The 70,717-nt window shown below is 55.7% G+C and overlaps 1 protein-coding gene across 1 annotated transcript; it reads left to right on the top strand.

Moving 5' to 3' along the window:
* The first annotated feature begins 10,657 nt into the window (after positions 1-10,657).
* GYPC (glycophorin C (Gerbich blood group)) lies at positions 10,658-51,391 on the top strand. The gene is made up of 3 exons (XM_079782714.1): positions 10,658-11,194; positions 49,258-49,308; positions 50,736-51,391. The coding sequence occupies exons 1-3, from the start codon at positions 11,158-11,160 to the stop codon at positions 50,930-50,932; spliced, it is 285 nt and encodes a 94-aa protein (XP_079638840.1). The 5' UTR covers positions 10,658-11,157; the 3' UTR covers positions 50,933-51,391.
* The last annotated feature ends 19,326 nt before the right edge of the window (positions 51,392-70,717 follow it).

The following is a 70,717-nucleotide window of genomic DNA, read 5'->3' as shown; positions in this document are numbered from 1 at the left end:
CCAGCTTTGCCTGGAAGCCAGCTGTCAATCTTCATCACCCAAAGTCTGTTTCTGAAAGGGCCTTAGGCGGGGAGGTGCTGTTTAGCTTTCAGGGGATGTGGCGGGTGTGTTTCCCTGTCCCACAGCTACTCCTCTGCAAGAGGGCAGAGGTCCTGTGTGGGGACCAGTGGGGCCGGCTGGAGACCTGGAGTTCCTATCAGCTCCCCGTGTGGGGAAGCCCCAGCTGGTGCCCAGGACAGTGGGGCGGACAGCCCCTCCCCCCATCCAGGCACTGATGCTCCTGAGACCTTTCAACCCTTAGGCTTGGCCTCTGTTTTTGTTTCCTCTGAAAAGCTCAAATGCAGGGTGTGGCCTGAGGCCTCCTGAGGGTGGGGCGGGCTGTATCCCCTAGGGCAGTGGTCAGCAAACTCCTTAGTCACCAGAGCCAAATATCAACAGTACAACGATTGAAATTTCTTTTGAGAGCCCAATTTTTTAAACTTAAACTTCTGCTAATGCCACTTCTTCAAAATAGACTCACCCAGGCCGTGGTATTTGTGAAAGAGCCACACTCAAGGGGCCAAAGAGCCGCATGTGGCTCGAGAGCCGCAGCTTGCCGACCACGGCCCTAGGGAGCGGTTTTTCCCTTCTCCTGCCCTGTGGCTATGGGAAGCAGCTAGCCCCTCTCAGGAAAAATGGCCATTTCTGTTTGGGGGCCTGTGACTGCATCCTCTTGGCTGCTGCTTTTCCAGGTCTCCCCGCAATGCTTCCCACCCATCTGTCCTTAGGCACCGAGTCCACATCTCCCTCCCTGCACCAAAGCCATGCATGATGAGTATCTGCAAATGAACACTCCTGTCCCCTGGGTTAAAAACAAAAACAAAAAAACAGATGAAAGGAAACTGGCTTTCTCTCTGACCGGCTCTGGTCTGCGGGCTCCAGACTCCCCATGGCCAGCAGCCCTGCCGCCTTTCATGGCTGGATGTTACGGGGGCGGGGTCTCTGTTCTGGGGCTCTGGGCTGTGGAGCCCAGCCTGCGTTCTGGGCCTTTATCTTCTGAGGGAGCAGACCCTCCCATAGCCCAGCGCTCAGGCCTCACTCTCCACCTGCGGCCTGCCCCCTGGAAGCTGGGTCAGCTCCTCCCCTGACCTTGCCCTTCTATGGTCTCCAGGTGTTTTCTGTCCTTCCTGGATATGTCTCCTCCTCAGCTGGACCTCAGCTGTAATTCCAGGTGCATGTTCTCCCATTTAGGCGTATTTCCAGCCTGGCCCTAGGAGGATGTGCACAGCAGTTCTGCCTAATCAACCACCATTTTTCTCCTTCTCCAAGTCACTACTATTTTGAATTTTCACCACAAATCTAAGGTGAGAGTTGGTATGCTCACATTATATATGAGAAGCTACAAATCAACGAGAGAAAGTATCTAGTCCAATGTCACCAAGTTCAGACCAAAGATAAACGCAAGCCCTTTCCAGCAGCTCATCTAACTGCCCATGAGCACTTCCTGGTTTTTTAGAGTGCACAGCCAACTGTCATCTCATCTGATTTATTATTTATTTATTTATGCCAATTAACAGCACAATGAAACGCTCCTCACAGCAAACAGAGTAAGTAAATCTGAAAGACTCCAAAATACCAAGTGTTTGGAAGGTGTATTAAAAAAAACTCCACACCCCACTGGTGGCGATGGAATTTGGCACTTTGGAGAACAATTTGGCATCTTCTAAGTCGAAAGCGTGCTCTGTTACAGCCCAGCTAGTCCACTCCTCCTGAGTAGTGTGTGATGTGTATAGATTTTGACCTCAATGTAGACATTGACATACAGACAAACAACAATTAAAACCAAACAATCTCCACTTGAGAGGACTAAAGAGGAAGGAATGTCACTAGGGAAAACCAGGCTCTTGGAAGAGCAGGAACATGGAAGTAACATTTAACAAAAAGCTCACGGAACACAGAGACATTTGCTGGTAGGACTGTGAGTTTTGGAGCACCTGTGGAAGGTTTTGGAAAGTCGGGGGGAATGAGTGATAGTCTTCCAGTAAGGATTTAGGAGCTGGGTGGGATGAGGGAACTGGGAAGCTTGAACTTGGGTGGTGGCTGAAGAGAAAGGGGTGCCCACGGGTAGTATTCTGTAAGGTAAACCAGGAGAAGGCAGGTATCATTTGTCCTCAGAGCTTCAGCTGGACTTGCCTGGAGGCAGTGCTCAGAGCCAGCCATGAGCCGATCACAGACACTGAGACACTCCCCCTTAAATCACGCTGTGGGCAGAGCTGGGCTGAGACGGAGCTCAGTTACGTCTCCTTGGTACTGCCCATGTGTACTTTTTTGAAACCAAGTCAGGGATATAAATGAATTGCTGCTAATTTCATCTTCCTAAGTCAAGCCCATTTTCTTAGCCAGCTGTCTTCTTGATATTTTAGTTTTTGACTTGCTAACGCAGTGTCCTGATTTCACCTGGTAAGGGCTCATCAGCATAGCGTCCAGATGGGTTAGAGTCTCCAGGTGTTTTCTGTCCTTCCTGGATATAAGTCTTGAACTTGGGTGGTGGCTGAAGAGAAAGGTCTAACCATTAGACCAAAGAAGGCCCCGCACCGGACAGGGGGACAGAGAAGTTGGGTAGCTGCTCCACAGCCTCCTCTGCTGCCGCCTCCCTCTGTGGCTCTGTGGGGCAGGACCCTCCAACACAGCCACTGTCAGGAGGCCCCAAACTGGGCCAGGCCCAGCCCTCATAACCTGTTCCTCCCCTGCACTTCTAACCCTGAGCCTGGTGTTCATCCTAGGATACCAGACCAGCCCCTCTAAACTCTATACGGTCATCCTTTTCTTTAAATCCTCACCCAAGGATATGTTTTTATTGATGAGAGAGAGAGAAAGAGAGAGAGAGAGAGAAACATTAATGTGAGAGATAAACATTGATCTGTTACCTCCTGTACACACACACACCAAGGATCGAACTCGCAACCTTGGTATATGCCCTGACTGGGAATCGAACCTACAACCTGTACAGGACGATGCTCCACCCAACCAGGCTGTTCATCATTGTCCCTCCAGGGTCCTGACTAACCTCCCTTCACAAGAAATGATAGCACATTAGCATTGGACACCACTCCCCACTTCCTTTTCCCTCTTTCTCCAAATGTCAGAGAGTTGCTTTATTATATTTGGTTCTTCTCTCAATTGATTGTCTTTGTAACTCAGCACAATCCTTAGGGCAGACAACCTTGATGCCACCGATATCTCAATGCCCTCTGTGTGAAGTGAGAATATCCACATTCTCCCCTTCCCTCCATATCCCCCTCCCCCCTCTGTCAGCCAGGACTTAGGGACCAGGATTTGTAAAATGGCAATGTTATCAAAAGCGGCAGCCAGTGATCCTAGCTGTCATTGTTTGTTTTCTACAGGCTTGTTCAGAACCGGAATACTAGCTCACCACGGTTTTGTGTGGTCGCTAAGGAACCGTTCCCATTGCAGAGCCCAGTGGTGTGGGAGGGTTGTGTCTCCTGTTCTTGGGGTCTCCATTTCCCAAAGGAAAATGCGCCCTGACTTGTGGTGAAATGAATGATCATTTCTCATACTAGCACTTCATCAGTAGCTCAAAATCATGCTTCCTATTCAGACCATGACTTATTTGTGTAGTTCTTTGTTTGCTTTATTGGGCTTTTAGTCAACATTTCCTTTTTCCTGGAGGGGTAGCAAAGTATGCATTCTCACCACATGTTCAGGAGTATTTAGTTGCTCAACCCTCTTGCCTCCTGCAGCATATTATCCCTCCTGACGGTCTCCGTCCTCCAGAACTAAGGGAGAGCCCTGGAACCTCCCTGCCTGCCCTCCCACCACACCCACCGTCCCTGGACCCGCGGCTCTAAGCATCTGCCTTGTTCTGACAGATGTTTATTCTCCAGCAGCTTTCTTCTCTGTAAGAAGTAAACGTTTTTAGTTTTTACATATCCAAAGATATCTTTTTTTTCCCCTAAAACCATTGATCTTTTAGCCAAGTACAAGATTTGAGGTTCAAAGTCACCCCCACCCCCTGGACCACTCCTGTCTCATAGCATTCAATGAGCGGTGTGGGCTCTGAGGCTGTCTGACTTCATTCTTCTGGTGGAAGGCACCCCGCCGCCCGCCCGCCACCCACCAGGCTCTGAAAGCCTTTAAAAGTCTTCACTTTATCATGTTCTGAAATCACATAATCTGTAAACACCGTTTTTAAGGTCAGCCCTTCCAGTCCGCAGTCCTGGGGTCTTCTGAAGCTCTGCTGTTTCCTTCTCCTCTTTGTTCTTCCTTTCTTCTTCATAAAATTTATACATAATTTTCTACCTTCCTTCTTTTCTGTTCCCTCTTTGAGAAATTCATAGTAGTTGGCCTTTCTATATCATCCTTCATTTTTTTTCCCTCTGTCTTGTTTTGCTCTTCTCTTGTAATTCCTTTAGCCTTAATTTTCAACCTTTGGATTGAATTTTCATTTCAGCCACTGTATTGTTTCAGGAATTCTTTCTTATTCTTCTCTTTTTCGTTTTCATAGCACACTACTCTGATTTTATGGTTTTAATATTTTCTCAAGTCTCTGAGCATATTAAAGTTTTGCCTTGTTCCTTTGTTTCTTTTAAGTTCCCTTCTTAATAGTTTGTTTCTTTAACTAGGTTAGTGTGCCCTTTTTTTCACCCTGGCCCTTTTCTTCCACGCTCTCCTTGTCCTGCCTGACTTGTCATATACAATCATCTCTCCACACCTGCTGATCATCTAAAGAAGCTGAGGGGCTTCCTCTCCTGCCGCCTGAGCCCACCGTCTCCGGGTCAGCCCTTCACCCGGGGAAACTGGCTGAGGGGCCTGTGTTTCAGGATGACTTGTTCCTGCTTTAGGGGGAGTGGGAGGGGCTTCCTGACCGCTGGATCCCAGCAAGAGGAGGGCTTTGCTGAAAGAGGCTCCGCCCAGCACCAGCAGCCTTGATTCTCTTGCAGTTTCTTCATTACCTTAGAGACATCCACACGTTTTTGTCCCTAGAGGCAACTTCTGTGGCCAGCTTGACATTTTGTACCCAAAGGTGGGGAAGTGGGGATGAGTTGTCCCCACCCCAAATGGGTCTTCAGCCAACCTCCTTATATTCATCCCCACTTTCAACCCCCGACCTCCCACCTGCCACCTCTGAGCCCAGAGCCCTGTGGCTCTGAGGGGCTTAGCCTTTCCACTCTCCACCCTCCACCACCCCTCCCCTACCCCTCACCTCCACTCACACACACACATACACCAAGGCTACCCTTCAGCCAGCCTCGCCAGGCTTCCTCTAGGCTGGAGCCTCCATCTCTTTATTTCTTCCCTTTAACCTGCTCCCCACCCCATCCAGCCTCCAGGAATTCTTGAAATAGCCCGCATACTGAGCCTCTTCACTTTGTGAGTTTTTTCTTTTATTATCTATCCATTTAAAATATAATTGTAATGGCCTGTTGAAAGGCAGAAAGCACAAAATAGGCTAAGTCTGTTGTCTTGAGCTATACATTTGAAGGAACCGATACAAGAGAACACTACATGAACACACCCATGATCCTGTAGCCTGTGCATGGCCAGCCCCATCTGTAGGTGGGCACAGTTACATCTGGTTGTGACCGTGGCACACTGTGTGTGTGTGTGTGTGTGTGTGTGTGTGTGTGTGTGTGTAGTTCACAGCATAGTTTTACAGTTTTCTGAGTGCTGGGAAGACTTAGTCTTTATCACCTTAATGAATGAGTGGGCCTCCATGGTCACCTGCCCCACCCTGCAAAGCACATCTCAGTGAACCTCATTGGCACCTGAGAATATGTGGAGGCAAAGTCCCTTAGCAAAGTGGCGAGTGGTGAGCCAGGAATGAGCAGTCGTGCGGGCCACATTCCCACCCCTGCTCTTTCCTTGCTCAATTGTTCTGGGGACTAAATAAGATAAAATATGTGGAACTCACAGAAAAGTCTGGCCAATGTAATTACCGTTCCAGCTCCCCCTTCTTGGTCACAGACCTACACACCCCTCTTCCTCTCTCCTCAGGGAAAGAGGACAAAAGCCACAGCAAAGCTCTCGGGAGGAAGTGGCCTCCTTCCTGTAGGGGACTCAGAGTTCAGTTGGTAGCAGCTGAAATTCGAATTTTAGCTCAGTTTTCACACCAACAACTTGTACCCAAAGGAGAAGGGCTGTGATCCAAACACACCTGCCTGGAAGTTGGCAATGCATTCGCTAATTAATGAGATTTCCATTTCTCTACGTTGATGGGAACATCGGGGCGGGGCTCGCTCAGCAGCTCCCTGCCTGCTCCCCTGTGCTCAGGGCCTCCAGCCTGAGCAGCCCAGGCTGAGCGTGGCTCCGGGGCCTCCAGGCTGCGGGAGGGATGCGAGGAGAACTGGCAGAGCTTTGGGTTTGGACAACCCGGGCTCAAATTCGAGCTGTCACTGAGGAGCTGGGGAGCATGAGCCATTCCCTTACCTCTCTGTTCCTCAGTTTCCTTTTTTACAAAATGAAGAAGAGAAAAAAGGAAAACCAGACAAGCAAAACAAAGCCCACTTCCCGGCAATGGAATGCCCTGACATCACAACAAGCACACGGGGGTGGGCAGTGAGGGCAGGCCTGGATCCTTCTAGGTGGTCACTTCTAGGTGCTCGCTGTCTGTACACTCCAACCCCTGCTGGATGCTGACCTCACACGTCTCCGGAGGTTCAGAACCACGTGGGCTGAGCAGCAGGCTGCGTCCTTCTACCGACTCGCTCCTCTTCTCTGCCCGAGATTCAAGCCAGCCCTTCCCCTGACATTTGTCCTTTCTTGCTTCCTTCGTCCCTTCTTCCTTTTTTCCAGTCTGACGCTTCCTCACTCTCCAGGCTAGCCCATAGCAGGCCGGCTTTAGTGCTGTCAACGTGTGCCGTTTTGCCCATGGTCACATCAGGCTTTCCCAGACCCCCTGCCGGGAGGTCCTCCCGGGTCCCCAGGCTGCTCCTCTTTCCTCAGGGAGACAGTGGGTTAGGAGGCGGCCAGAGGCTCAAAGATGTACCCCCGGATGAGGTGCCCCTGGAAGTTAGGGCCCCGGGGTAGCTCTGGCTCTCACAGCCTCATCAACCTGGCCCTCCTCTGTGCCCCGCACGCTGAGCACCAGCCTTGGGCAACGTGCAGAGGAGAGGGTCTGGGCAGTTCAGTCCTGGCCGCAGCACTAGGCCTGCTGCCTCTCAGCCTCAGCCCTCCTCACTCTCAGCTTCTCCTCAGGGAGACCTGGTGCTGCCCGGGAGGGAGGGGCTCCAGGCCAAGGCTGCAGGGCCCGAGCCCCGAGCCCCGAGCCCAGATCTCTGCGCTTGGCTTCCCTGGACCCACCTCCCCATGCCTCATCACACCCTCCGCACCCACAGCCTGTGACAGGCTATTGCTTCTCTCCACGCCTCTTAAAATATGCATAGCCACGATTTGGTTTTCTTTTTTAAATACATTTTTATTGATTTCAGAGAGGAAGGGAGAGAGAGAGAAACATCAATGATAAGAATCATTGATCAGCTTCCTCCTTGCATGCTCCCTACTATTGATCGAGCCCACAACCTGGACACGTGCCCTTGACCTCTTGACTGGAATCGAACCCAGGACCCTTCAGTCTGCAGGATGATGCTCTATTCACTGAACCAAACTGGCTAGGGCCACAATTTGGTTTTCTTAAAAGCTGTCAACTTGCCAATGGATAAGTCTAACTATGCCTCTGTACACATGTGCAAGAACAGGAAAAAGGTCCAAGAAAAATATGTTCGCAATATACATGAAAAGGTGGTGTTGTCTTTTGTGTATAAAGAGTTCAAATAAATTAATAAGAAAAGCATTAACCATCCCTCTGACTGAGGAAAGAGCAGGAACAAAATATTCACCTAAAAGAACTTGCAATTTATAAATGAGCCTGACAGTATACTCAACCTTGCTAGTAATCAAGAAAGTGCAAACAAATAATTTCAAATGTTTGTCATCTACATAAATTATTTTTTACTTAAAATCTAATGCTTAATTCTGGCAAGAGGCTCTGAAGTGAGCATTGGTACATCTCATCGTTGATTGCTGAGAATATAAATTGCTGCAGCCACAACCCAGGAATGCATCCAAGTTTGAAACACTCCTAACCTTTGACCCAGTAATTTCATTGTTGGAACACAGGCTAACAAAAAAACATGAAATACAGATATTTACGTTCACATGCTTTATTACAGCACAATTTAACTGGCAAAGGAAAGGAAACAACTAGGTAATTACAACAAATTAAAGAGCTTCTACACTTCCATGTGGGAGAATGGTTGTGGCATAATGTTTGGTAGCAAAAGCTCAGCACTCAATAGCTTACGTTCAGGAAAATCTCAGTTGTATAAAGCAAATGTCCCAAACACGTACACCAGCTTGAAATAAACATCCCTTATTGTGCTGGAGATTATGAGCAGTTGTTGGGGTTTGTTTTTCTTCTCTCCACTTGATTTTCTGCACAGAGAGCACCTGTTACTTTGATGAAGGGCAAAAGTTTTAGAGAACCCACCCCCGCCTGGAGAGCTCACAGCCAGAGACAGAGCCCCTCCCAAGAGGGGCAGCCCTGGGCGTGTTCGTTTGGGTGGGGATAAGGCAGGCTGAGACCCCGCCCCTGGGCAGCTCCTGCCGGCGGTGCTGGGGAGGAGCACACAGTTCCCAGGTTCCACCACACCTCTCACCCCTTGGAGGACTCCGCAGCTCATCCCGCCGTCTGGTGGCCCCACAGAGCCGCCAGCGCTGTCCAGCCCTCCCTGCAGCCTCGTCAGGTTGTCTCTGCTGCCACTCAGTCTCCTCACTTTTAAAAATGGGCCTTGACAGTATCCTCTTTGACCGTCTCCATGGGAATTCAATGAGACAAGAACTGTTTTATTGTTACAAAATATAGCTGAGTTCTTTCTACTCCATTAATAAATACCCAACACAGAAACACACTAAAAATGCATTTCAGATCAATATAATCTAATTTTTCTTAGAGTTACTTACCTTTTTAAAATAGCCTTCATTTCTGTAAAATTAGACACTTCCATGGTTAAATCTCCTAAAATACATCCAACATTTCCCTACTAGTTAAACTACTCACTCAGCGGTATTTACCTTCTTTTCAGACGGCCTGAGGTCCTTGCTGTACCCCAGGGCGGCCCTGGTGAAGAAGGGGACCCACTGCATACTACCATGAGCCCATGTGCCAGGGAAGACAGTGTATTATCCCATTAATTAACTACTATCTGATGAACTGCTACTCACCTGGCAGTGGGCTCCGGTTTCATAGAGGAGAAAATGGAGGCTCAGAGAAGTTAAATAAAATGCTGAAGGGTACCCAGCTCCAAGGCAGTGAAGCTAAACCCAGACGGAGCCCATGGAGCCCGACGCCTGGGCTCCTGGACTGCCCGGCGCCATCGCACCCCCATTCCTGGCGGGGGCCCAGAGGCTCTGGCTGGTAGTGAATGTTACTTGGCTCTGACCTCCCATCTCTATAGTTTGTCGAGCTTTAGACTGTGGTCAGTTAGTTACTTTGGTTTTTGGCGTCCTCTCTAAGGAATTCTTATGTTTTGGTGTTTTTAACCTGTCCTAGTCTGAGAAATTAACTAAGCACGTTTCTTCTGATTGTCTAAAGGCCAGTGGGCTGTAAGTGAGCCTCTGAGAAGTCCTCCCATAGTGAGCCGTGACCCCTGGGGACTTGTTCTTGGTCACCCTGCGGGTCTTTGCCTGCCTTCCAGCTCCCCAGCTGTATTTCTGATCATTGAAGTTGTTTAATTTGTGAACTCTGACCCAAGGAATATTATTATCCAACACAGACCTACATGCATTACAAAGCAAAATGTGAAACTATTACAGTCATTGTTGCTGGCTTCTTCAAGCAGCTTTCCTCCCCCACCCCCACCCCCCTGCTATTTAGAGGCACTGTCTCTGTAAAACTCTGGAATGGCAGGTTCTTGTCTCCATGTCAGAGACAAGGAACACAGACACCTCCATGCACAAATCCAAGGTGCCCACACCTGGCTAGGGGCGTTCTGCACACAGTTCCCTGGAAGTCCACATGGGCATGGCCAGCACGGAAGATTTATCAGCAATTGCGGTGCTTCGTTATAGAACTAAAGAGACTTATGACCACGCTCCCACTGTCAGACAGTCCTCACAGCGATGCTGGCGCTGGCCCGCCCGGCTGGCGCTGGGCAGGCATCTGCGCGGCACAACAAGGACAGACGGACGCACACCTTGTGCTGACAGCTGGAACCGTCCCCGGGGTTGCAGAAGGGAAGGGGGGTTCCCAGCAGTGCGTGGAGGACTGCTGGGTAAACCGCATGGAAATCCCCACACACAGGGAGGCTCAGACGTCAGAAGGGAGAAGTACAGGGTGTCTCCTGGGGCTGCGATTGAACACCAGGGTGACACGTGTAAGGCCCCTTCCTTTCTCTGGGCGTTGGAGAATACCGCTGCATTTAACACAACATTCTTTGGGGGGGGGGGGGGGGGGCAGGCTCCATTAAACCAACCAGTGTGCCGAAATCCAGGGGAGTGTTTCATTGTCTCAGTAAAGTGGATTTCCCACAAACTTCCCCTCTGCCTGGAAGCCCAGACGAAAGTGGTCCAATGAAAGCCCCTGGCCTTTGCCCAGCCATCCTTTTTTCTGCGAATCCTTCCCAAACGTCAGTCGGTGAATTGGGACAGCGCCCCCCACGGGCCCGCAGGCAAGAACGCTCCTGGCCCGAACGCCTAGGCTGCGAGGGGCCGCCCTCGGGGGCAGAGCAGCCAAAATGCACGCGCAGGTCTGTCCGTACTTGGTCACCGTCCCGGCACAGGCCGGGCAGGCCTGCTCACATCTGGGAGCGTTTCCGCCCACAGGGGGCTCTCCGCCGCGGCCCTGCGCCGGCCGGTGCAGGGGACACAGCAGTTAGAAAACCCGGACTCCGCGCAGGAAAGTTGGCGCAGGAAGAGTTCAGAAGTGGGCGGGAGCGCGTTTTTTTAAAAAAGGGTGGAAACCCCACCAGCCAAGTCTGCAGAAAAAGTAAATGAAGTCTGCCTATCTGGGCCGGAGCCCCTCCCCTCGGCCCGCGCACAGGAGTCGACCCAGGGCCGCTTCCTCTGGCGGCGGAGGGTCAGCGCAGGCCCCGCGACCCCGCACCGCTCCGCCGGCCCCTCGGCCCCTGCGCGCCGCGACGGGACCCTCCCCGGCCAGCGCCGATGAGCAGCCTCAACGCCACTTCGCCTGACCCCCCCGGTGAGTACCCGCCGCGGGCAGGGTCCCGCCCAACTCCAGCCGCGGCCCAGGACGCGGGGCACGGCCGTTCCCTGCCGGACTCGGTGGACGAGGTGCCCGCCGGGTTCAGGCCGAACCCCGCGCCGTCCCAAGGCTCGCGGCGCCGGGTCGCACGGAGGAGTTCCCAGTCCCGCGCCCGCAGGGACCCTGCCCCCGCCCCCACCCCCACCCTGGAGGCGGACTCGGAGCTCCCGGACCCTTGCGCGGGCTCTGCGCCTCCGCTCCACCCTGACGCCCGGCAGTGTGCACCCCGCCCCCCCACCCCCACACACACACACCCCGGCGCGCGGGGTCCCGCCTCGAGCCCCGACCTTGGCGCGCGGACTGTGCGCCCCGGGCCTGGAGAGGCCTCCGCACGCCCCGCCATCGCGTCTGCTCGGTTAATTTCTTTGCGTGCTTGTGGGGAAGTATCTGGCGGGAACTTGCCCCTAAAAGAATAAGTAAGTGCCCTCCTCGGAGAAGAGGCGGAGGTTAAGCAGCCCGAAGGAAAGTCACAAGCTGTTGCTAGGCCGCCCAGGCCGGACGTGGGCTCGTTTGGAGAAAACCCGGGCCAGCCCACCATCCCTGTACTTGCTCTCAAGTCCTGTCCGGTTTGGGACGGGACTGAGAGATGGTGAGGGGAGCGCTCGCCTCCACCATGACTTCAGTGGTTTGTCATTTCCCAAGGCCTGTTTCTTTTAGAAACCCGCGCGTTTTGTTGCTGACAGGAAATCATACACCCTGCGATTCACTGGGAGGCTGTTCAGAAACATTTCTGGGCTGTGCAATAAAAACTAAACGTGTATTTATAAAAAGAATGAATGTGTATCCCTCTTACCCCAACCCTGGCCAAGTCATTAGAAACTGTGAGGGAATAAACATTCTGAGTCTATAATGTAATCATGTCAGGTCATTGATATGGTAACGATACGGGTATTGGTGGATATTGGTGACACCCGCTCGTTTTACGTCTCTAAAACCCAGGTGCCTGTGAAGGCTTAGGGGCCAGCCCAGGTGGGTGTGTGGCCAGGTCTGTGTCTGTGTACTGTGGCCTCTGTGTGCACGTGGCTGGCTCAGCTGGGTCCCGGCATGCACAGAGTGGGGTCACAGTGGGAGCCTGGGTGCCTGTATTAGCATCATGTGTGCCACTTCGTAGCCAAGGACAGACCCGAGGCAAGCCACCTTCTTAGCAACAGTTTTATCATCTGCAAAATGGGAACATAAAATATTCCTCATTGGGTTGTGAGAATTCAGTGTGTGTCAGTGGCTCAGCACAGAGACCGGGGCATACGAAGTGTGAGATAAATGTCAGGCATCTTTGTTCCTGTTGAGACTGTGGATCTGTTAGTTCGTGTGTGTCAGCATGTTTATGTGTCTTAGAGTGTGTGAGCGTCAAGAAAGACACTACTGAGCTCGTGGGGGGGGGCGGGGGCGCGCTAGGATTTAGGGGACAGAACAACTGTAATCATCCCGGTCAGGTGCTGCGGAAGTGCAGACCCGAGGACAGACAGGCCCTGTCGGCAGAGGCCAGGCTGGCCGGCCCCAGAGCTCAGCCCGGCCCCGCCCCCAGCAGTTTTCTGGAATTCAAGTTTCAGACCTTGACCAATGGCTGCAAACACCGCCCTTCTGGAACGGAGGGGGATGCAGCCCCTACTTGCACACCATTCCAGATTTCCCTCAGGACTTGTCTTCTGGCAGGCTGTCTGCTGTGGGAGAACCCTGGGGCCCTGTTTCTTGCTGCTACTCGGGCAGGATGTCTCAGTTTACATCACTATTCCTCAGAACTGGAGGCTAGAATGGAGAGGACCCGCTACCCCCTCGCACCCCCGCACCCCGCCCCTCAGGCCATGCCTGCCCTACCCAGCTGGGCTCCCAGCAGCTCAGAGGCCACAGTATTGCACATGAGTTCTGTGCGGAACTCCATTGCCTTGCCCTTGGATGAAAGAGGTCAATGCTCAGTAAGGAGATGGCCAGGTTTGGCAGCCCGTGGAGAATGTGCTGCCTCAGACAGAGCAGAAAGGACCGCAGCTAGTGCCAAATGGAATTCCATCTCAGCCATTGCTCTACCCCTCCAGGCATCGGTAGAGTAGGGTCACCTGGCATTGTAGGGTCACCTGGCATTGGCACGGTCAGCACCTGGGCCTCTCCAAGGGCGCCATGTCTGGGCAGTTATTTGGGGCTGCAGCGGCCCCGGGAAACAGGTGTGTGGGAGCGAGCACTCCGGGTTTGCAGTGGGAGCACATCAGCCCATCTGCAGTGAGCAGGAAGGCGAGGCCCCTCACCCGACCAGCGGGGAAGGCTGGCAAATCAAGGCTCTTTGCCTCTTTGGGTGGCAAATGCCACTCTGAGGCCCCAGCCGAAAGCCCTTCTAGAAACTGAGCAGACCCCATGGGCCAGCAAGCACAAGCTAAAAGCAAAACAAATCTGAACAATGAATGAGGAGAGAATGCTGGGGAAAAGGACAGCTCTGCCCACCTCCAGGCAGTCACTTCATTGCTTTATCGGAATCCAGGGACCACTGCATGTGTATACAATTACTTTTTATTCTGCAAAATGAAACTTACTCTATGTGTTCTGCTTCATCTTGGGTTTTTTCTTAAGAATCGATGTTAACGATTACACCGGTTCCTCCTCAAATGCACATTGGGGTTGTGTACAGTCTTTGATTGACTTTTTTCTAACCAGACACAGTTCTGCCATTCAATTTGTAAGTAGAGTTGACATGCATGTGTTTGCATACTTTCAGGATAAATTCCCCCAGAATTTAATTTCTGGGACAAAGAGTATGTAGCTTTTAAATGTTAATAGATACGGAAAATTGCCCTCCAAAAGATCACATGATTACGAACACCACCAGTAGCCAACGAAAGTTGTCGTGACAGGTGAGGCTGGGCAGGGTTTTGTGCCCCTAGAGGACAGTGTATTTCTTTTTCAGGGAAAGTACCTCTTTATGACCTTTGCCCGTTGCCTGTCAGGTTCCTGCCCCCTATGGGAAATGCCCCCAGAAGTTAATGACGTGTCCTCCCTCCCGTGGCGAGCTGGTGGTAGAGCCGGGGCCCGGGTTCCACACATGCTGTGGAGGCACCTGGGTTGACCCCACCTCCAGCCCTCACTGGCTTTGGGGAGGTCCAAAATGCCTCAGAGCCTCAGTTTCCTCGTCTGTACATGGGAGCAGTAACAGCCTCTTCACAGGAATCACGTGATGGACAGGGAATAAAGCTTGGCCCCACGCCCAGGAGCAGTGGTGTCTGTGGCTGTTGTTGGCTGACGTTATCAGCACAAACCCTGCCTGCAGGTGCTGGTAATCACCGCCTGGCTGCAGATGGCTGCTGTTTTGTTTTTGATAATGTAACAACGACAACAGCAGCACCTACATGCCAAGTCCTGTGGTGGGCCTTGCCCGGGTCACCCCCACAGCCTGCTCTCACCAGCCTTTTCTTACCTGTTTCTCTCGAGGCTCAGGGGTAAGGGCTCCCAAGAACGGAGGCCTCAGCCAGGCTGGGGACACCAGAGCTACAGAGGCCAACCTGAGGGGGCATGAGGGTACATGTGGGCCTGCTGTCCCTGTCCCTGCTGCCCTCCACCTGGGAGCTGTGCCCGGGGCATCACTGCTTAGCTTTGCACCCAGGGAGACTGTGTGGCACAGGCACTCAGAGCCTGCCAGGCAGCCATGGCTCTGCATCCAGGCCTGTGGTCCAGCCTCGGCTCACCACTGCCCGCCAGGCTCCCTGTCCTGTGGTCAGGCCTGAGCCACACGGGGCCAGCTGCTCTCCACCCTGCCGTGCGCAGCCAGCTCAGGCTTCCCCGAGCCTCCTCCATGGCCCTCCTCGTGTCTAGGCCACCTGCCTCCAGAGCTGCATCCTCACAACTGTCTGCTTCAGCCCCACCCGATTCTCTGGGTCCTTCCCCAAGCCCCACCCCCCATCCCCGAACACAGGCACCACCTGCCTGGCTCACAGCTGCTTGTCACTTTAGGCCTAGTTAATGCCCTCCACCTCCCACGCCCTCCCAACACAGAAACCCCACCAGGGCCCTGGGGACCCTTTTCAGCCCCGACAGACTCCGGGCCTGCCCGCCTCCCAGGGTTCTGCCCTCCCCAGGGTCTCCATGACTCACCTGCGCCGAGTGGGCCTGGCACGGGCTGGTGCTCAGAGAGTGACGTGGAAGTGAATGGAGTGTCCGTTCCACGTGCCAAGGTGCCTTTTAGAAGCCGGACACTTGATAGTTCCTAGTTCAGGACTCGGCATATCTAGGGAGTTCATGAATAATAAATTGAGATGCACAGAAAGTCAGACCAGAGCAGATTCTACAACATGCAGACGGGCCCCACCTGAGCATTCACTCCCAAAGCCGCCCTCAGAGGGCCCACACTCACCGGGGTTAATGCTCTGTTGTCACCGTCTTGAAATTCTTAAGTTTGGAAAGGGGTCCCACATTTTCATTTTGCACTGGGCCCCAGAAATTCTAGCTTTTCTTCATTGGGTAAATGGGTAATAACCATTTCTGCCTCAGGGTGTGTCTGAGGACTGAAGGAAGGAAAGAAGGGGAGGAAGTTAGTTCCAACTTGTATAGACAAAGCCTGATCTACACAGAGAGCCATGTGGGTCCTGGATTCACTGAATCCCCTTCCGCTCAGGGAAGGACCCTGTCGCTCAGTGGCCTGTGTGATGAGAGCTCCTTAGGTTCAGCCCAGGACCTTCCCGTCCAGGCGCCCTGTCCCTGCACACGGAGAGCCTTCCCGTCCAGGGGCCCTGTCCCTGCACACGGGGATCCTTCCCGTCCAGGCGCCCTGTCCCTGCACACGGGAGCCTTCCTGTCCAGGGCCCTGTCCCTGCACACGGGAGCCTTCCCATCCAGGCGCCCTGTCCCTGCACACGGGGAGCCTTCCCGTCCAGGCGCCCTGTCCCTGCACACGGGGAGCCTTCCCGTCCAGGCGCCCTGTCCCTGCAAACGGGAGCCTTCCCGTCCAGGGGCCCTGTCCCTGCACACGGGGAGCCTTCCCGTCCAGGCGTCCTGTCCCTGCACACGGGAGCCTTCCCGTCCAGGGGCCCTGTCCCTGCACACGGGGATCCTTCCCGTCCAGGGGCCCTGTCCCTGCACACGGGAGCCTTCCTGTCCAGGCGCCCTGTCCCTGCACACGGGAGCCTTCCCATCCAGGCGCCCTGTCCCTGCACACGGGAGCCTTCCCGTCCAGGGCCCTGTCCCTGCACACGGGAGCCTTCCCGTCCAGGCGCCCTGTCCCTGCACACGGGGGCCTTCCCGTCCAGGCGCCCTGTCCCTGCACACAGGGGCCTTCCCGTCCAGGCGCCCTGTCCCTGCACACGGGAGCCTTCCCGTCCAGGGCCCTGTCCCTGCACACGGGAGCCTTCCCGTCCAGGGCCCTGTCCCTGCACACAGGAGCCACCGTCCACCGCCCGCAGTCGCTCCCCCTTCCTGTCTCTCCCACTTAGCGCTTTCCTTCCCCTTGGGGCTCCATTGACGGCTCACAGCGGGGACGCTCAGGGCCGTCATAGCGGCCTCTCCCAGAAGCGCTTCCTCTCCCCTCCACAGCCGCACCTGCCTGAGCTCCCAGGGCGGCCGGGCTGCCTGGCCAGGTCCTGGGACTGCCTGTCACCCTTTAAGTTCCCATTTTAGTGAATTAGTTTTAGTTGTGGCTGGAAACCTGGAGTAGTCCATTTTTTATTTCCTTTAATTTCACAATCTCTTTTTCCCACTTTTCTACAAATTCTGTAAAGTGTCCTGACCCACTCTCCTCTGATGGCGACTCTCCTGACTCAAAGCTTCATTTCAAATAAGTTATCTCACTTCACCCTGAACAGCCCCACGGGAGGCATTCTTATCTCCATTCCGCACGTGATGACTGAAATGAGCGGCGATGTGGTTGCTGGGAGCCAAGGCCGGGCGACCGGGAGCAGCTCACAGAGGCAGGTTTCCAGGGAGGGCTCAGCCCCGCTCCGCCCGCACGCCAGGCGCCTTGCTAGGGCCTACGGTGCTGTTAGAGACCCACAAAAATATGTCTTTCCTTTAAACTCGAAAAGGAAAAAGTGAACTTTTAGGACTAAACATACATTTTTATACCAATGCCACTGTAAGAAACAACTTAATAATTGGGGAGAGAAGGGACCGGTGAAGGCAAAGCACCCAGGCTGATGAAGGTCACACTTGCGGCCCATCAAGGCCAAAGAGCTTGATGCCTGTTGGTCCCCAGACTGTCGCTCTCCCACCGGACCCTGCCTGCTCCCCGGGCTCCGCTGCCTCCGCGGGCTGCCCCTCCTCCAGCCCTCACACTCCTTCCCGGCAGGCCTGCTCACACTCCTTCCCCAGCAGGCCTGCTCACACTCCTTCCCTGGCAGGCCTGCTCACACTCCTTCCCCGGCAGGCCTGCTCACACTCCTTCCCCGGCAGGCCTGCTCACACTCCTTCCCCGGCAGGCCTGCTCACACTCCTTCCCCGGCAGGCCTGCTCACACTCCTTCCCCGGCAGGCCTGCTCACACTCCTTCCCCGGCAGGCCTGCTCACACTCCTTCCCAGGCAGGCCTGCTCACACTCCTTCCCAGGCAGGCCTGCTCACACTCCTTCCCCGGCAGGCCTGCTCACACTCCTTCCCGGCAGGCCTGCTCACACTCCTTCCCAGGCAGGCCTGCTCACACTCCTTCCCTGGCAGGCCTGCTCACACTCCTTCCCGGCAGGCCTGCTCACACTCCTTCCCTGGCAGGTCTGCTTACACTCCTTCCCAGGCAGGCCTGCTCACACTCCTTCCCTGGCAGGCCTGCTCACACTCCTTCCCGGCAGGCCTGCTCACACTCCTTCCCAGGCAGGCCTGCTCACACTCCTTCCCTGGCAGGCCTGCTCACACTCCTTCCCGGCAGGCCTGCTCACACTCCTTCCCTGGCAGGCCTGCTCACACTCCTTCCCGGCAGGCCTGCTCACACTCCTTCCCTGGCAGGCCTGCTCACACTCCTTCCCAGGCAGGCCTGCTCACACTCCTTCCCGGCAGGCCTGCTCACTCTCCTTCCCAGGCAGTCCTGCTCACACTCCTTCCCAGGCAGTCCTGCTCACACTCCTTCCCTGGCAGGCCTGCTCACACTCCTTCCCGGCAGGCCTGCTCACACTCCTTCCCAGGCAGGCCTGCTCACACTCCTTCCCTGGCAGGCCTGCTCACACTCCTTCCCGGCAGGCCTGCTCACACTCCTTCCCTGGCAGGTCTGCTTACACTCCTTCCCAGGCAGGCCTGCTCACACTCCTTCCCAGGCAGGCCTGCTCACACTCCTTCCCGGCAGGCCTGCTCACTCTCCTTCCCTGGCAGGCCTGCTCACACTCCTTCCCCGGCAGGCCTGCTCACACTCCTTCCCCGGCAGGCCTGCTCACACTCCTTCCCAGGCAGCCTGCTCACACTCCTTCCCAGGCAGTCCTGCTCACACTCCTTCCCCGGCAGGCCTGCTCACACTCCTTCCCCGGCAGGCCTGCTCACACTCCTTCCCGGCAGGCCTGCTCACACTCCTTCCCAGGCAGGCCTGCTCACACTCCTTCCCCGGCAGGCCTGCTCACACTCCTTCCCGGCAGGCCTGCTCACACTCCTTCCCAGGCAGGCCTGCTCACACTCCTTCCCTGGCAGGCCTGCTCACACTCCTTCCCGGCAGGCCTGCTCACACTCCTTCCCTGGCAGGTCTGCTTACACTCCTTCCCAGGCAGGCCTGCTCACACTCCTTCCCTGGCAGGCCTGCTCACACTCCTTCCCGGCAGGCCTGCTCACACTCCTTCCCAGGCAGGCCTGCTCACACTCCTTCCCTGGCAGGCCTGCTCACACTCCTTCCCGGCAGGCCTGCTCACACTCCTTCCCTGGCAGGCCTGCTCACACTCCTTCCCGGCAGGCCTGCTCACACTCCTTCCCTGGCAGGCCTGCTCACACTCCTTCCCAGGCAGGCCTGCTCACACTCCTTCCCGGCAGGCCTGCTCACTCTCCTTCCCAGGCAGTCCTGCTCACACTCCTTCCCAGGCAGTCCTGCTCACACTCCTTCCCTGGCAGGCCTGCTCACACTCCTTCCCGGCAGGCCTGCTCACACTCCTTCCCAGGCAGGCCTGCTCACACTCCTTCCCTGGCAGGCCTGCTCACACTCCTTCCCGGCAGGCCTGCTCACACTCCTTCCCTGGCAGGTCTGCTTACACTCCTTCCCAGGCAGGCCTGCTCACACTCCTTCCCAGGCAGGCCTGCTCACACTCCTTCCCGGCAGGCCTGCTCACTCTCCTTCCCTGGCAGGCCTGCTCACACTCCTTCCCCGGCAGGCCTGCTCACACTCCTTCCCCGGCAGGCCTGCTCACACTCCTTCCCAGGCAGCCTGCTCACACTCCTTCCCAGGCAGTCCTGCTCACACTCCTTCCCCGGCAGGCCTGCTCACACTCCTTCCCCGGCAGGCCTGCTCACACTCCTTCCCCGGCAGGCCTGCTCACACTCCTTCCCGGCAGGCCTGCTCACACTCCTTCCCAGGCAGTCCTGCTCACACTCCTTCCCCGGCAGGCCTGCTCACACTCCTTCCCAGGCAGTCCTGCTCACTCTCCTTCCCCGGCAGGCCTGCTCACACTCCTTCCCCGGCAGGCCTGCTCACACTCCTTCCCCGGCAGTCCTGCTCACACTCCTTCCCTGGCAGGCCTGCTTACACTCCTTCCCTGGCAGGCCTGCCCAGTGCGTGTGACCCCTGGGCTGGCCAGATGTGGCGGCTGCTCTTGTTCCTGCCTCTCCTGCCCTAGAAAGAGTCACGGAGTCAAAGTAAATGCTCAAGGACACCCAGGACTCTCTCTCTGCCTCTGCCTCTGTCCCTATCTCTACCTCCGTTTCTCTCTCTGTCTTTATCTCTGTCTCTTTCTTTCTCTTACTCTCTTGGCTTTTTAAGGTAGGAAATTAGTCTGCTCATCAATTAAAAGTTTAAAAACAAGTTTTCTTTGCCGGTGTCATTACTATGGAAGCGATTCATGTTCCTTGTAGAAAGACGCATACGAGACAAGGGGAAGCATGAAGGAAGATGCTTTCCAGAGCAGGGTGATTTCGGGTACTCAGGTGAGGGCGTGGAGACCATTCAGAGGGAGGCCTGGGCAGAGATAGAGACGGGGCCTCAGTGGAAAGAGGCCCCGCTGAGGGCGCCGAGGGGAGCCGGGCGGAGCCTGCTGGAGCGGCACTGGTCGCTCTGGATTGGGGTGCAGGCCGTGGTGTGGGTCTTCGCCCAGGCGCCGGGGCAGGCTGGTGAGCAGTGTGGGGCTACTCCACACCCACGGGGCTGCACATGGGACAGGGATGCGATACTGTTAACGCCAGTGGCAATGCTGAAACTGACGTTCAAAGAGTCATTTCCCAGGGCCTCGCTGCACCCCTGGCACTGTCAGCCCTGAGCTGTCCCTCCACCTCCGGGACATGGCACACCATGACGGGGAGGGGGGGGCTGGCCATGACCCCGGCCCTCTGCCCAGCTCCATGCAGCCCCGAGGTCACTCTCTGGCCTCAGAAGAAACAACCCTTCTTTGTTCCCCCGCCTCTGCCACTTGTGCTGGTTCTGCCTCCGCCAGCCCCACCTGTTGGCCTCGCAGCTGCCATTGAGATGCTCATAGAGGCCCGGGGCCGCTGTGCCTGCGGGTCCTGCCCGCTGAGGCCAACCCCCACGCAGTTCCTCTCCGCTGGGCAGGCGGTGGGTAGCCGCCCCTCAGGGGCACACAGGGCACCAGCAGGGAATAATGCCCCTCAGTTCGGGGCCGCCTCCACAGAGCCGCCCTGGAAGCTCTGTCTGTTGTTGAGATCTCCCACGCGGGGCCTGGGACTGGAGGCGCGTTACACTTCGCCGGCACTTTCAAGTCGGTTTCCTGCCTCCATTCAAGAGCTACCCGCCTCTGACAGGGAAATGAAGTGAAGCTCAGACAAGTAACTTGACGTGTGAGAGTCACACAGCCAGGCGTAGGAGGTGGGCAAGACTGGACGGGGGCTCTGGTAACCTTGGGTGCACTGTTTGTGCCACAGAAACTCAGTCATCAGGCTGTCAGTGGGGTTCAGGATGGAATGACGCTGAGGATGCTGGGACTGCCTGTCACCAAAGAGAAGAAACTGTGACATTAACCCTACGTTACCCGTACCTCTCTGCCCTACACACACCCACACACATGTGCACAGGCATTCACACATACAGGCACAGACACATACTCATACACACATGCACACAGGCACTCGCCTTACACACATGCACGCACATACAGGCATGGACACACACATGCATGCAAGGCACTCACACACACATGTGCACACACATGCACAGACACATGCACGTGCATGCACGCACACGTACACATATGGACACATACATGCATGTGCACCGACACACACACTGACACCCATACACACACGTGTGTGTGAACACATGCACAGGCACATACATACGCACCAACACACATGTGCACATACATGCAGATACGGACATACACATGTGCACATGCACACACACATATATACAGGCATGGATACATGCACACATGTGCAAGGCACTCACACATACACACATGTGCACACACATACAGACACACGTGCACACATACAGACATGGACACATACATACAGGCATGGGCACATACATGCACACAGGCACTCACATACACACACATGCACACATGCACACACACACACACACGGGAATGCACACCCATATGCCCCTTACCACTTCCTTGCATTTCTCAGTGACAGACTGTGAGCCCAGGTTCAAGGCAGAGCAGCGCTCTCTTAGGAGTCTAGTTTGCTCTGGAGCACAGCAGGCAGGTCTATGGGGCCTACTGACCGCCCCCCCCCCCGCCCTCGCCGCCCCCCGCCCCCCAGAGGCAATGGAAGCAATGGAGGGACTGCTGCCTGCAGCGTCATTGGCCTTAGGTGTGCTTTTCAGCTTCTCTCTGCACCATCTCATTTCCCAGGCACCACCCGTCTCTACCTCATTCCGGGGTGTCCGCAGTGTGCCCGGCTGTCGGCGCTGCGTTCTCAAAGCCCCTCTGTCTGATCTCACCTGAGCCAGACCCCACAGCCGCGTGGCAGACAGGGGCACGCACACAGGTTGGGGGGTTCAGCGAGGTAGTTTGGGTTATTTTAGGGTGGGGCTCAGCATTGCCTCTCCCTTCCATTCCCTCCTTGAACCCACCCCAAGTCTATTCGCGAAGACCGTGATCTGTTAGTGAGGCTGTTACTCAGTCGGCCTTCCCTCCGGCAGGGAACCTTGCAGCACGACCGGCTGCCAGGAGTTAAATTCTGGGGCACTTTCCAGATTTGACCCTATGCACACCCCTCTTCTCTCCCAGCCCATCACACGACAGGGGTCCTTTCGTAAGTCCCAAGTTTCCATGACCCCTTGGGTAGCAGGTGACACAAGCCAGGAGCCCGCAGCTCTCCGTGCACTTCTGGGGAACCCAGTGCAGAGGGCCGCCTTCGACCCCACATCCAGGCTGGTGCCTTTGAGTGTGACCAGTGAGTGCCTCCTGTGAGCAGGGCGACCCCACATCCAGGCTGGTGCCTTTGAGTGCGACCCAGTGAGTGCCTCCTGTGAGCAGGGCGACCCCACATCCAGGCTGGTGCCTTTGAGTGTGACCAGTGAGTGCCTCCTGTGAGCAGGGCGACCCCACATCCAGGCTGGTGCCTTTGAGTGTGACCAGTGAGTGCCTCCTGTGAGCAGGGCGACCCCACATCCAGGCTGGTGCCTTTGAGTGTGACCAGTGAGTGCCTCCTGTGAGCAGGGCGACCCCACATCCAGGCTGGTGCCTTTGAGTGTGACCAGTGAGTGCCTCCTGTGAGCAGGGCTGCGGAGGAGACGGGGGCACAGGCTGTGCCTTCACAGGGTCTGCGGCCTCATGGGGGCGGGAGCAAAACCAGGAACAGCAGAGGCGAAGGGGTGCAAACACCATTCACAGCCACTTGGTCCTCCGGGCCAGTGGCCACACCTGGCTCGTCCCCTCAGGAATGAAGGCACCTCCAGAAGAATGGCTTCCCTCCTGGGGTCCCCACTCCACCAAAATGGTGTCACAGCTACAGATTTCCACTGCAGTGATTTTAATCAGAAATGACATTTCTACTAAATAAGTTCTCGGATAAAGTCTGAAAATACAGGCGACAGAAGCCCCTCTGACGTGGCTGCGTGGGAGCGAGCGGCCTGGTGACCGCACTCCCAGGGCCCCGTCCTGGCTCCCCTCCCGTCACCTCTGGACACGGGCTTTCACGGCACCGTGTTTGCGAGCTCCTGCCGGGCGCCTTCTGGTTGGCTGCCCGAGGCCCCGTCGCTCTGTTCTGCTGCCCGAGATGGTGCTCTGGGGCTTGGACCTCAAGGACCCTCCGCACTGGACATTCCATCCTGTGAGGCCACCGCGTGCTCTCTCACTGGGTGAAGCGTGTGCCGTAGCCAGCTCGCAGTGTGCACCCCGCTGTCCATCTTTAGCAGCTAATCCCATGAGGAAAGCTCTTACCAAACTTCGGGAACCCTAAGGCTCCAGGAAGGCAACCTGAGAAGTTGGAAAGGAAACTGGATGGAAAATTTTACCATGAAACCATCTCCCCACACATGCTTACTATCCACCATGAACCGCCCTGGCCCGTCAGTGGACACGTGGAGTGTTACAGTGTGCCCCCCGTCCTCTGTCCTGGGGGTGGAGGAGGAGACAGCGAACCGCAGGACCCCTGCCCTCGAAGCGTCGCTGGGCTCTTGGGCACCAAGGCGCACACCATGGCAGGGATCAAAGCATCCAGTCCTCCAGGTGGGAAATTTCCTAGCGAATGATTTCAGCTTCCAGATCGAAATGCCCGAGTCGTGTGATTGTTCACTGAAAGAGCTAAAGAGATATCCACACGTTTAAAGAACAAGTTCAGATAATGTAACCCCCAAATATAAACTGAGACCTACTGCTAGCTGGTACTGATGGCTAGTATTAAATGGTGGTGGGTTTCTCCTCAGCTCGATGGACTTTTCTCTTGTTGGGCGGAGATTCTGTGCTGAAGGAGCAGACAGTGATCAGGGCTGCTGTGGAGAATGGCCTAACACCAGGGAATGACTAAGTAGAGCAAGTGGCAAGGATGTAAAAATAGGACGAACTGTGGGCATGCACGGGTGCCCGCTATGGTTGGGGCTGGGCTGGCCTGTCACAGGTGCCAGGAAATGTGAGCTGAGCAGGCCCTGGCCGCCAGCCATCCCTGCCCTGTCCCTGTCCCTGTGAGCGGGTCTGCAGGCCACGCCTCTGCCTCAAGACACAGGATTCGATTGTGAATGGCAGGGCTGTGACTTGAGCCCAAGTGGTCAACCCCTTGGCCATCTCTTAGCCCTGCACACCCACCTTTCACGTGGGCAGGAAATGGGGAGTGGGCAGGAAATGGGGAGTGGGCAGGAAATGGGGAGTGGGCAGGAATTGGGGAGTGGGCAGGAAATGGGGAGTGGGCAGGAATTGGGGAGTGGGCAGGAAATGGGGAGTGGGCAGGAATTGGGGAGTGGGCAGGAATTGGGGAGTGGGCAGGAAATGGGGAGTGGGCAGGAATTGGGGAGTGGGCAGGAATTGGGGAGTGGGCAGGAATTGGGGAGTGGGCAGGAAATGGGGAGTGGGCAGGAATTGGGGAGTGGGCAGGAATTGGGGAGTGGGCAGGAAATGGGGAGTGGGCAGGAATTGGGGAGTGGGCAGGAATTGGGGAGTGGGCAGGAATTGGGGAGTGGGCAGGAATTGGGGAGTGGGCAGGAAATGGGGAGTGGGCAGGAATTGGGGAGTGGGCAGGAATTGGGGAGTGGGCAGGAATTGGGGAGTGGGCAGGAAATGGGGAGTGAGCAGGAATTGGGGAGTTTCAGCATGGAGCAATCTCCTTTCACCGGAGGAGTAAGAGAACATTGGCTCAATGGGCATTTTAACTCCTTCCATTCACACCAGGCTTTGGGGATCACCCCCAGGCCATCGCCTGTTAAGAATAGTGGAGCTTCTGAAAGACCTTCTAGAACATGTTATTTTAAAGCAACTCATTTTCGTGAAAAGGTGTTGGTCGCTCACTGAGAAAACAAACAATGCTGAGACAGTCCAAGCTCGTCCTTAAGACATTGCCGTCCAAGGCAGATGAGACCCGTGGTTTCCTGCAGAGTCCAGGGCGCTCCTGGGCCACTCATTTGCTCTCTGCCCCCACCTCTTCACTGTCTTCCCCCGCCCCATCCCCCATATCTTGCCCTCCTTGCCCCTTGGCTGGGGGCACAGAGGGTTACTCTCTGACCTCTCAATGCCCTGCCTCCTGCCTCTGGGTCCTCGGCGCTCTTTGAGCTCCCAGTGGGGCCGACCCCACGGATTAATGAGCAGAGGGTGGTGTTCGCCTTGGCCTTAGTTCCTGGTGTGTTTTCTGAGCCAACAGCCTCCATCGGGCTCCATCCTGCTGCAAAAGCACTGCCCGGATCCCCTCCAGCCTCCCGGGGCCAGACCCAGGCTGTGGCCACTTGGATTGGCCACTTGTCCTCTTCTGGGACTTGACGGCCTGGAGCTCGGGATTTCCTGGGCAGTCCCTCTGTGACAGGGCCACACCCATCAGTGGGGTTGGCTGAGACGTCCCAGGGGCTGGGGCCACAGGCCGCACCAGCACAGATGGCCTGGACATTGCACAGGCTTTAGGTCAGAGGCAGACTCACCCGGGCCGCCTTGCCAGCTGCTGTGTCAGCTCCAGCACTAACCAGTGAGGGTGGCCTCGGGATTGACTTCACCCACGTTGGCCTCCACGACCCTGGGGTCCTCACAGCCTCATGGGGGTTCAGACTGCAGTGGGCCCAGGTGCAGCTGGACTCTAACCCGTAGCAGGTGGGCGCGGACATGGACAGTTCCTGTGTTCTAACGTCACGTGGGTTGAAAGTGCAGGTTTCGGGTATGACAGACCTGTGTTCAAGGTGCACATAAGCCACTGGGTAGTCCCGAGCTTCTGGCCCTTACATGCGAAGGTGCAGGTCAGGGCTGGGGAACCTCTGGCCCGAGGGCCATATAAGGCCCTTGAAATAATTTGGTCTGGCCCTGCCAAGGCATAAGGCAGGCGTCCTCAAACTACGGCCCGCGGGCCACATGTGGGTGTTTTTGCCGTTTTGTTTTTTTACTTCAAAATAAGATATGTGCAGTGTGCATAGGAATTTGTTCATAGTTTTTTTTTAAACTATAGTCTGGCCCTCCAACAGTCTGAGGGACAGTGAACTGGCCCCCTGTTTAAAAAGTTTGAGGACCCCTGGCATAAGGGGTGAGTTAATTAACTGTTTGGCCAAATATATCAGGCTAATTTTTAAGTTGATAATTTGTATGGCCTTTGAATGATGTTATAAATATCCAAATGGCCCTTGGCAGGAAAAAGGTTCCCACCCCTGGTGTAGGTGAAGGCCCAGGCCTCGCTGGGGCAAGCACTCAGCAAATGTTAGCCTGAGAGGAGAGAGACCCACTTACACAGAGACTTACATGGGGGCCTGCAACTAAGGCCCACAGGCCGAATTCAGCCTGCAACCTCCTTTTATAAATAAAGTTTTATTGGACACAGTTGCACCCATTGTTTATGTGTCTATGACTGCTTTCATGTAAGAAAGGCAGAGTTGTCACAAAGAACTTATATGCCACCACGCATAAACTGTTTACTATGTGCCCTTTATGAAAAACGTTTCTGACTGCCCTAGCCAGTTTGCTCAGTGGTTAGAGTGACGGCCTGCAGACTGTAGTGTCGCAGGTTTGATTCCGGTCAAGGGCACGTACCTCAGTTGCAGGCTTAATCCCCAGTCCTAGGTTGCAGGAGGCAACCAATCGATGTGTCTCTCTCACATCAATGTTTCTCTCTGTCTCTCCCTCTCCCTTCCACTCTCCCTAAAAATCAATGGAAAAAATACCCTCCAGTGAGGATTAACAACAAAAAAAAGTTTGCCAACTTCTGACTTAAACCAACAGGAGAATTCTCATGGTTCCACTTCTAGGCCTGAGCCCACCAGGCCCCATGGCACCTCTCTTTGGGAACACCATGGCTTCATGGATGGACAAGAAGCCATGGGAAAGACCCGCCGCCGAGGTCAGGGAGGCCCACTTGGGTCCGGCCGGGCACAGGTGATGCGCCTTGGTTCCCGTGATTTGATCTTCCCAGGCGGCCAAAGGGGAGGGTCCTCCTTGTAGTCTCTCTCTTGACCTCCTGTCACTGCCTCTGCAATACAGGCACTTGGGGCCCCATGTGACCAGCAGAGAGCCCTCACCTCAGCCGGGCAGGGTGGGAATAGCCCCTCATGGGACAGGCTCTCCCTGGCCTTCAGCTAGAGAGCCAGCCTGCTCACCGTGCCTTCAAAGAGCCGGGCCTCTCACCCAGGGTCCAGGCAAGGGGATATCCTATACCACGTGGCGCTGTCAGGCCAGGGCACCGCACCTAACCACTGGGCCCTCCCCCCTCTTCTCGGGTTTGGAGATGGAGACTCGCGGGAAGAAGTGTGTCCGATTTGACCAGTTATAAAATGGTGGGCCCTGAGTCCGACCCTGGTGTATCTGCATCTGTGCCCCGTCCTTTGCCTCTGCCCCTGGCACCAGCAAGCTAGTGGCCCAGGAGTCACAGCCCATGCACATCTATTGAGCACCAACTGCGTGCCAGTCCTGGTTGAGGTCCCGAAGGGGAGCTCCCGTTCTGGTGGGAGGGACAGGTGGACACAAGAGATGTGGGTGTAATGCGCACTTGTCAGCTGGTGCTAATCAAGCAAGGAAGGGAGACAGAGGAGGCCACGGGGGGCGAGGGGTCTCATTTTCAGAGCATGGCCACAGAAGTCTCCATTCGGGGAGGTGATGTTTTAGAAAAGCCGGAAGGAAGCCAGGAGCCAACACGGGGCTCTCTGAGAGAAGACATGGGAGCAGAGAGCACAGCCAGCGCACAGGCCCTGAGTCAGGAGGAGGCCGTGTGGCGGGGGACCCGGGGGAAAGAGGAAACCAGGAGATGAAGTCAGACAGGTGAGGTGGCAGAGAGCTCGTTCAGCTGCTGGAGCTGCTGGGCTTCCATCCTCCTCCTGCGCTGTGGGTCCTCCACGCCCCTGTCCATGACCTCTGGGAGGCTCGTGACCCCGAGAGAGGAGCCCCTCAGCATCTGAGCTGACTCTAGCGAGGGGCTGCGAGCTGGGCCCTGGGCCAGCCTTGTGGTGGGAGCGGAGGGGGAGGAAGAGATGGTGGAGGACTCCTGAGGCGTGCCTGAGAGATGCCTTAGCCGTGGGTATGGACACACACACACACACACACACACACACACACACACACACACACGGAGGCGCCCGAATGTCAGCGCCCTTAGAAAGCCAGCCTTCACTTTCAGCTGAGCTGTGCCCTTCAGGCCCACGTGGGGGGTCTCCACGTGCTGGGGGGGGTGGGGGTGCATGGGTGCCTGCCCTGAGCGCTGGCTGAGGTCAGCCCTTTGCCTCACAGGCGGTCGCCGGCTTGACTGTCCGAGTGCAAGGGCATTATATTTCTTCCCTCCCCTTCGTTCCGCGGCTGGAAATGGCTTTCCCCCAGGCCTGCCTCTGATAAGGCCCAGGAGTGACGAGGGCAGAGCTAAACCTCTTATCGGGCAGCTGCAGGGGACCCGGGCCGCGCTGGCAGGTGGGGTGCTGATAAGGTGGTCCTGGGCCCGGCCACTCACAGCTGATTTCTGAGGCCCGCACCTGGAGCCCAGCCTCAGAATAGGGACTGGAGACCGGGGAGCTTCACTGCCTGGGACACCAAGACAGGCTTCTGGTGGCCATAGCGATGGGACTGCGGGAGCCACTGGGGACAACCGTTTGGCAGGGAGGGCTGATGGGGCAGCGGTCTCTACAGGGGCCTTCGGGCTGGGAGCGCGGCGGGGGCGCTGAGCCTCCCACCCCACCGGGTATCGGGACTCCTGTGGCATCTGCACCCGCTCAGGTGCCCTGCGAGGCACCTACTGCGTTTTATGGGCAGGACGCTGCGACTCGGAAATGGTAGGGCTTCGGGCGTTCTGTCTGACGTGTGACCAGGTTTGCAGGCAGGTTTGCTGGCCCCTTGGCTGCCAGAAGGTCAGAACAAACACCCCCTGTGGGTGGAGCTGGGCCAGTGTGGGTTGATGTGTGTGCATCCCCCAGACAGACCAGGAGTGGGCATTTCAGGCCAAGGGAACGGCATGAGCCAGCACCCGGGAATGTGAAATAGAGGGAGTCCATGTGACCTACATGGGTGTGACCCACAGGGGCTCCTGTGGGGCAGGTGGGATGGGAACATGTGAGATGACAATGTGGGAATCAGACTGGCTGTGCCTGTGGCTTTGGCTCATGACCGGGAGTGCTGTCCTCTGGGTGTGTCCCTACTGGGAAACTCGCAGTCTATCTGGTGAGTTGACGAAAGGACTGAACAGTCTGTGGAGTTGGCATGTAAATTTTAGGACATATTTATACTAAAAAATAAATAAATTTTAAAAAGTGTTGTTGTTTCTCTCCACCTCAAATAGAACTGGGTTCCTGTATTTTATGTGGTAGCACTAGGAAGAGGGGTGTAGGAATCCCTTTCCACGTCCCGCGTGGTCCAGGGTTCCGGTTCAGGGTTCGAGTTCTGGAGAAGGGCCGCACACAAATGAAAGGAGACTTGAAGAAATTCAATTTAGCGAAATGGGGGGCCAGGCAGTAGTCCAACTCTAGTGGGAGAACTACTCACTGCTCTGGCCCTGCCATCCCTTTTATTGAGGCTTTGGGGAAAACATCTTAGTCAAGATAAACAGAAACTTACATGTAGCCCTTAGGCAGGAAATAACAGAAACTTACATGGGACAAACAAAGGTGGAGGCTGCTTCAGCTAACAATGTCTCAACTAAAGGGTGAGTGGTTAGAGCAATTAAGGTTGTTGACCAGCCTTCCTGGCTTCCTGTCAACATGTCTCTTTTAGTGAAACTGATTTGTTTCCAGCAGAGGGGCCCTGGGCACGGGTGTTTTTTAAAGGGTCCCATGTGATGCGAATGGACAGCCGGAGCTGAGAGCCATGAGCAAGTGGCTCCTGCTGCCGTAGCCGGCCCACCTCCCTGAGTCCCGTGCAGGCGCCCAGCGGCAAAAACTTCTGCGTGGATGGAGCATCGCTAGTCTCACAAAGCCTTCCCGGGAAGCTTGTGTGACTCCCTGCTCACTCATCCCTTCCACCCCTCTCACAGAGGTCTCCCACGATGGTTGAAAACCGATTTTTACATAAATTTGAAAATCTGAAACATTAATTTTTAAATAATTTGAAAATTACTTTAAATAATGTGTGTAATTTAATAACAATATATTTAAATACAAAATAATAAATCATTCATAACCCTTCTATCACTCCCATCACACTGATGTCTTTCATCAACTTGTAATTATACTCTTGCCAGAACCTCAAATTCTCTAAACCTCAAGACTCCCAGCCCTTACCAGGTGTGCCTTCCTGGAGCCCCGACCTCACGCCATACCTCCCTTGCCATGTCCACTATCCGCAGTTCTGTTGGTCTCTCATCCTTGGCAGCTCTCAAATGTTTTTTTAGTCTTGGAAGAGAGAAGCCTTCCTTCTCTTCATCCCTGAATTCAGAATTTCTAGAGAATCCTTTTTTTTTTTTTCCTGTAATCTCTCACCTGCTCACTTCCCACAGGAGAAGACCCAGCTTCTCTAACCTGATCTTTGAGACTCTTCATTGCCCATTATTCACCAAGCAGATAAATAGTAAAGTTTATTAATGATATTGAATGAGGTAGTGATGGTAGGAGAAGTAATAAGACAAGAGAAAAAAAAAGAGAGGGAAATAAACTCAATATAGCTACTGGATTTAGTTATTCTTTTTTTTTTTTCTTCCTTTAACTGAAACTGTAGCTTTTCTATTTCCCAAAACACAATTCAAAATAGTTATCTGAAAGGTGTAAAATTAAAAGAAAACCTGCATTTGTTTTAATATAAAAGCATCCATACTAAAAATAATAAGATTATTTGAAATCTGTTAGACTATGTGGTTTATCTGGCAGACCTTAATCCTGATACTCAAACAGAGCTAACCCTACAGCTGGCAAATGTCTATTTGTTCACTCCGTTTTCAGTCTGTTACTTGACCTGCTTAAGCAATTAGACACCAGTCTGACAGAATAGAAAACCGTGTTTGTACTTACCCTCCTGCCCCTAAAATTGTGTGTTAGGTTTCAGACCTGCTCTTGAAGTGCTGAGATCATGATGAGGAAGGTGGGCAAAGCCTCCTGGGTACAGGACTCACCGAAACCTTGGGCGTGATGAGCCAGTTCACCATCCTGCTGGTCACTGCACACCCACCAGCTGTCCAGCTTCAACCACGCCCCTACAGAATTCTAAGGTGAAACAAGTCTGAGCTTGTTGGCTTTTTCCGATTAGTCACCAGGGCGTTTGTCGTGTTCGATGAAAGAAACATTTAATTTAGATGGCAGTTGATTTGCATCAAGGGATTTCAAACTGACAGAGGAAGAGTTATGAATGTGTTTATGGCGTCTTTGCTTTTGAAATATTAATGTGGGGGAAGTATCCCTCATTAGACCTGAGCTGGGGGCTGGGGCTTCGGGCTGGGGAGATGGAGCAGCAGTGTGCCTGGGTGATGTTGGGACATGGGTATCATAGAGAAGCTGCTGTCCAGGAAAACAGGGAAGGGGGGGGTCAAAGGGTCCTGGGGCAGAGTAGTGAAGAGACATGGCTTTTCCTCCCCAAGCTCAGAGGCAGCACAGGGCCTGGCGCCAGGGTCAGGCCACTTCCCGGCTCTGTTGTCTGATGCAAGATGAGGTGAATCTGTGATTTCCTGACGCTCCTTCCCTGTGCTGACACCCAGAGAACAGGGGAGGCTAACAGCACAGAGCGGGTGCTCAGGAAGCCCAACTGCCCAGCACTGAGCAAGCACGTCCCTCACCCAAGTCCCAGGAACTGGCCTCAGGCACCTCCCCACCAGAGGCCCTGTGTGAGAAAAGGTGGTGGTGACGGCGGGGTGTGCCGTGTATGTGTGTGGTGTATATGTGTGGTGTGTGGCATATGGTGTGTGGCGTGTATGTGTGTGGTGTGTGGTGTGTGGTAATGCTGCTGTGTGTAGTGTATGTGTGTGGTGTGTGGTAATGCTGCTGTGTGTAGTGTATGTGTGTGGCGTGTGGTGTGCATGTATGTGGTGTGTAGTGATGGTGGTGTGTATGTGTGTAGTGTGTATGTGTGGTGTGTATGTGTGTAGTGTGTGATATGTATGTGTGTGGTGTGCATGTGTGTATGTGTATGACATGTGGTATGTATGTGTGTGGTATGTATGTGTGTGGTGTGTGATGTGTGGTGTGTATGTGTATGGTGTGTGGTATGTATGTGTGTGGTGTGTGGGACGTATGTGTGGGATGTGTGGTGTGTATGTGTGTGGTGTGTGGTATGTATGTGTGGTGTGTGATATATGTGTGCGGGGTGTGTGGTGTGTATTGTGTGATATGTGGTGTGTATGTGTGGGGTGTGTGAGGTGTATTGTGTGGTGTGTATGTGTGTGGTATGTGGTATGTATGTGTGTGGTGTGTATGTGTGGGGTGTATTGTGTGATGTGTGGTATGTATGTGTGTGGTGTGGGGGGGTGTATTGTGTGATGTGTGGTATGTATGTGGTGTATGGTGTGGGGGGTGTGGAGGGGGTTGGGGGACACCAGGACTCGCACTGTCTCTGTGTCACAGCCCAGGCTCCCTGAGCCGCACGGCAGGATGCCCTGGAGTGTGCTAAGATGATTTCCATAAAGAGCAGCTGGTTGATGTGCATCTGCCCTTCTTGTCACCACCCTCCCAAGCAATATACCCCCAATATTCACATTAAAATGCCCCCTCTCTTTGCTAGCACCCTTTCCAAACATGATTCCAACAGCAAAACCAAGTCATAGTAGTAACTCACGGTGTCAGCACTCACATGTTGCTTATGACCTGCTACCGTGTCTCTATGCATCCTCCCATGTCATCCTCACAGCCGCCCAGGGGGTGGGCCCCTCGGGGTCCCCTGCACAGGTAGGAATAGTGAGGCTCAGCACCCCTGCCCCGGGTGGGAGGCAGCATCCCTGTGGCCTCCCTCTGGCTCCCTGCCCCGGGGGCTCTCCTCCCTGCCAGGACCCTTCCCCGTCCTTCCTAAATGGGAGGTGCTGTGGTCTCTGGGTCACGGCCGCCCCTGGGCACGTGCTGCTGCTGTGTCTTCAGGATGCGAGCACTCAGGCCTCCCTGGGCTCCGGAGGCTCCGAAGCCTCCTCCACCCCCTCACCTCCACGCTGGCCTCCCAGCAGGACACAGGGATCTGCAGAGCCTGCCTGTCAAACTCGGGAAGGAAGGAGAAAACATTTTCCGCCTCCTGTTTGCCAACTGATGAGCCTTCTGGAAATCCAATAACAGAGCATGGCTAATTAAATCATCATTATTTACACGTGCAGCCTGATCGAGGACAGTTAGTCATGTAATTAGGTGCCTAATGGTGCTGAAAATGTAATTATATGATTGTTTAAGTGAATTCCCTCCTCCAGAGAAGAGGTCAGGATTAACCCACGTGATCCCGCTGGAGAGCAGGGATCACAGAAGGCATGTCAGTGTGACCCTGGCTACACAGAGGTCGAGTGGTGTGCACTTGAATCACATGTATGAGCACACATGCACACGCATGCATAGGCTTGTATGCATGCACACACACATGCACGCACATATGCAACACATACACACATGATGTCAGCTTTACCTCTGTGTCCTTGGGATTCTAAGTAGACCTGCTGTATATGGGGCTTGATGAGTGAGAGCCATTGACATCGCTGGGAGCTTGGTGTACATCTGAGATGTGACCATAACGGATGACTTGGAAAGTCGTGGGGCGGTGATTTACTGAACTTGAGAGATGCAGGTGTCTAGAAAAGAATGATGGTAAAAGAGTTAATCGGGACATGTCAGAGGGCCTTTATCCCGCATCACTAGTTCGCGCCCCTAGCATTGTGTCAGGTGTTGAGGCATAAAATTCAGTCCCTGTCCTCTAGTAGCTAAACAATCAGTGTGCAAAGCATTTTAATGGTGATTTGAACAAGTTGCTCAGCAAACTGCAGCCTGCAGATTAAATCTAGCCTTTGGCCTGTTTTGGTACAGTCAACTAGCTAAGAATGTTGTTTACATTTCTAAAGGATTGTATAAGACAAACAAACAGTTAAGCAAAGAAGAATATACAGCAGAGACCATATGTGGCCTGTAAAGCCTACATTATTTGTGAAAAATCTTGCTGCTCCTGAAAGAATATGGGAAGAACCTTTGCACAAGTCAGGGAAGGCTTCTTGGAGGAGGTGATGTCACCGGAACTCGATGACTGATCAGGAGTTTGCAAAGGCTCAGAGTCCCTGTGGCAGGGCGAAGCGCCACTACCTCCCAGGAGCTTCCTCCAGCTGCCCCCCACGTGAGAAACAACACCAGAGCAGCTTAGAGGAGGCCTGAAATGACAGCTGTGAGAGTCCTGAGGTTCTGGAACTTGGACTAGGTCTTTAGCAGAAGGACCAACAGCCCTGCGGCCAGAGTGGCTGCCCTGCCCCGAAACACCGAGGCAGTGGGAAGGGACAGACAACTCGCGGGTCAGGCACCGGGTGGCCTCGATGTCGGTGACTTTAACCCTTGAATCAGCACGTGGCGTGTTCTGTGAACTGAATGGGGTGGGAGGGAAGAGCACACAGACAGCTCGCACAGCTCCCACCACAGTCCCTGCGCCCTGGCTGAGCTCTGTCCAGCACGCCCACAGCTCTTGGGTCTCTCCTTTTATTGTCTGCACCCCCTCCCTAGGTTGTCACCTGCAGGAGGACTGGCGTGCAGCTCTTTGTTTTCTGCGATCTCGCCAGGGTGTGTGTGTGTGTGTGTGTGTGTGTGTGTGTGTGTGTGTGTGAGAGAGAGAGAGAGAGAGAGAGAGAGAGAGAGAGAGAGGGAGGGAGAGGGAGAGAGAGAGAGAGAGAGAGAGAGGGAGAGAGAGAGAGAGAGTAAGTAGTTGAACTCAACCATTTCTCCTTCTCTCCTCATGGCCCAGGCTTGGATAAGTAAATGCACCTCTCTCCTCCTGTGCACCGTTACTCAAACAGCTGACCGTGGCTGGAAACACACCCCACGCACACTCGCGCGCACACACTCACTGACAGGTCCCACCTCAGTGCCATGATCACACACCCAAACACGCCATCCAGCAAATCGCCATTCTCTCTGCTCGATGCCTTCCCCACTCCCCTCCCTCAAGCACCTGCATTCTGAAAAGGCATCCTGTCAGCTCCTTTCACTGCAGAAGGAGCATGTGAAACAATAGCAGGTGCAGGAATCCTCTGGGGCCTTTGCTGTAAGGGGGGCAGAGAGAGGGGCCAGGAGTTGGAGGGAGGCTTTCCTTTCTTTAACTTGGGAGAATAGCATGCTGTCCGGGTCACCTGCTGGGGGCTGGGGGGGCGGTGACGACGATGCAGGAGAGGGGGGCTGCTTCAGTGGCGAGGTTCCTGCTGGAGAGAGGAGGTGGAGCCTCGTGCACAGAGGCCCCGGCACAGGCAGCAGGCAGTGGAGCTGTGCCGGCCCCCGTGCTGTGGGGTGCTCAGCGCCGCCCTGACGCAGCCTGTTCCCGTCTTCCCGGGTCGCTGCCTCTTTCCCTGGTCCTTCCTCCTCTCCAGGCCCCGCGTGACAGGCCCAGCTCTCAGCCTCCCCGCGCCTCTTCTCCACTCCGTCGCCGGGGCCTTCTCCCGCCCGAGGCTGTGAGGTCCATCAAGATGCTAGAGACCCAGCCAGGCCTCTGCCCTGCCCCCCACTCCCCCCCCCCCACACACACACACAGAGCTCCAGACCCTGTGTCCAGTGGCCGCGCTGTGCCTGTGCTTGCATCTCATGGGCTCCCAGCGTGACATGTCCTGCACCGGCAGTGACTCCCACCGTGTCCCCAGCGGACCTCCTCCCCTCTTTGTGAACTGCAACCCCATCCGTCTTGCTCGGGACAAAACCTTGACGCTCTCTTTGCGCACTTCACGTCTAATCCACCAGCAACTCCACTGGCCCACTTTCCAGATACCCCACACCTCGCCGCTCCTCATCACCGGCACCACCACAGCCCCGTCCAGCCGCTGGCCTGGACCACGCCAGTCTCTCCCATCCGCACCCCGACTGGCCTCTGCGCAGCAGCCGGCGGGATGCGCCCGGCACACAGCTCGCGCTGCTGCAGCTGGACCCCCGGCCTCCGTCCCCGGAGCGTGAAGCGCTGGCCAGCCGTGCCCAGCCACGGCCTCCGCCCGCTGTGCTCTCAAGCCCCTCCGAGCAGCTGCCCCTCGCGGCTGCCTCGGCCACGGGGCCCTGGCTCCCCTGGAACACAAGCCCGCCCGCCCCGCCTCCCAGAAGGCTCCTCTTCCGCAGGTCCCGGCTCATTCTCTCCCTTAGCTCAGCCCGCATTAGTCCTGTCTGGGCGGCGGAAGGGAAGACATTTATTTCCACAGTTTTGGAGGCTGGGAAATCCACATCAGAGCCCAGCAGCGTCGGTGTCTGGGGAGGGGCCTCCTGCCGGTGCAGGGCGGGTCATCTCACAGGTCCTCGCGGGTGGAAGGGCTGGGGGGGCTCCAGAGTCGCTTCTAGGCCACAGTCCGCTCATGAGGACTCCACCCTCCTGGCCTAACCACCGCCAAGGCTGCCCAACTCCATCCCACTGGGGATTCGATTTCCGCCCGTGAACTTGGGGAGGACACAAATGTTCAGTCTGCAGCCCAGCCCGGAAGCTGCCTCCTCCAAGAGCCCCCCCTGGCCCTCTGAAGAGCAAGCCTTCTCCCTCTTTTTTTTTTAATCTTCACCCGAAGTTATGTTCTTACTCATACTTAGAGAGGGAGGGAGGGAGCGGGAGAGAAAAACACCGACGACATGAGGGAGGAACATCTACCGGTTGCCTCTGGTAAGCACCCCAACCCGGGGCGAATCCACAGCCAGGTGTGTGCCTGACGGGGAATGGAGCCCGGCCGTGTGGTGCATGGGCGCGCTCCAGCCACCAGCCCTTCTCTTAACGCGCCACAGCCTGGCTCAGCACCTGCCCTTCCGCCTGGGCCCACATTTTAACTCCCTGTCGCTTGCCCCTCCTCCAGAAATGGAAGCCCCTACATAGTTATTGCAAATTGACTGTATCCCACATTTTATTTTATATCCTCAGGAACAGAACAAAGTAAATTAAAGATGGAAGCCCCTGAGGGCAGGGCCTCGCACTGTCCACTGTTAGATCTTCAGGCTCTAAAACACGGGACACAAGCGGTCTCTCGTGAACTTCTGTTGAAGGGATGATTCTAGAATGAGCTTTGGAATCGGACAGACTCGATTCCAATCCCACCCACAGCCTGTGTGTGACCTCAGGCAAGTGGCCCGACCTCTCTGGGCCTTAGCTTCCTCAACGGTAAAGTGACAGGCAACTACAACATCCACCTCATCGATCCTTCTGAGAAATTGGAATAATACATGTAATTACAAAGTGAGCCCCAAATGGTAGCAATTCCATCATTATCCACAGGAGGAAAGGGGGGTTCAGTGGGAAGAGAGAGCCTCAGGCAATAAGGGGAAGTGGAGGCCAGAGAGCGGCCCAGACCTCCGGGTATTGTGAGTGGGAGAGCAGCAAAGGCCACCCCGACGGCCCAGCGGCTGGAGGGCCTGCTCTGTGGTCGTCTGGGGCAGGTGACGTTCTCTCTGGGTAAGCTTCAGGGGCCAGATGCCCGGGGTCACCCCGGGGAGAGGCATAACAACACTGACCTGTTCCAGGCTGGAGAGATTGGCTCCTCCCACCCCGTGTGGGGCGAGCACGACAGCCCATCTCGGGCCCCGCGCACTTTCTGGGCCTCCACACCTCCCCGCGAGGCGCAGCTGCCCCTTGCAGAAGTGTCTTCCATCACGCCTGCCCTTGCCTGTGCTGGGCACCGCAGTCATGGACCCGGGGCGCTCAGTCCTACCAGGCATGCCAGGGCTGTGCCTTAGAGGAGCACCTGCCTCAGCCCGGACAGGGGTGGCCAAGGCTGCAGGACATGGAAGGCCATGGTGTTCATGGATGGATGGATGTGTGTGCACATGTGTGCATGTGTGTGTGAACAAGCTGGGAGTGAATGGGTCTCCTCCGATGTAGGAAATCAGTGAAAGACTCAAAGATGAGGAAAATGAGCAATAAGTACCCTCCCATTCAAAACAGACCCTAGGCACGTCCTCAGTGGAGTCCACACTGGCCAGGGGGGGCCACCCCCCCGAAAGCTGTCCTAGACAGCGGCCACGCGGGCGTCCCTGAGCTCAGCTGAGGGAGAAGACAGTGCTGCATTGTTCCTGCCTCTCCAGCCGCTCTGGCCCTCGCTCCACCTCAGCCCAACCGAGAGGGCCCGGGAGAGCCCTGGGCAGGCAGGGCTGGTGCCGTCTGTGGAGCCGGGCTCCCCTCACAGCGCACTCGCTCCTGTCACTCCCGAGGAGAGCCCTGCTGCGCGGGAGTTCCCGGGAGAAGGTGGCGAAGGGTCTCAGGACATGCGAGGAGACTGTCAGGCGGCTGCTGCACACCCTACACAGTCCCGCCGTGCAGGCCCAGGCCCAGGCCCAGAGGGCCCGGCGTGAGCCATCTTCAAAGCAGCCCCCTCGACGGCCCGACCAGGCTGGGCAGGGACCAGCAGCTGGAGGACATCTGGTCGGGGACGGTGCGGGTGGGCATTCCTGGGCCAGTCCTTCCCCGAGGCTGCCCCTGGGCCCTCAGAAATAGCTTGCACCCCGGGGACATTCCCACCACAATGAGCAACCGCGTCGTGTCACCAGTTAAGTGGAAAGGAGGTTCCTCTCCCCTGGCTTCCCCTTCCCACTGCAGCTCAGGGGGGGCTGCTCTCAGAGCTGGCGCGGAGGCAGGAATGAGGAGAGGACAGCCGGCCGGCCCCCTCCCCCTGCTGCACAGGCTGAGCACAAGGGGCCCTGTGGTTCTTTGGTTTTGTTTCATTGTGGTACGAACACTTACTGTGCGCTCCACCCTCCTACCTGTGTCACTGCACCGTCCGCCGTGTTTGGCTATGGGCAGCGTGTGGAGCGGTCTGTAGAGCTTCACCGGCTTCCCGAGCTCTGCGCCTCCACCAGCACCCTGTCCCTCACCTCCGGCCCCTGCCACCACCACCCTCGCTGCTTCCGTGGGTTTGACGACTTTAGACTTCCCCTCTGAGTGCAGCCCTGCAGCGTTGGCCTCTGTGACTCGCTTGTGTCACTTAGGAGCTAGCAAATGGACTGAAACCAAAGCTTTTATTGCAACTACACTTTTCTCTTTCTGGAAGGGACTGGAAGGTGAGGGATCCACCCGCCATGCAGTCCCTGCTGAGGACAGACACACAGCGAGTGTTCTGACAGCGAGGAGGGTGGAGAGGAGCTGTGCCCCCTTGCAGGGCCTCTTCCTCTTCCCTTTCCTCTTCCTCGGCTGCTCCTCTACCAGAGCCTTCCTCTCTGCACCTGCTCATCTGGGCACCGCCCTCTGCAGGCACGACTGCAGGAGACTAGGACGGAAATGAAGGACTTTCCAGCCTGACCCCTCTGACACCCCCTCAGCTGAGTGCGCTCTCTGCAAGGCAAACCCGGACATCACTGCTCCAGGAGGCCAAACCCAACCTCTTCTCTACAAGCATGGACACGGACACAGACTCCAAAGGGTAGGGCAAATCACGGACAGGGAAGGAAGAAACGTTTCTCTACACTCAAGGTCCCTTTAGACCTTCTAAAAATTAAATTTACCTGAGACAAATTAACAAAACAAAACAACCAACTTTAACTACATATGTACATATGGGAACCCCGCCTACATGGGGGGTTCAGAGACAGAGAGGGAAAGTTAGGTGTATATGGCACTCTGAGCTAAAGAGGAGGAAGTTGTTGCAATTATTTAGCAGATATTCAGTAATGAGGAGTTTGCCCTGCCCTATAGAAAGGTCAAAAATAGGTTATCTCTGATAATCTCTTATTATGGGCGAGGCCCCTAATTTAAGATCTCCCGGGTAAGAGGGGCAGAAGTTTCTCACGAGCCTGCAGGGCCTGGGTTGCCTTTGGCTCAGTAATAATCTGCACATCAAAAAGGCACATCTTGGAATGACTGAGTCTGGATGAGGATGAAGAGATTGAAGATGGTCACATGGATTTAAAAAAAAAAAAAAAAAGGAAGAGGCCAAGAGGAAAAAAACTGAGTCGGTGTATTTCCATGATAAGGTTCTTTCCCCTGAGAATGTAATCAAAACAAATGAGGCTTCCCCTCAGAGAATTCTAGCCAGAGCATCTCAGCAGTCTGGGAAGTGTCTGTAGAAGATACTCAATCCCGGGGTCCTGAGAAGCCAGCGGGGAGAGAGGCCATGGTGACCTCAAGGAGCTACAGAGAAGCCAACCTGTGGCCAACAGCCCTGAGATTTCTAATATGCACCGGGGACCTGGCCCTGCGAGCCAGAGCCTCCCTCTGCTCCACCCAGAAATGAGAATCTGGGTGAGGACTACTGCAGTTAGACCACCGCTCAGCTCCTCACCCACAGGCGAGCCGGGAGAAGCAGGCGAGGCGCTCGGGCGGTGAGTGCACCTGCTCTGTCCGTGTGCGCGCTGTGGTTGGAATTGAAAACGTCTACTTGAAGCACCTCTTTACCAGGTCCGGCCACAGGTGTGGGAACATAAGACTCAGGTCATTGAGAGGAGGCAGCCACAGTCCCACTGCCCATGATGGCCCAGCATGGTTGGAAAGAGATAGAATTGGGGGCTGGTTTGTGGAGGGTCACAAGACACCCAATGGGGCACGGGGTTGGACCAACAGGTGCAGCCGGGAGGGACCTTCGTGGACTACTAGTCTGAGGTCAGTTCTGAGAGCCAGTTTCAAAGACCCGCTCCCACTCCTTGCCCTTTAAAGTGACACACCTTTATTGTAGATGGTTTTAAATGTGCATAAAGCTGTACCCTAGAAGAAAACAATGCCACCATAATCCCATCCACTGTGCAAAAGCAACCACCTCAACATCTTAAAGTACTCCTTTCATTCCTTTTTCTAAGGCTTTTAAAAATACTAGTAATTGACATCATTTATATTTACAAGGTCCTGTTTCTTTCCCTCAAATTGTACTGTAAATTGTGCTGTAAGCACTTTCTCCTGTCACTGACGCCCATGCCCATGCGTCTCTTCAATAACTGCATAGTACTCTTCAATAACTGCATAGTACTCTATCGTGTCGGTGCATTCACATGGCCAGTGCCCTAACGAGGGCCGTTTAGATTCTTCTCTTCCATTTATTTTCTACTTCAAACCATCTTGCAATATACTTTCCTGAGCATGAACTTGTCTTCCCATTTCAGATTATTTCTCTAGGATCAATTAATAGAAATAGAGCTTTTGGTTCTCAGGGTGACGCATTTGGCAAATAGTGTAAGGAGCAGTAAAGGTCCCCATTTTTGAGAATCCCACTTTGACAGAGGCCATGTCAACAGTGATAATAAGTAATATTCAGATAGCCGGCCTTCGTGGGCACCGTGCTAGGCACCCACACATACTCCCAGGGAGCCTACCCAGTGGTCATGCCACCAAGCCCAGGTCTGCAGGCCGAGCATTCCCCAGGACAGTCCAGGGTGCTGTGGAGCTCAGTCGCTAACCCGTGGGGACCCTGCGAGACTGGAGGTTTCTTTCTCTGTTTGCACAGGAGGAGAGGGGGCTCCAGAGTGGAGGTAACTTGCCTGAGAAGTTCCCCTGACACCAGAGGCGTAATCTGCCTCGAGCTGGGGAAGGTAGAGCTCGTGCCACCTGAGGAGACCGCTCAGGGGCATTTAATTCTTGCTCCTTAGGCCTTGCGTCTTGTGCTCAGTGAAGGCAAATCCGTTCATCTGTTCTTCCTTAGCCGTAGTTCAGCACAAGCTTCAAATGCCGCCCTGGCCCCGCTGTTTTATACTCTGAACAAGAATGGAGACGACGCATTCCTTCCTTTACTTCCTAGTAGACCCTGTGGCTCAACTGAGGTAGTCTGGTCCTTGTGTTTAAATAAGGCTCTCTTAAAAACAAAAACAAAACAAAACAAAAACACGTTCAGGACAAAAGCAGGGAGATGCAGGTGCAGAAACCTGGACCCCGACACTCGGGCTGTGACCACACATCCTCACCTTTCTTTCCAGTTCCCCTCCCCCCAGTCTCCATCCCCAGAACAAGCGCCTAGATGTGAAAACCTCCTGAGCAGGCCCCAGGTGCGTGCGGGGAAGAGGTTCCCTCGCTGGCACTGCCCACAGTCCACTCCTCAGTGCCGAGTGCCTGCCCTCCCCCACTGCCCAGCCCGGAATGCTCTCTGCCCCGGAGCAGAGAGGCACGTCTCCTGGCCACCTGGCCTCGCGGGCCTCGGCGTTTTGACGTGGGGTGGGTGGTAGCCTGCCAGGCTCTGGTCCCTGCCAGACACCGGTCCTGTTCATGCAGGAGCTGCAGGCACGGCGCGGCAGGGAAGACGGGGCACGGCTGGGGGAGGGCACTGCATGGTGTCGGAGCAGCATCATGTCGCACAGCACTCGGGCGGTCCCGGGAACGGGAAGGCGGGTTACAAAGTGACACATGGTGATGATGAGGGCAAGCATTTGACCTTGAGACTGGAAGGCACACTCTGCCCAAGGCGGTCAAATTCTCCTGGCCCTGTGAATTCAGTCAGCTAACCAGGTAAGCGGACACACGCTTTTGCAGAAGGGAGGGGTGGGTGGCCGTGCGGGAGGGTGCAGATGGTTAAGCTCCCCAGCGCCCAGCCGGCCCGGCCTGGAGCCCAGCCCCCGCAGAGATGGCCAGGCACATGGCAGTGAGGCCCAGAAGCCCTGCCGACCACTCCCCTATGGACTCCTCCACGTCCTTCTCTTAACACGGTTCCCGGCTCTCCTGTTGGCATTGCTGACCCCAGCTCTCAGCAGGCCAGCCTGGGACCTCCTCCTCCGAGAAGCCTTCCTCTCCTGAGAACATTGGAGAACTCCCCTCGGAGCTTCCCCACGGATATCTGGGTCTCTGCCTGCGTCACAGTAAGCTCCCAGAGGCAGGGCCGATGTGGCCTTGGGCGCACACTGCTGGGGCGGAGAAGGTGCTGGAGAAAGCTGCCGAGGACAGAACGCGCACAATGAGGAGCCTCCTCACTGTCCAGAGCCCGGGCCTCCTGGAGCCGAGGCTGATGGCTGAGACCCCCACAACACCCAGGTAGCTCTGTCCGCTCCTTTGGCACCTTATCACCCAGGGAGGAGAGTGCTGGCAGTTCAGCCATTCACGTAAATATGCTGTGTCCCTTCCAGAGTCCTAGCTGCCTGAGGACCGACCGTCCTCTCCGCGTCCCAGAGCCTGGGGCGGGCACGTGCGCCCTGCTCGGAGAGGTGGCCGGCTGGACAACAGCCATTTGCTTCTTTCTTTGGGACCATATAGCCTGAGGCCGGTTTTCCCAGTTGCAGCTTGAATGCTCCCTCTTTCAGGGCATGATAACAACAAACCATGCAAGAAAAGAAAATGTATTTGACCTTTTTCTACCAAGAAGAAAAGCCAGTTAATAAACTTCAAATGTCAAGTGATTTCTACTTCACTTTCATAAGAACTTCAAGGCCAGAATCGCGAGCAGGAACGAGAAACCCAGTGAGAGCCCAGGAGCACTTTCCCCGGCCCGGCTCCCCAGAGCTCCTCCTGAACCACACAGACCCCCAGGCGTCGCCAGCTGCAGGTCCTTCCTCCCAGAGCCTCACGGACAGGTGGCCGCCGCTCAGCCCTCCTGGGCACCACGTCATGGCGGGCGCTCTCCAAGGGTTCCACCACAACCCTGTTTCCCTTCATGGTTTCACGGCTAATGGGCGTCTTCTCCCCAGAACACCCAGACCTCCTCACTGAGGCCCCCCTCACTCTCAACCCCGGGCGCTCGCTGCCGGAGCCTTCGCCCTGGCTCTGGACCGGGGGCTGGGAAAGGGGAGTGGGCGCTTTCTCTGCCGCCCCTGAGGCCCAAGGAAAAGCCATTTGAGGAGGGGGGGTGAGGATAGAAACACAAGGGAAGGGTCAGGCTGTGTCCTTGGGGCAGCCCTGACCACTGCTCTCTGTCAGCATCTGAGAAACAGCACCCCCTCCCCGCAGGATCCAGCTGCGAAAGTGCACCCTGTCCCCTGCGCCCAGGCTGCCCGCTGGAGCGGTTTGTCACCTGCACGGAGGGCAGCCCCGTGTGCCTTCGCCGCAGGGACTGCTTGCCTCTGACCAGAGGACGGGCGGTGGCCGCCTGTGGACGGGAGCGCCAGCAGGGGTGGGGCTGCAGCCAAACTGCTGGCTGCACAGGGAGAGCGTGCCCGGCCCGCTGCTGCTGTGCTAGGGAACTGGGGCTGACCGCGGCTCGGCCCTTTGGTGGCCGTGAGGTTTCCACAAGTTGCTTGAGCTCTTTGGGCAAGCACTTCATCATCTGTAGCTTAGAGACGGGACTACCCTGCCTCTGCTGGCTTGCTGTAGGTCTAAATGAGGAGCTTAAAAGGCAGCCGAACCCAGGGCCTTCTCCAGGAAATGCACAGAGAACCAACACAGTGCTCCTCCTCCTCCTCCTCCTGCTCCTCCTCCTCCTCCTCCTGCTCCTCTTCCTCCTCCTGCTCCTCCTCCTCCTCCTCCTCCTCCTCCTCCTCCTGCTCCTCTTCCTCCTCCTGTTCCTCCTCCTGCTCCTCCTCCTCCTCCTCCTCCTGCTCTTCCACCTCCTCCTGCTCCTCTTCCTCCTCCTGCTCCTCTTCCTCCTCCTGCTCCTCCTCCTGCTCCTCTTCCTCCTCCTGCTCCTCCTCCTGCTCCTCTTCCTCCTCCTGCTCCTCCTCCTCCTCCTCCTCCTGCTCTTCCCCCTCTTCCTCCTCCTTCTCCTCCTCCTGCTCTTCCTCCTCTTCCTGCTTCTCCTCCTCCTTTTTTTCCTCCTGCTCCTCCTCCTGCTCCTCTTCCTCCTCTTCCTCCTCCTTCTCCTCCTCCTGCTCTTCCTCCTCTTCCTGCTTCTCCTCCTCCTTTTTTTTTTCCTCCTGTTCCTCCTCCTTCTCCTCCTCCTCCTCTTCCTTCTCCTTCTCCTCCTCCTCCTCCTTCTCTTCCTCCAGGACCCATCCCATCACGGCCATAGTTTAGGGATGTTCTCCCACACCTGGGATTTCCTGAGGCCTCTATGACTGACGGCCTGCCTCCGCTCCCCCTGCGCCCTGTGCGAGGTGTGCATGTAGGAGCAGGTCAGCCCTTCCCTTTCCCTCTCATCCACCAGCTCTCGGGAAGCTTCGGGGGTCCCTGCACTTGGCCGTGTGGCCCAGCCCTGGCCGTGTGGCGAGGCTGCGCTGGTGTCCACCTCGGGGGTTCGGAAGCCAGAGTGTGGCACAACTCAGTCACCCACATCAGCTTCCCTCTGCTTTGCTCCCCACCTGCCTGCATGTTATTTGATCTCTTAGTTGAGTTTTCTTTTAACAAAACACTGTAGGGCTAAGGATTTGATTTATTTCCTCTTATAGTGTTAATGTCCCGAACACGATGGTGAGCATGACCCTGGGAAACACCCTTTACACTGTGACTCGGGTCCCTAGGTGTGTGTGCAAGTAAGATCGAAGCTCTACCTAACAGTCCCCCGCCGCAGGGAGGGTCCTCATGCTTTGTAAGCTATTTTCTCTCTGTGTCCCTCTCCCTCCCCATTCTCTCTCTCTCTCTCTCTCTCTCTCTCTCTCTCTCTCTCTCTCTCTCTGTCTATGACCCAGGAGTGGGTTTAGAGCACTGCCCTAAATCAAGCTCATAGGTCACAGTCGCACCTGCCAGGGAGAGCATACCCCTGAGGTCAAAGGCTCACTGCCCATTCCTTGGGACCTGCCCTGGTCCCTGCAGCCACGTGGGGCCCCAGGGCCCCAGGCACCAGGTGCTGTCTCACGGTCAGTGGGAACCTGACCGCGTCCAGCCCCTGTGTGGACGCACAGACCTGTCAGCTGGCTGCTTAGGTGACGGCTTTGCGATGCAACCAGGAGCATTCATAAGACGCAGAGCCACAGTGCCCACAACTGAGCACCCCGTTCTGGGCATGTACCATGTGGTTCTCATGTCCACATCGCATACAAAGCATTGCTCATTTCTTGTCCCTGGGACAAGCAGGGTGCCATTAGCCCTGTTTCACATACACAGAAGCTAAAGGCAGTCGACAGTAAACACTTGGCTGACTGCCCCACTATTACATTGGTTGAGCCAGGATTTGAACCCGGGCTGCCACCACGGTGACGTGGTGCAATCTGACCCTCAGTTCTTCAGGAAGGACTAAGCTCTCAAGTGGCAGTCACCAACTGCCGTCCGGGGTCACCTGCGCGATGCTGGGCGTGGGGTTGTGGCGAGGCTCCTGTGGTGCTGGGATTGGTGGAGCTCCACTCGGAGGGGGGCAGCAAGGAGAGATGTAGGGCCCTGTGGGTCTCCGCAGAAGGTCAGGGTGAGGCCTCTCGTGCCTGTCCAATCTCAGGGCTGGACGGTGCCTCAGTCTGATGTCTGACCCACACTTGGCCATAGATGACACCCTGCTCCACTGTAAACGCACCTCGAACAGCCGCCCCTGGAACCCGCCTGAGTTCCTGAGCTCAGTACCACTCTAATCCCTAGCACACACCTACCTTCCACCCAGCAGGGGGTGGACTTTCACGGGGTGCTCAGCTGAGTTAAGGTGATTCCCCCCCGACCCCCGACTCCCCCCCCCCCCCCCCGCCGCCGCGTGTCACGGACAGTGGGCAGCATTGGGGAGAACGCTGAGAAGCAGGTAACAGTGAGCACTGGTGCGAGCGCTGAGCTCTCTGCCCGGCCTGTGTATACTCTTGTCTGTGCAGCAAACCCCCATTCGTCCTTCCAGGGCCAATCTGATAGCACCCCCGGGAAGCCTTCTCTTCCACCAGCCATCTCAGCCCTGTGCCAATCTCAGCCCTGCGCCCGTCTCAGCCCTGCGCCCGTCTCAGCCCTGCGCCCGTCTCAGCCCTGCGCCCGTCCCAGCCCTGCGCCCGTCTCAGCCCTGCGCCCGTCTCAGCCCTGCGCCCGTCCCAGCCCTGCGCCCGTCCCAGCCCTGCGCCCGTCTCAGCCCTGCGCCCGTCTCAGCCCCGGGCCCGTCTCAGCCCTGCGCCCGTCTCAGCCCTGCGCCCGTCTCAGCCCTGCGCCCGTCTCAGCCCCGGGCCTGTCTCAGCCCTGTGCCCGTCTCAGCCCTGCGCCCGTCTCAGCCCTGCGCCCGTCTCAGCCCCGGGCCCGTCTCAGCCCTGCGCCCGTCTCAGCCCTGTGCCCGTCTCAGCCCTGCGCCCGTCTCAGCCCTGCGCGCGTCAGAAGCACCTGAAGGCCTGTGCCCACGGCGGGAGGGCGGCCCAGGCCAGCACTTCTGATAGAGTAGAGCAGGTGGAGCCGAAAGTGTGCATATCTGCGGGCCCCCAGGAAATGCTGCTGCTCCGGGGACCGCACTTTAGGAACCACTGTCTCCTGCACCATCCCCACCCTCCCAACGGTCCGGCTTCCTCCCTGTGCCAGTCCCGACCTGTGGCAGTTCTGGTCATGCTGAAGTGTCCCCACCCGGGGCTCAGTGACATTATGCAGCCGGAGCAAATTCAGCTCTGCGCAGCCGCAGGGGCACGGCACGGCACGGAGAGCGGCTCCCCTGCCACCGTGCCGCTTGGTAGACATGACCTCGCAGGAGCCCATGTTGGAGGCTCACTTGGCGATCCCTCCAGCCCGCAGCCGGCTGGCCTGCCAGGGGCTAGTGGTCCGGTTCATCGGTTTGAGTACTCGGCCCCCAAGCAGAGCCAAGAGAAGTCTCCCACATGATCCAAGCCAAATGCCTCTGCTGCTTGCTTACCCAGCTCACCCGGATCACACTGACGAAACCTCAATGAAACTCAAGAAACGAAGAGAGAGGACCCAAGTAAACAAAATAAGACATGAAAGCGATTATAAGGGATTATAACTACAAGGGATTATAAGAAAATACTACGTGCAATTATATGCCAACAAATTGGACAACTTGGAAAAAAAGGATACATTTTTAGAATATACATGCTTCCAAGACTGAATCAGGAGGAAACAAAATGGGACAGACCCAAAGCTGCTAATGAAATTGAATCAATAATCAAAGAAGCCCAGCAAACAAATGACCTCATTGCACTCGAATTAAAATGATGATCTGAGCGGAAATGACTGTTATGACGTAGCCTTCTGTTTTGATGTGTGTCATCGCTGTGATGGGATTTCCACGTTAGCACTGATATCTCCATGCTCTCACGAATCCTTCCTCTCGCTCGTGGCCCGGAAGAGGGAGGAGACCTCTGCGCAGCCGCTGGAGACACACGCAGGTCCCTAGCCCTCTGGCCGGACGCTGAGCTTCAGAGAAGCGCACTTAGCAGCGAGGAGAGCGCCGCAGGGGCGCTTCCCCTGGAGAGGGGCGGGGAGGGTGCAGACCTGGAGAGGGGTCTCAGGGAGGGATCTCCCGATGGGAGCCTCGGGGAAGGGCTTCCAGAGAGAGAAAAGGGAGTGCACCCCAGAGGTGAGAGCCCGCAGTCCCGGCTGCCACTGGACGAGCTGTGCGAGCATGGGCAGGTTGCTTTCTGAGCCTCAGTGTCCTTCCAGGGAAATGGGCTCATAACACCACATGTGTGTGGGACTGCTGTGAGGAGCACGTTATATTGCAGACAGAAAGCAGCTCAAGGGCACCGGCGCAGGCGAGCTGTGTTCGTGCGGACACGCCGCAGATGGTCTGGTGTGACCTCACTGTGAGAACAGCTGAGGTGCTGAAGTACCGAATGCAGCAGGGGGCCAACCTCCGCGCCCCTGCAGATGTGTGCTGAGCATCGGCAGGTGCAGGCACCCTTGCGGTCGGAGATACAGCCCTGACACGCTCACACAGCCCCGGAGGTGCCCTCCCTGGGTCTGGCTCGGATGGCTCCTGCTGAGCTCTCCAGCACCGTCAGTGGCCAAGCAGAGCCTGGCATGGCTCTGTGCGCCCTGGCCGGAGGCCCGTGCAGCATGCTGTCTCCGGTCCACTCGGAGCTGCTGCGTTGTGGGCAGAGGGTGCGGGCTGGGCTGAGACGCCGCTGGTGTGGGACCTTCCTCTCTCAACTTGGGCTCCTCTGTTCTGTTCACAGAGCCCGGCCCCTGGATGGCGTGGACCACCATGGACATAGCCATCATGGCAGGTGAGTGGCCCAGGCCCTCCCAGCGGGCAGGAGGGTCGGAGGTGGCGTCTGCAGGAGAACCAGCTGAGGGTTCAGGCGGGGCAGCGCTCGCCCTCTCCCAGGGGCTCTGCGTGGAGACTGGGAGAGCCTGGCCCGTCAGGAAATGTCCAACCGGTGTCCGGCGGCGAGGGGGAGATGAGGGCGGGAGGGCACGGCGGCAGGGAGCTCACAGGGCCCTGGAGTCACGGAGATCAGGGGCTGGACACAGCTACTCTGCAGGAGGGGGGGGGGGGGGTGTTGGCTGGACAGGGCTCCCTGAACTCTTCTCTGTGCCCTCATCTCCCCCCAGTCCCTGTCCTGGGTCCACACCCCGTCCCTCCATCCTTAAAAAGATGTGACCCACTGGGCACGGTTGTGACCCCAATCCGCTTCAGGAAGGACTGGGTTTGGGAGGTGCGTGCTGTTTCCTCCTGACACTCACATCTCCCGCTCGTGAACAGCTCGGGGCTTGACACCTAGGTAGGAAGACGTGAAGGCCGCCCTCAGCTGCTCTCAGTTCCAGTAACCTGCCCATTGACCCTGACCCTCCCGCTCCTTGGACAGTGCTGTCAGCACCATGCACAGCAGCGCCGTCCCGCGGGCAGCAGGGCGGTTAGGACATTGCTCCTCGAGGTGGGAGCCTCCCCATAGCCTCTAACATCCCCCAAGGGGCACGAATGAACCTGCCTCTGAGGCCAAGCAGAGGCTTGCTCTGTGGCCTCAGAACAAATGCCTGACTCACACCCCCGGGGCCCCATTAGCTCTGCTTACCTGTCACCCCACGACCCCTGTGACCTGGCTCTGCTGACCAGCCCTCAAACCTCATCTCTCCCCTCCTGACTCCAAATGAGGTCCACACCTGTGCTCTCGCACGTGTCCCCCAAGATCCCGCCCCTTCGGGCTTTTGCTTGGCCAACCCCTGCTCCCTGCAGACTCTTCCCAGATCCCACCTCCCAGGGGCTCAGGGCAAGTGGGCAGGGCCTGGAGCAGTGAAACCACACTTCGCCCAAGTGTCCCGGAGGCCCAGCTCGCAGGGTCCATCCCCTTGGCCATACCCCACCCCCATGGTGCACAGCGGGCAGCCAGCTCCACGGTTTCAGCGCCTCTAAGTCCCAGCCCCAGGAGCCCTGGTTTAAAACGGAAAGTTCTGATCCCCTGAACCGCTCTGCTTCAGGCAAACCCGCAGAGTTGTTTTACACGAATTACAAACCATGCCCACAGGTCTGCAAAGTGCCCAGAGGGGGCGGGTGGGGGGAGGAGAGAGGGGTCAACTCAGATGGGCACAGAGGAGGGGTGAGCGACAGGGGCAGGGAGGAGAGTGGCGGGAATGGGCCAGCTCGGTCCTGCCAGGACCCTGTGTTGGGACCTCCCGCTCTGCTCTCAGACAGCTGTGTGTCTGCCCCCTGCAGGCGTGATCACCGCCGTGGCCGTCTTCCTGGTCGGCCTGCTCCTGCTCATTCTGCACTACATGTACCGGCACAAGGGCACGTACCGCACGCACGAGGACAAGGGCACGGAGTTTGCCGAGAGCGCAGACGCGGCCCTGCAGGGCGACCCGTCGCTCCAGGATGCTGGGGACAGCAGCCGAAAGGAGTACTTTATCTGAGGGCACCACACCTCCCCTCCCCCACGCCTCCTCCTACTCCAGGACGTCACGCCGCCACCTGTGCCACCAAGCAGACCGCCGGAGCACCCCCTCGGCCCAAGCCACACGCGTGGCCTGGGAACCCTGGGCTGGGGCGCTGGGAGGAGAGGAGGAGCCCAGCAGGGAGGCCCCTCCCGGGGACGGTGACCCCCAGATGCCAGCCTTTGTCTGTAGGGGAAATTCGGGGTCCTCTGGGCAGTGCCATTGTCATCAGGGCACGTGTAAGTCCCTGCTGGGTGTGAGTGGGGTGGGGGCTGGGGAAGCAAGAAGAGCCAGGCTGTGCTGACTGGGACGATGGCATCCGATGTCAGTCCTTGACATTTGGGGGAGCAGCAGGTGACTGAGCTGAAGCGGCTTTGTCTTCCATTGATCCCCCTCTCAGTGACAGGAAATAAATTTGAAACGTACCTGACCTTCCAGAGTCAAACAGCATTAGCATCACTGTCTGGGGAAGCGTCGATGCCACCCAGGGCGGCTTTTCACGGCGACCGTGTCCCTGTCAGAGTCTGCGTGCCGGTGGGTGCATGGGGCTGGGCCGCCCTCTTCCAGCTGCACTGCGGCCCCAGCACAGACAGGCCCGGGTCCTGGGTCCTGGGCCAGTTACCAGCATTCCTTTCCCAAGGGGCGCCAGCTTCAGAAACCAATCCGAGGGTGGAACCGCCCTGGCTGACGGCCTGTTCTCTGAAGCGGGGCCTAGGAAACACGGCCGTAGGCACTGGGCGAACCCGTCCTCCCGGCACAAGCTCCTGGGTGTGCGCCCTGGCTCCCCTTTCCTGGCCCGGGAACGGGGACGGCTTGCTTGACCTCTGGCCTCACCGTTCTTGTCCCTCCAGAGGACCGCCCGCCGGGGGGCTGAGGGCCGGGACAAACATGCCACGTGCTCGGTGCTGTGTCCTGGCCCACACGTGGTACCGGGGTATAGTGTGTACAGATAAGTTAACAAAAGTGCCTCATTGACCACCTCTAAATGCTTCCTGAACAGTAATCAGAACTTAAAGTGAGCAGCAGGAAAGGAAGATGAATCCTAACCATGCTCTCTCCCAGGAATCCCTCTGAGACCCCCGCAGCTCGGCAGTCACCCCGAACCCAGCAGCTCCGCGTAAGACTGCTCCCTGGCTACCGGGCGCTCCGGGGCCCAGGGTCCCGAGGGCGGCACCAGTGCAGCCGGGGCCCCAGGCACTCTCCCCAGCAGCTAATGGGTCCCACGCAGTGGGGAACGGCCACCACCTTCGGAGCTGAAGCCAGGGCTGTCGGGGAGAGGCAGAGAAGAGAGGACCCTGGCCCCCCGGTGCGACTGCTCCCGGGGCGGCCCCGGCGCCTGGCCCTCCACCGCCTCGGCTGTGAAATGAGGGTTGGCTAGTTCTATGTCCCAAACTGTGCCCGATAGAACACCCCTGGCACCAGGTGCCAGACAGCCACACAGAGGGCGCGCCCGGGCAGACAGGTTTGGGAAATGGCATATTGAGCCGAGTGAAGCGGTGCAGGCTGCCCGCATGTTCAGTGCCCGCACGTTCAGTGCCCACACGTTCAGTGCCCACATGTTCAGTGCCCGCACATTCAGTGCCCACACGTTCAGTGCCCGCACGTTCAGTGCCCACACGTTTAGTGCCCGCATGTTTAGTGCCTGCACATTCATTGCCCCCACATTCAGTGCCCACATTTAGTGCCCGCATGTTTAGTGCCCGCACGTTCAGTGCCCGCACGTTCAGTGCCCGCACGTTTAGTGCCCGCACATTCAGTGCCCACACGTTCAGTGCCCACACGTTCAGTGCCTGCACATTCAGTGCCCACACATTCAGTGCCCACATTTAGTGCCCGCATGTTTAGTTGCCCGCATGTTCAGTGCCCGCACGTTCAGTGCCCACACGCTCAGTGCCCGCACGCTCAGTGCCCACACGTTCAGTGCCCGCACGTTCAGTGCCCACACTTTAGTGCCCGTGTGTGCCGTGACGGAGGTGTGAGGGCAGGGAAGGGAATGCAGGCTTCCCCAAATGGATTTGGCCAGAGACCCCATTTCTTCCCAGAATACCTGCTGCACATTCGTGCACCAACAGTTCCTCAGGACACGTTTCGGAAGCACTAGACGACTTCTAGCATTGCTTCCTGCTGTGACGTCGCCTCAGGGTTTGAAGAACGTATGGCCTGGTCTTCAGGGGTGGTGAGCACAGTCGCCGTCTAGTGCACCGGAACCCACACGCAGGCGCGCCCGGCTTCACAGAGGCTCCAGGGAGAGAGGTGAGCCCGGAGCCCTGGCAGGTGCGTGCGTGGGGAAGAGGAGCGCTGGTCACTCTCCCCTCCCTCTGCTGGTCAGCGGCCCTCTACACTGGCTGCTGGCTGAGCACCGGCCAGGAGGTGGGCTCTGTGCCCTCACCTCCTCCCTCACCTGCCCCAGTCCTCCTCCCCCTGGCCTGCCCATTGTCCTGGAGAATCTAAGGAAGAGCAGCCTGCTGCAGCCCACTGGGTCCCAGGCCCCACCTGTCAGCTGCAGTGTGACGTGGACACTGCAGGGTTGGGCTGTCCAAGGTGACCAGTCCCGATGCCACCAGGAGGGCGCTGGCCCTGGTGCTGCAGAGGCGAGGCCAGCACGCCAGCCAGTAAAGCAACTTAGTGAGATGTGCACATTCCTACAGGAGCATGCGTACACACATGCGCACACACACGGGCATGCAGTACACACTAGTGTGCAAATAAGTGGTGCCCCTCCCCTCAGGCCAGGAGGCACACTTTCCTCGTCTTTGAAATCTCCTGACAGTGCGCTGAGGTCTTTAAGCGGCACCTGCAATGGATGCTGGGGGGCCGGGGAGGGGCACCTATGCATAACTATGCACAAACCACACCTCCAAGCTCCAAGAACTCTGGGCGAGAGAGGAGGGGAGTGAGAGGAGAGGAAGGGAGGAGGGGAGATGAAGGGGAGAGGAGGGACGGAGGCTGGAAGAAGGAGGAAAGGGAACTGGCACACCCGTGTGAAACCCCAGCTTCCCCGCACCTGGTCCCCTTTCACCCTCTCAGTAACCCTCACGGGCGGATGCCTCGTCCTCCCTTCAGACCCGTAGAAACTGAGGCTCAGAAAGACTGACGGGTTTTTAGAGGTCACAGAGCTTCTGGGGACCAAGAGACCCGTGGGAGGAGCCTCTTCCTCCCCCGGGCGCAGGTGAATCAGTGGGAGCTCTTTGTGGGAGCAGAGCAGGCGCCCCAGGACTCAGGGGTGCCGGAACGACAGTGCTGGCTCAGCACCCCAGCCCCGGCCAGCGGTGACCTGGACTCCCACACCAACATCCCCGTTCCCGGTGAGGGCCGGCTGGGGCAGAGGCAGCTCTGAGTGGGCCCGAGTAGGGTCCCGGGCAGTTGGCCCTCGGGATGGTTAGCAGGTAAAATGCTTTCAGTTGGGCCACACCTCATCCACACCTCACCCACACCTCATCCACACCTCATCCACACCTCATCCACACCTCACCCACACCCCATCTACACCTCACCCACACCTCACCCACACCTCATCCACACCTCACCCACACCTCACCCACACCTCATCCACACCCCATCCACACCTCACCCACACCTCACCCACACCTCACCCACACCTCACCCACACCTCACCCACACCTCACCCACACCCCATCCACACCTCACCCACACCTCACCCACACCTCACCCACACCTCATCCACACCCCATCTACACCTCACCCACACCTCACCCACACCTCACCCACACCTCACCCACACCTCACCCACACCTCACCCACACCCCATCCACACCTCACCCACACCTCACCCACACCTCATCCACACCCCATCTACACCTCACCCACACCTCACCCACACCTCACCCACACCTCACCCACACCTCACCCACACCTCATCCACACCTCACCCACACCTCACCCACACCTCATCCACACCTCATCCACACCCCATCTACACCTCACCCACACCTCACCCACACCTCACCCACACCTCACCCACACCTCATCCACACCTCATCCACACCCCATCTACACCTCACCCACACCTCACCCACACCTCACCCACACCTCACCCACACCTCATCCACACCTCATCCACACCCCATCTACACCTCATCCACACCTCACCCACACCTCACCCACACCTCACCCACACCTCCCCCACACCTCCCCCACACCTCATCCACACCTCACCCACACCTCATCCACACCCCATCCACACCCCACCCACACCTCACCCACACCTCACCCACACCTCACCCACACCTCACCCACACCTCATCCACACCTCATCCACACCTCACCCACACCTCACCCACACCTCACCCACACCTCACCCACACCTCATCCACACCCCATCCACACCTCACCCACACCTCACCCACACCTCACCCACACCTCACCCACACCTCATCCACACCTCACCCACACCACACCCACACCTCATCCACACCACATCCACACCTCACCCACACCTCACCCACACCTCACCCACACCTCACCCACACCTCACCCACACCTCATCCACACCTCACCCACACCTCACCCACACCTCACCCACACCTCACCCACACCTCAAGCACCCAGGAAGCTGGCCGCCCACTCACTCTCACCAAAGAGGGAAAGGATTGGCTAGCTGACATGCTGACCCTTCTTGAGTGATTTGTGCTTTAAAATTGCTTGACCCAAAATAAAAATGTTTAATGATGAATTTTCAGATCCAGAGACAGATGTTTGTCTGGTTATCCAACTGCAGGCCACACACAGGGATCAGGTACCTACCCCAGGGCAGGACAGCCTCACTGACTAGAACAGGCCCTGCCTCAAGGGGTCTGTGCTTGGTGGAAAAGGCAAACCTGTCAAGTTCACGGCCCTAAAGGGGTGCAGGTGCAGTGAGAGAAGTAGCACAGCTCAGTGGGGAGCACCCAGATGTGCTGGCTGCATTTAGAAAGGCGTCCCACCTGGGGTGCGGTGGACTTAGGGCGAGGGAGGCCTGGGTCATCCCACAGGAGACTAGGGCATCATCAAGGGTCTTGGGCCCCAGACTAAGAAATGGGACTTTGTCCCACGGGAGCCACCGGAGGAACAGGTCCATCTCTATCATAAAAGCATGCAACGGCCAAGTTAAGGAAGACACAGATGGAAATGCATGTGGAGATGTACCGGGGGCTTCTAAAGGCTTACCAAGGCGGGGCCCCTGCCAAGGGGTAGAGACATCGCTCACCCTGGGGTGCAGAGACGCCCCTCCCTGCAGCTTCCGCATCCTTTAGTCTGGATTTCCCATGACCCCGCCCTTCCTGCTTGCTGTGAAGAGAGCGCATCCTCTCCAGAAGGCAGGGCAGTAGGTCAGGCTCCCGCCGACCGCTCTGTGAGTGTTAGAGAACTTTTCCTTCAGAGGAAGGAACTGCTGATGAGTGTATCCTGTTTATGTTCCTTTGGAGGAGACACTGCTCAGCTGTTTTCATTTTTTGCCTGAGATTTTTTTTATCATAGCAGCATGGAAGATTTAGGGGACAACAGGATTTTAACCGGCCCGGTTACAAAAATAGAACTAACTACAGGCACTTTCAAATGCCCATTAATAGGTGAGCGGATAAAGATGTGATACACAGACACAATGGAGAATTACTTGGCCATAAAGAAGAATAACATCCTACAATCTGCAATAGCATAGATGGACCTAGAGGGTATTATGCTATGTCAAATAAGTCAGATAAAGACCAGCCACGTATGATTTTACTTACATGTTGAATCCAAAGAACAAAATAAGTGAACAAACAAAACAAACAGACTCAGATACAGAGATCAGACCGATAGTTGCCAGATGGGAGGGGGTTGGAGGACTGGATAAAAAGGTGAAGGGATTAAGAAATACAAGTAGGCAGTTACAGAAAGTCATGGGGATGTAGAGTACAGCCCAGGGAATAGAGTCAGTAACATTGTATTAACTGTATGGTGCCAGGTGGGCACTGGAAATATTGGGGGGAACACTTTGTAAAGTATATGATTGTCTGACCACTACGCTGTACACCTGAAACTAATCCAAAATAATATTGAATGTGAACTGTAATTGAAAAATAAAATTTATAAAGGCTCTGTCGTGAGGGATATTAACAGCACTCATGGAGCCTGGCTTGCGGCCCAGACGCGCTGGCTGCATTTAGAAAGCCAATGGCGAAGGCGGACTTAAATGCTCCACTTTTAACAGATACATAAGCTCCAATGAGCAGAAACCAAAATGTAGGGCTAGGAGACAAGGGTGACCTGGCACATGCCACAACTCAAGTAAGTGCAAAGGAGCGTGTGCCCTCTCTTAACGAGAACTGCGGACATCTCCGTGCTTGCGGTTAACACGTCCACGTTATCGGAAAGAATGGTCCTGGAAGCAGATGGAGCTGAGCAGCCCCCCTCTGGCACTGGCTAGCTCTGAGCCCCAGGAAGAGTTACTTAACTTCTCAGCTTCAGTTCCATCAACCACATGGAGATAAAATAGTTGAATTTTAGGGTGATTTGAATATGAAATTTACCAAGGACACAAGCTTGTCAGGAACTGTGGGCCCCTGAGATGTTTCTTCTGCAAGGTAAACGCCAGCCTGTAACCCTGGGAGGGGGTTACCCCTCACAGCTCAGGGCAGGGTGAGGAGGAGGCTCCACCACTCACAGCACTGTGGGGGGGGGGGGGCTCCACCACTCACAGCACTAGGGGGGGGGAGGCTCCATCACTCACAGCACTGGGGATGGGGGGGAGTGGGTTCCACCACTCACAGCACTGGGGGAGGGGGAGTGGGCTCCACCACTCACAGCACTGGGGGAGGGGGAGTGGGCTCCACCACTCACAGCACTGGGGGAGGGGGAGTGGGCTCCACCACTCACAGCACTGAGGGGGGCTCCACCACTCACAGCACTGGGGGGGGAGTGGGTTCCACCACTCAAAGCACGGGGGGGGGGAGTGGGCTCCACCACTCACAGCACTGGGGGGGGGGCTCCACCACTCACAGAACTGGGGGGGGCTCCACCACTCACAGCACTGGGGGGGGGGGGAGTGGGTTCTACCACTCAAAGCACGGGGGGGGGAGTGGGCTCCACCACTCACAGCACTGGGGGGGGCTCCACCACTCACAGCACTGGGGGGGGCTCTACCACTCACATCACTGGGGGGGGCTCCACCAGTCACAGCACTGGGGGGGGCTCTACCACTCATATCACTGGGGGGGGCTCCACCACTCACAGCACTGAGGGGGCTCCACCACTCACAGCACTGGGGGGGGCTCCACCACTCACAGCACTGAGGGGGGCCCACCACTCACAGCACTGGGGGGGGAGTGGGTTCTACCACTCAAAGCACGGGGGGGGGGGAGTGGGCTCCACCACTCACAGCACTGGGGGGGGCTCCACCACTCACAGCACTGGAGGGGGAGTGGGTTCTACCACTCAAAGCACGGGGGGGGGGGGGAGTGGGCTCCACCACTCACAGCACTGGTGGGGGGCTCCACCACTCACAGCACTGGGGGCTCAGTGTCTCCATCTTTAAAATGGGAATAATGGCCCCAACCCGAGGGGGTTAATGGTGTCAGCGGGACCACAGTGGCCAGGGGCACTATCATCACCATGGCTGGCACAATAGGGGGGGCAGGCAGATGAGGCAGAAACCCTGCCCGGTTCCGCTTCCTCTGGGCCACGCTGCCAGCCACTCTTCCCCACAGAGGAAGTGCATTAGAACTTGGGGGTCGAAAGGATGGGGGGCCCTTCTGCAGCACATGGGCAGGTCCCACCCCACTTCTGAACATGCTGCTGGACATCTATAGGTGACAGACCTGTTTCTATTTGAACTTCATGTCACTTTACGTATGAACACAAAGTATATTACCCAGTGTCATATATGAATACTGAACATTTAAATGCAAAGTCCTGTGAATCAAGTGAAATTGCTCTTCTTCCAGAAAAATCCTGTCACATGGCAATGCCCTTGGAGGTGTTCCAGTCATCTCCAGCACAAACATCTGGATACATCTGCATTTGTGGCTGTCACGGCAGCCCGTGCATAAGCATGTTCCATGAATAAGTATTCTATAGACCTTACTTCAAAACATCAAACACTGAGAAAAACCTTTAACAAAATCTTTTCTCTCCATCCACATATATTCGTTTTAAGTAGGTGCAAACATCTGATAACTTCATTATATTTTCTAATAGAGTTGGGCCTGACATGTACATATTCTAATAGATAGCACTTTAATATAGATTGCTTTCCTTTTATCTCTCCTTTTTGCTGCAGTTATTATGGTCAGGGCTTTACTGACTTTTTGCAAAACCATGTGTACAGGTGAGTCGTTCTCTTTGAATTTTATTCCGGTACCGTGAGGAGTGTTACAAAACATGTCCCATGAAGGAGTATTGGGGCTGACAGTGCTGAGAAGCACTGCCCTGCATTTATTACTTAATCCACCCCGCATTCTGCTCGGTAGGAAAGCCCTTTAATGAAAAGGGTTGGGACTAGATTGTAATCGGAGATAAACCACTGGGGCCACGCAGCTGAAATGAACTAGACAGGCATTCGGCATTGAGTGGGTTTAGAACGGCAGAGTCAGCGCCACCCTGGGGCCTTAGCACTCCCGGCTGAGGAGACCACATTCTTCGGCCAGACGCCGGGGTCCGCTGGCAGTTACGGGGACAAGTGAGCAAGATCTCTGGTTTCTCCTATGGCTTCGGATCAAACCAGCTTCAGGAAAGGTAAACGATTATTTTATTCTTATTAGGAAACAAGAACATTCACCCAAATTAATGTTACCTACAGAGTAGTTGTCTCAATTGACACAGCTCTTCCCTCCTCCGCATGCGTGGTGCTCAGGAAGGAATGAACTGCGGGCCAAGCACATGAGGGCCGCCGTGGTTACACACACAGGACACCAGGGGAGAGTGAAAGCCCCTCGGGGGTCAGCAAACACTGCTTCCAGGGCCTGAGCCACTTGAGGGGTGCCGAGTCCGGAGCACCTGCCTGGCCCCTGAACCCACCCCTCTCTTCTGTGATTCACCCCAAACAGGTCACAAACCCTCCACTGAAGAGAGGTGAGAGCCGTCTCCAGGGAACGAGGCACCCAGGGGAAGAGCTGTCCCACTGGCCTCCTGCCGTCACTGGCTGGGGCAGGCCACCCCGAGGCCCCCGGACAGCCTTCCTGCCAGCAGGGGCAGCTGGCCGGCCGTCGCTCCGCATCCCCGCTCCCGGGCCCATTGTCAGGATCCGCCAGGTAATCCTGCGGTAGGTGGGGGGGACGAAGCTTTGGCATCTGGAGATGGCAGTGAGCAAAGCAAACGTGGTGCCTGCGCTCGCTCACGGAGCTCACACCCGAGGGAGAGCAGACGTGGAGGGAGGAACTGTCGTGTAAACAGTGTGTGATCAAAACAGAGCATGATTACTAGTAAGGACAGAATGGGGCCGGGCACCAAGAAGGGTTTCCCTGGAAAGTGGTGCCTGAGCTAAGGGCTGGGGGTTAGGTAGGCGTTAACTAAGAGAAGTGGAAGGGGAGCAAGTGGTGGAGAGTTCTCTAGACCAGCGGTCGCCAACCTTTCGGACCTCACAGACCACCAGCGGTCCGCAGACCACCGGCTGGCGACCGCCGCTCTAGACGGAGGGCCAGCATGTACACAGTCCCCGTGGGAGACGGCACCAGACCAGCTGTCCCGCCGGCCGGCATGGAAGAATAAGGAGCACGGCAGGAGGTGCGGGTGAGCGAGGGCAGGGGATGAGGCCTCAGGAGCCTGTAGTCCGGCTGGAGTGACAAAAGCCCTGCAAGGAGGCTGTGCAGGGAAGGCAGAGGGACACGCGTAGTTGCACATTCAGGAGCATCACAGCGGCTGCGGCTGGAGAAAGACGGGGAAGGAGAGGGCCACTCAGAAGGCAGGAGACTAACCCTCACCGCGGGCAGGCGCTCCACGCGGAGCAGAGCGTGGAGATGAAAAGGAGGACAGACGCACGAGGTACTCCGGAGGGAAAGCCAGCAGCACGTGCAGCCTGGTAAGCGAGTTCTCACAAGAATATAAAGGACGGGCACGCCACCTCTCCAACCCAGGGGCTTCTGTGGGTGCTGCTCCTTGTAGGTCCCTCACACCCGGCCGGCCGGCCGCTGCGCAGGTCATCTAGTGAGGGAGGTCACTGCTGTGGGAAGTTCTACGCGTGGGAGCATCTTCCTCGCGGCCAGCTGAGCTCCGCCCCCCTCCTGGGCCTCCTGCTGGGCTCAGATGTGGCAGAGGATGCGTGTACCTTCTCTCCACCCCTCCCAGCTCCCCAGCCCATGCCTGCTAGTCCATGTGGAAATGTTGCCGGGGGAAGTGGAGACCTGGTGGTGCGGCCAGGAAAGCATTCCCGGAGAGCGCAAGGAAGGATAGGGCTGGTGATAAGATTTACTGGTGGCGCCAGATGCAAAGACAAAGGCGTTCCCCTGAGTCCCCAGTGTCCATTGCCATCCGCCGCCATGGGAACAGTCCAGCCTTCTTCATCAGGCCCAGAAACAGGGCCAGTGTCCAGACACTTGGCACCAGGGTCAGTCCGTGCTCCTGTCCCCTCCGGCTGGCGTGGTCGGCTCCGGGCTGGCGCTGCCTCAGGCCCCGGCGGATGCTCAGGCCACATGGCTGCTTCAGAGCGGACGCCCGATGAACATGGACGGTGACCAGGGCCAGGCCTGTTCCTCAGGGAGAGAGAGAAGCAAGTCCACTGTTAAGCTGATTACATTGCCTCAGGCTTCGGTCCTAACAGGCACTTTTTCAGGCTTCCACGGGCTTCTGATGGGCCCACCCCACCAGCCTACTTCCTAGCCAGTGATGGTGAACCTATGACACACGTGTCAGCACTGACACGCGTAGCCATTTCTGATGACACGCGGCCGCATGCCGAGGATGAAACATTTGCTGCTCCTGAGGGTGAAACATTTGCGACTAGAGTTTTGGAGTTAGTTTTTTCCTCAAAGTGACACACTACCCGAGTTATGCTCAGTTTTTTGGCGAAGTTTGACACACCAAGCTCAAAAGGTTGCCCATCACTGTCCTAGACCTTCCGGGGTTGGCAAACTGCAGCTCGAGAGCCACATGCGGCTCTTTGGCCCCTTGAGTGTGGCTCTTCCACAAAATACCATGGCCTGGGCGAGTGTATTTTGAAGAAGTGGCGTTAGAAGAAGTTTAAGTTTAAAAAATTTGGCTCTCAAAAGAAATTTCAATCGTTGCACTGTTGATATTTGGCTCTGTTGACTAATGAGTTTGCCGACCACTGTCCTAGACCTTCCGGGGTTGTGTCTCTTATCCAATTGAATCCTTTTTCCAAGGCTAGACCAACAGGCCTCTGTGTCACCATCTTGGCTCCTACTGCGCATGCGCCTACCTGCCCCTTTATTGTTCTTTCCCTTCCCGGGGATCTGCAGGGAATGGCCGATGGGGCCCTGGAGTGTGTCCCATGGAGAGCTGCAGCTGCCGGGGAAGCAAGCAGGCTCATGCTCCCCAGTTGATTATGCTTAATAATGTCTAGATTTGTTTGCTCCCCCTCTTTGTTAATCACTAGCTAAGTACCTACACCCCACAGAAAGAGCATAGACTTTGGGGTCCCCTTACTAATGGGTGGCTGTGGGCAGACCACTTAATGTGCCCAAGCCGCAGTTTCCTCCTAGGTAAGACTGGAGGAGTAAGCGGCTTGACAGTCAACAAGGGCTTGCTCCCCTGGCTTGATTGCTGGACGCTGAGTGTCAATCACCTCACCCTTAAGAAATACAGTGAGCCTCATTTCTCGAACGTCTCGCACCTCGAACACTTTGCTTCTCAATTTGACAACTCTTTCATGCTGATACTGTATGATCAATCACACGTCTCCCGGTGACCAACAACGGAGAATGCTCAAAGATGAGGCAGTGCATCGCTGTTACAATCTCAGGATACTGTGGTGTGAATATTTTCGTGTTTTTTTGCTTTAGTTGCTGCTTATAATTATTATAAATTTTTCATTTTTTACTGCACATTTCTTTTTTGTTAAATTTTCATTTACATTTCATGTCCTTTTTGTTTTTAAAGTGTTTATTTATAGATTAACAGTACAATAAACATGTCCCGTATGCAAGAAAGGTTAAAACCGGGAATCATTTGGGGGTCTGGAACAGATTAATTCAATTTACATTGTTTCTAATGGGAATAAATGATTTGGTTTTCGAACAGCCTTCTGGAACAAATTAAGTTCAAGAAACGAGGTTCTACTGTATCTCCAAAGTCTTCAAGTAAATGGGCAATTTTCCTACCGGTTGGGGCACGTTCTTCCCTGGCCCTGACCAGGACGAGCCGGCTCTTAGCAGCAGGACCCAGGGGAAGTGCAGGGAAGGGGGAGGAGGGCGGCCTGCATGGGGGCAGGCCAGGCGCCCTGGTCCGGGGGGGCAGACCTCCCTCGTGGCCCATCCCCACAGGTGATGAGGACGATGACCCCAGGAGAGCAGCACCTGTTCCCGGCCACACTGAAAGCAGTGAGGAGTTCCAGAGCTTTGCCACCCCAAGTGTGGGATATTGATTAAGGAGCAAAGACTCCAAAAAAACCTTTGACCCCTCCCCCCCCACCACCACCACCACCACCTGCCTAAAGGGATTCAGGTAGAAGAACCTGCTTCAGGAAGGGAGCAGCGCCCGCACACTGCCCTCCGCACATGGGAACCGAGCGCAGGCGGGGAAACCCAGCAGCGCCGGTCACCTCCGTGGCCCATGTGCCTGGCGGCCAGCAGGGTTGTTTGCCACGTGGCGGCTCTTTCTCACCTGCCTGGCATGGCCGGCTTTCCCTTTGGAGTCCCAGCCTCGCCTCCCCCTCCTTAGTCCAGAATGGCACGCGAACCTCACGCCAGTGTGTGCTGGGGTCTCCTTTCCTCGTGGAACCCCGTGTGCACATATGTAGTAACTTCGGACATTTCCTCCTGTTAAGCTGTCTCGTGTTAATGTGATTGCTGGTCCAGCCAGAAAAACTTACGAGGCAGGAGAAGTATTCATTTCTGACCCCACACCTCCTGCAATCAGGGCTGTAATACCCGCTCTGCTGTGCACTGCAGCAAATTATAATATTCACTGAGCACGCTGATCGGGCCAGGCATTTGGGTGGATTATCATTTAATCCTCAGAAAAACCTTCCGATGTCGATACTATCTTTATCCCAATTTTAGACACAGGCCCTTGAGGCCAGAGGAGTTAATTAAATTGCCCAAGGTCACACAGCCAGTAAGAGGTGACAGGATTCAACCCAGACCTGTGGGGGTAACGACTAGGCTCTTATTACTGATAATAACCCTTTCCTCATTTCTGAATATTTTTATCCCACCTCTTTCTTTTCTTTTTTCCCCTTTTTATTTTCTTTTTAGAGAAAAAGTTCCCAGAGAGGTTAGTTACTCTTTTGAGGCCACAAAGTACATAAGTGGTTCCATTTGGCCTCACCCTGGCCTGCTGGTGAGTGCTGCAGGGCCAGGAAGGACTGACCCCCAGTCCGGTGGGCCAGCATGTGTGCTGAGTGTCGTGTGGCCTCACCCCTGCAAGATAGGTGGCAGGTTGGAGACGGACAACCTGGAGGCTCTCGGCCCAGACCCAAGCTGCCCCTCCCCTCCCCTCCCCTCCCCTCAGAGATAGCCTGGCAGTAGTGTAACTTCTGAGGTCCACCGAGCACCTGCGGGAAGGGCGCCAGTTTTGCTGACTCACCTGAGGGCATGAGGCCTGGTTCTTCCATCCCCAAATCCAGACGAGCAGGCGGCAGAGCTGAGCAGACCGGGGCGGGATGGCAGTTCCGGCGGGCAGGCCCTCGGCACCACGTGCTCTGGGAGTAGCCGTAGATCGGGGAGCCGAGGGCTGCAGGTGTCCAGGGCTCAGGTGCGCTCCCTCCCACCCCCACCCTGACGGACAGGCTTGCCCTTCCTCCCTGCCACGCACTGACAGTGCCTCCGCAGCCCTCACTGCAAAGCAGCACCTTCCGACCACGGGCGTGCAAAAAGCAACTGCCTCCCACCTTTCTAGAAATTAACAAGCGCATTAACACGAGACAGCTTAACAGGAGGAAATGTCCGAAGTTACTACATATGTGCACACGGGGTTCCACGAGGAAAGGAGACCCCAGCACACACTGGCGTGAGGCTCGCGTGCCATTCTGGACTAAGGAGGGGGAGGCGAGGCTGGGGCTTCAAAGGGAAAGCAGGCCGTGCCAGGCAGGTGAGAAAGAGCCACCATGTGGCAAACAACCCTGCTGGCCACCAGGCACCTGGGCCACGGAGGTGACCGGCGCTGCTGGATTTCCCTGCCTGCGCGCTGGTTCCCATGTGCGGAGGGCAGTGTGCGGGCGCTGCTCCCTTCCTGCAGCAGGTTCTTCTACCTGAATCCCTTTAGGCAGGTGTATGTGTATGTGTGTGTGTGTGGGGGGGGGGGGGGTGTCAAAGTTCCTTTCTGAGTCTTTTGTTTCTTAATCAATCTAAAAGACATATTTTGGGGTGGCAAACTTTGGTCCCCCTCAGTGGTGAAATTGAAGCGGGGGTCACCAGCTAGATGGTGCAGACCCAAAGACAGTGCGGGCTCCATTCTGCGCTGCCCAGGGACGAGTGGCTAGCCGGGCATCTGATAGTGCCACGCATGCCCTCAGATGCCAGACGCATCACCTGCACCTCAGGCCTGGCAAAGGGGCCGTGCTCGCCCCCGCGGGGCTGGGGGAGCACCTTCCTGACCAGCAGGCGCCAGCTGGCTGGCCTCTGTCCTGGCCCGAAACAGACACAGGGTCTCGGCAGAACTGCAGTAAGTAGGACGTTGGTCCTGCTACCCTTGCACCTTCACCTCCAGATGAGTGCTGAGTGTAGGGTGGGGCGGGGCCTGGGGCCCGGCACCGGGTGCCTTCCCAGCACGGCTCACATCCCACAGGCGTCCTGGTTCTGAGCGCCTCCAGGAGAATTTCCCTATCTCACCTGCTTACTTGCTATGATCTCATCTCCTAGACACGAACAGCAGGAGCCAGCACCCGGCCAGTGTGTGCCATGTGCCAGGCGCTCTTAAGTGCTTTACATGCATGAACTCTGTAATACCATTGCAACCTGAGGACAGTGCTGTTACTATCTGCATGTTACAAATGGGGAAGTTGAGGCCCAGAGAGGTTAAGTAACTTGCCCACAGACACAAAGCTAGTAAGTGGCTGTGCTTGGGATTTAGATACAGGGAATCTGACAGCAAAGGCTGGTATTTTTATTTTGTAAACTAGAGGCCCAATGCACAAAATTCGTGCAAGAGTAGGCCTTCGTTCTCCCAGCTGCCGGCACTGGCTTCCCTCTGACACCCAGGACCCCGGCTTCCCTCGCAGCCCCGGCTTCTTCTGGAAGGTCGTCCAGAAGGATGTCCAGTCTAATTAGCACATTATGCTTTTATTATTATAGAAGATAATTTCAGATTTACAGAAAATTTGAAAAAATATTACAAAGAATTTCTAGATACCAATTGTTAATATTTTGCCCTGTTTTACTTTATCATTCTTTCTCCATCTCTCAGCTATTTAGATATTTGAGAGTACATTGCTGACATGTACCTTTATCCCTAAATACTTTAGCATGGAAATCTAAGAACAGTAGCATCCACTTACCCAAAATATGATGATGAGAATCAGGAAATTTAACATAGCTGCAATGGTACCTTCTATGCTACAGACTTTAATACAATTTCACTAATTTCTTAATAATATTCTTCTTGGCTACTATTTTGTGCTGGTGAAGAATTCTCATGTCTTTAGTCTCCTTTAATATGAAATGATGCCTTTCTTCATCTTTTATTATATTGGCACTTTTTAACAGTGCAAATATTCCGCCCCCTGCACCTCCCCCCCCCCCCACCCGCCCCGAAAGTTCCTCATTTGTGTTTGTCCAATGTTTCCTCTTAACTCAATTCCCATTATACGTTTTGGCAGGCGTTCATGGAGGTGACATGTTCTCATAATGTAGATTTGCTTCATTTCTGATGTCAACTTTGATCATTGGTCAAGGCGGCATCTGCAGGTTCCTCCAGTGCAAAGTTGCTGTTTTTCTTTGTAATTAGTGAAGTTATCTGTGGGAGACGTTTTGAAAGTATGTAAATGGCAGTTGTACCACACTTTCACCCATCACTTCAGCTTCCACTGCTGCTTCTTACCTGCGTCAGGTGGCCTCCGGAGTGGGAGGGGTGGCCGGCCAACTCCATCACTCCTACCTTTATGAGCTGATTTTCTACTCTAGTTGATTTTCTCTTCTTCTCCCCTTTAATTTATTATCAGTAGGGACTCATGAATTCTTATTTTTTTCATGCCGGATACTCCATTGCTGCTGTTCTCTGTGCTGGTGCTGAAATTGCCGTAGATGTGACCAGGCGGCACCAGCTGGCTCTGCTCCCTCGATGTGCCCCCATCGTTCTTCACACTCTCCCTCCAGCACAAGACATCCCAGGCTCATCTCGCATTTCCCTTCTCCCAGCCATCCCAACCGACAGCCCATTTCTCCAAGGGCCCCTGGCTCCTCTCAGCGGACAGTGGCACACAGAGACCAAGGTCAGAGGTGTAGTCACGTTACCAGGCAGAGTCCACGTGCCTGACGCTCCAAAAGGCCAACACGCAAATGACAGCGTTTGGAGTGACGAAAGGGTTATTGATCGAGAAAGCACCAGCCTACAAGATGGGAGTCCATCTCCCTACAGTACAGAGTTCAGTCTTCGCTCATGTCAAGGGAAGGGGAAATGGGGGGGCAAGGGTGACTGAGGCCCTCAGATGTCAGGACACAGGCAGGGGTCGAGGAAGTCTGTGAAACCTCGTTGTTCCCAGTCCCTGGACCCCAGTTGACTGGAATCTGGTCCCCGGGCTCCTCTAAGTCTTTGCTAAACAATTATTTTTGTACATATTTTCCCCATCTCCTCTGGAGAGGCACCTTCCGGCAAGGAGCTGTTTCTGGAAAAACTCAAGCCGCAAGCAGAATTCCTCTAATGCTCAGCCTGTCTGTATGCAAGAGCACAACAGGCGTGAGCAAGATGGAGTCAGAGAAGCCAAGCACTTCACTCCACTACCCCTGACACTGAGGCATGGGTCCCCGTGGGAGGCGGTGCTTCCAGCTGTGCCTCCTGTCCCTAGTGCTGTGCAGCCGCGCAGGTTCCTCTCTCAGGGGGACACCCAGACCGCAGGCAGCCACATCGGAGAAACCACCTCGGAGTGTGTCCGTGGCCATGGCTTCCGTTCTGAGCCCTGTTCATGGCGAGTGTTTCCTGGCTCTCGTCTCTCTTCTTTGCCCCTCTTTCAACACAGGCGGTTCTGTTGGTTTACTAGTAGCCAGCTCACCCTCCCATCCCAAAGGGAGCCAAAGCTATGCTCACAGCTCCTCCTGGCCTTGCCGTGGCCAAGGAGAGGTCCTTAAGGGAGGTCAGGTCATAGGGAAACGGATTCCCGTTTCCTGGCCAGACCTACTGTGCGCAGTGTGGAGGAAGAGGAGAGGATGAGTAGTTGAATGCTCAGCACCAACTCCATGGTGGGCATAGCAGCTTCCCATCTTAGGGATATAGACTGGAATCTCCAAATATCAATGCTTGTCCTAAAGTTGCCTTTGGGATTTCTATTTTTAGCTGGTTATATAAAACAAAAGACTCAGAAAGAACCTTGGACCTTCCTCCTTTCCTGCCTAAGAGATTCAGATGGAAAAACCTGCTTCAGGAAGGAGCCCGGCATAATCGCCTTAGCATTAGACCGGGAGGCTCCAGGCTGCTGACCAGGCACCCGGCGTCCCATTGTTTCTGGGTTGCTGAGCAAAAAATCCGCCTGCCACATGTATTCTGCTTTTCCTCGATGACTTTAAATCACTCGTTTTCACTTTTAAAATCCAAGACCCTGTTCTCCTCTTTTCTCCTTTGTCCAAAATGACATACATATCCAATTTTACTTCACTGTCTTTGGAATTTTCATGCTTGTGTGAATTCCCTGTGCACATATATTAAACTTTGATTTTCTCCTAGTAGCCTGTCTCTGTTAATCTGATTATTAGCCCAGCTAAAAGAACTTAGAAGGTGGGAGGAAAAGTTTGTTTTTTTAATCCCCACAAGGGACGTGTGTGTGTGTGTGTGTGTGTGTGTGTGTGTGTGTGTGTGAGAGAGAGAGAGAGAGAGAGAGAGAGAGAGAGAGAGAGAGAGATCCAGGAGCTAGGCACTTAGAAGACAATCTCTGGGCAGCCTTCATGGACTTGCAGATCTCTCCAGGACCAGCACGCCAGAGCTCCGCCCCCATGGCTCCCACGGTATTACTCTTGACCTGTTCTGTCCAATACAGTGACCACTAGCCTCGTGTGGCTATTTGCATTTTAATTCATTGAACTGAATTTGTATTAAAAATGTAGATGCTCCGTTGCACTAGGCACATGTCCAGCGCTACACAGATACAGAACCGCTCTAGCAGCACAGATGGCCCCATCGGAGGCCACGGCTCTAGACCAACTAACTCGGAGGGCGGGAGATCTGTGTCCAGAGCACTCGCGGGTGGGCCTGAGGGAGATTAAGCTCCAGGGGCCAGAATGTGTTTTCCTAATGGCAGGAGGAATGTCGTGGACATGTGAAGAAGGACTCCTTCCTGTGATGGCCATGGGCCTGAGGCCAAGGAAGCAGGAGCGTCAGACAGGGACTCACACCCTTCTCTTGGCACTAGCTTTGGGCAAAGCCAAACTGCTTACTCCCCACATCGCAATGTAATGCCGGGTTTGTACATTCCTCTGGTGGCGGTGGTCTCTGTAAAGGGCTCTTTCCATATCACGGCAGTGTGGCTGTTCCTGACAAAAGCAATACCTGTGCTGGCTTGTCCCTGAGCTGTTAGATTAAAAATACTTATGTAGCCATTTTTACATTATATTAAGATCGGAAACTTCATTCATTCATTCATTCACTCATTTACTCACCCATTAAACATATACACTGAATGGCCAGATTATTATGACCACCTGACGTTTGTAGGCCAATTAGCCATACACTGCATCGTATGGGATATGGAAGCCGAAGGCCTGTTCGAACACCTTTGCTGTCTGCAGTTACCAAGATAAAACGTCTCCAATTCGCACAGGAACACAAGGATTGGACAGTCGAGCATTGGAAAAAAGCCATGTGGTCCGATGAATCACGTTTCCAGTTGCATCATGCAGATGGCAGAGTGAGAATTTCACAGAAACAGCATTAAAGTGTGCACCCCACATGCATGAGTACAACCCTTCAAGCTGGTGGGGGCAGTGTTATGGTTTGAGGCATGTTTTCCTGGCATGATTTGGGCCCTTTAATTCGTGTGGAACAACGTCTGAATAGCACAACATACCTAAGTATCGTTGCTGATCAAGTTCATCCTATCATGTTGATGGCATATCCCAATGGAGATGGCTTCTTCCAACAAGACAATGCACCATGCCACGGTGCTCGTATTGTGCAGGAGTGGTTTCAAGAACATAAGGGAGACTTTACCTTGCTTAGGTGGCCCCCACAATCACCAGATCTCAATGCAATTGAGCATTTGTGAGACGAAGTTAAAAGAGCCATCAGGCAGCAGTTCCACAACCATCAAATCTCCCAGAACTGGACAGTGCTATTCATCAGGCATGGTGTCAGATTCCTCGCATCACCTTTCAGCATCTCATGGAGTCAATGCCAAGAAGAATCGCTGCAGTATTGAAGGCAAAAGGTGGCCCAACGAAGTACTTATGAGGTGGTCATAATAATCTGGCCACTCAGTGTAGAAGCCATCTATTTATTATAGTAGTGATAATCATATGAGTAATACAAGGA

The sequence above is a fragment of the Cnephaeus nilssonii genome (genome assembly GCF_951640355.1).
Source record: "Cnephaeus nilssonii genome assembly, chromosome: 10".
In the NCBI taxonomy this organism is placed as follows: Eukaryota; Metazoa; Chordata; class Mammalia; order Chiroptera; family Vespertilionidae; genus Cnephaeus; species Cnephaeus nilssonii.
The sequence above is the reverse complement of the archived record's forward strand: the minus strand, read 5'-3'. Positions and strand labels throughout refer to the sequence as shown.

Coding starts and splice junctions, on each gene's coding strand:
- GYPC (XM_079782714.1), top strand. CDS start 11,158: ATGAGCAGCCTCAACGCCACTTCGCCTGACCCCCCCG. Junction 11,195..49,257: donor CACTTCGCCTGACCCCCCCG/GTGAGTACCCGC, acceptor TTCTGTTCACAG/AGCCCGGCCCCTGGATGGCG. Junction 49,309..50,735: donor GGACATAGCCATCATGGCAG/GTGAGTGGCCCA, acceptor TGCCCCCTGCAG/GCGTGATCACCGCCGTGGCC.